We start from the raw sequence: 72,089 nt of genomic DNA on the forward strand, positions 1-72,089 counted from the left end.
GGAGAGAAACAGGTTTGTCTCTTTCACCTATTAACTAGCTCTTCAAAATTAAGGAATGAGTCACCTAGTTTACACCAGTCTGACTGCTGCCTAAACTGTAATATAGGCAAAAAACTGCAGATGCTGGAGATCTGAAACAGGAATGTTGGGGAAATTCAGCAGTTCTGAAGTCATCATATCAGACTCTTTTTCTGATGAAGTCATACCAGGGCCTGAAACATGAACTCTTTCTCTCTCCAGAGATGCTGCCAGATCTTCTGAGTTTATCCAATAGTGTTTTCCTCAATTGCAGATTAGTTGAGTTCACACTAATCTTCAATTAAAGTTCTGGAATAGGAGCAATATTCACCTTTAACAAAACATGCTGGCTTGTATGACACATAGGCCATTTGTCTTCCCCTTCATTTGCTTATTTCAATCAACAAGAGATTTAAAAAAAAAAACACCCCAGCTCTAAGCGCATTGTACCACATTGTGGGCGGCGCGGTGGCACAGTGGTTAGCATTGCTGCCTCTCAACGCCAGAGACCCGGATTCAATTCCCACCTCAGGCAACTGTCTGTGTGGAGTTTGCACGTTCTCCCCGTGTCTGCATGGGTTTCCTCTGGGTGCTCCGGTTTCCTCCCACAGTCCAAAGATGTGCAGGTCAGGTGAATTGGCCATGCTAAATTGCCCGTAGTGTTAGGTAAGGGGTAAATGTAGGGGTATGGGTGGGTTGCACTTCGGCGGGCCGGTGTGGACTTGTTGGGCCGAAGGGCCTGTTTCCACACTAAGTAATCTAATCTAATCCCTAATGCATACCCTTAAATAAACCCTAGTGTAAAATCAGATGAGGAGGGAAAGAAACACTCAACCCACAGTGTTAACCCATTGCATGCTGGATCAGTAAACAGAGGCACTGACCGATTGTGCAGTCAGATGTAGATCTCTAAACAGAGTATTCACTGTTTATTCAAATCACACAGTAAACATATAGAATAATTATGAATGCAAGCAAGCAGTTCCTCTTTCTCCAACATTTTAACACTTGTTCTTTTTCTTTTAAAAAAAGCAGATTCATCTGTTTCTGTTAACAGTCCTTCCCTGTTGGATTTCACTGTTCCCAAATAGATGAGCAACATGCATAGAACATAACCATTAGAAAAATTAAGTAGAAAATACATTGGGATTATGTACATTTTAGATAAGGCGTCTATGGTAGAATTAAACAGAGCACTAGGATAGGTGAGGGGTTAATGGCTCCGTGCAAGACTTGGTCTATTTGGTTTTAAGGCTTCCCAAAATTGAAATTAACCACAGGTGAGAAAGGATTTGTGTGATCTGTAGTCATGCTGATTAAAACATGGAGGGATAAAAAGAGGCAATAAAATTGCTTTTTTACTGACGTTAAGCATTTTCTACATAATCAAGTTTTATAACTAAAGTTAGCAATATCAACCTTATTATGTTCCAGATTATGAAATAACACTTGTTGCATTCAAATCTGAGGCATTAGTACTTCCAATGTGACCATTAAATGACTTAAATTTTGTGACTTAAACAAAAACCTTTCTAGTCACAGTTGCGTATAACCATTTTAGAAACATACAAAATGCATGTTGTCATATGAATCCCATTAAGATATAAATCAGTAATGTTTGTTAGGCCTCAGTTAATGCCTTCAATAAGGCCAGCTCCTCTTTACCCAAAGCTTGTGTATTTACTCTCACCACACCAACATTCAATTCCATCTGTTGTTGCATCCATATTTTAAAAACATGCAACGATTCAGGAAAACCAGCACAAAGGTTCTTCAAAGATAGTGTTCCCCCCCACTCATTTAGTCTATACCAGAGAATACTGAAACTCCCAATTCAATGCCAATTGTTAACCGCAGCGCTCTCAAATGGAAGCACATACTGATTTTACTACCAATTTTCTTAGACTTTTGTTTTTAAGTTTAAATATGTAGCAGCAGACATTAACTCACTGTAATTACCGTTTGCATCAATAAAGCATCTGTGTCATCTTTGAACTAGCAAGGTAATGTGATAAACAGTAATATAATTAATAAACACAGCCAACTAAAGCACTTTTAGCATTTGAACTGTACAAATTCTGTGATATCTTCAGAGATGCGACAATCATATGTCTGTAACCATTCCAATACCACATGTTAAACCCAGCTCACCCCCTGCAGTTTAAACTATTGACAGATTAGTTTTAGCTGCTCTGGGACAGCTAGGAGTAGGTCAGCATTAATTGCTTGGTTAAGAGTTCTGGAAAGGTGTAAACAGTACCAGATAGAAACAGGCAGTTCCTTCTATGCATTTAGTGTTTGTAGTGCAACAGATATCTTTAGTTACATTGGATAATTTGGCAACTTAAATACAATTGAGGAGTGTAAACAGGCAGTAGGCTGGGAATGTAGATAGGGGACAGAAAACCAATAGAACCTATAACTGATACTCTTCTGTTACATTAAATATCTAAAAAATTAAACAGTAGATGCGTTCCAATAGCACTGCACAGAGGGACTCTAAGGAAAGAGGAAAGTAATCACAACAGGGAAAAAATATTGGCATATTTGAATCGATGCTCTGTGGACCTGGTAAACTGGTGGAAACGATTGATTTAAAAAAGGAAACATCTTCTCTTCTTCTTCTTTACAGGGATAGGACAGAGAACCGCTCTGATTGCTTCATCGAACACGGTCTTAAGACCTCGCTGAGTTAGTGCTGAACATTCCAAGTACTTCACTGAGCCTGTGGAGCAAGTGGTGGAACAACTATTAGTGGGACTACAGCATTAAAATGAAAAGCTGGTCTTCAAGTGAGCCAGTGGTGCTTATGTCTGTATAAATCTCATATACCGCCTTTTGAAAAATCAAAACAGACCCCCACACTGAGTGGTGATCGTGAACCATGGCTGAATCTTTCGCCTTCCACAACTAATTAGGAAAGACCCAAAAGATTCAACAGCAGCTTTCAAAACAGAATTAGATAGATTATTTGAAAAGCATAAATTCTTTGGGGATAAAGGAAAAAAAAGTGGAGCGCGCGCTAATTGGACAGCTGACTTGGACACCATGGGCTAAATTACTTCTGCTGTGATTCTACATCTACGTGCAATTGTATTCACTATTCAGTGTGCCGATTTCAGTTAAGACCACCAAAGCCCTTTACAACAGTGCTGTATGTGCAAATGGACTGCAATATCTTTACAATAGACAGTTTGTGTAGGAAACATTGTGGTGCAGTATTAGTCGCCTACATCTGGGCCAGCAGATCTGGATTTAAGTCACAACTCAAGACCTGAAAGCCATAGAAGGCATGGCATAAAGTGGCCAAACAGATTCTCAATTTTTCTGATGTTCCAGTTGCAGGCAGCAAGCGCAGGAGTGTTTCCTGGGCAACCAGAAAGCTGTAGCAGCTAGTGTACCACAGGTTGCCTACAGAGCTTCTTGCCATTAGAACAATCATCCTGTTCCAAGGAGAGAGAGAGAGAGAGAGAGAGAGAGAGACACACACACACTTACTGATTAATCACAGCTGATTAGTATCTAGCGTTTGAGTGATTACAGAAATTCTATGGTAGCGTGGTTGAGCACAGAGGAATTGGATATAAGGTTCTGTCTCTACCGAGTTATGGATTTGATTACCACCACTACCCAAAGTCACAGGAGCTGTACCCCAGGTGGATGTCTCCAAGTTGGGGCAGCTTGAGATTTGCTGTGTTTACTTTGGGCTCTTATGGTGCAGTAATATCCCCACCTTTAAGCCAGGAGGCCCAGGTTCAAGCCTCATCGGTTCCAGAGGTGTGTAATAACACCTCTGAACAGGGTGATTGGAAAATAGGTTTTAAAAAGTACAGACATTGATGCTGGCTTAAAATCAAAAATTAGCAAGATTAAATTTTACTGAAAGTGGTGTGAAGTGAGCTCCAGCCAATGATTTTTTTTTAAAAAGCCAGGGGCAGGCAGACTCAGCATGGAAACAGGCCCTTGGCCCAACTCATCTATGCCAACCAATATTCCTAAAGAAAACTAGCCCCACTGGCCTGCATTTGGCCCATATACCTCTAAACCTTTCCCATAAATCTTTTCCCCTCATCTTAAACCTGTGCTCTCTACTGGGGAAAATACCTTGGCTATTCACCTTATAATGTTTAAAAAACCATAACGGCCTTGGATAAGGTCACCTCTCAGCTCCTATACTCCAAAGAAAAAAGTCCCAGCCATGCTGATTATAAAACCCACATTGGTGATCAGTCACATTTTCATAAGCAGGTAGAACCCAGATTAACACACAGATGCAGTTAATGTTAACAGGGACCAGGAAGGAAATTCATACCAATTTCTTTCGCCATGGCAAGGCCCTGAGGGTACGTGATAGGAGTCAGTTTCTTTTCCCTCAGCTTTTCAATCGTGTCCTTGTCATCCCGCAGATCAAGTTTGGTGCCCACCAGAATGATGGGAGTATTCGGACAATGATGCCTTACTTCCGGATACCACTAGGAAGATAAACAGACTCTTTGTAAGAGAAAGGAGCAGGACTAAACCTCACAGCCCTTGAGACTCCTCTGCCATTTAGTGAGATCATAGCTGACCTTTTACTTCAACTCAGCATTTCCATCCTATTCCTATATCCCTTGAACATGCTCAAGGGCTGAGTACCCAATACCCTGAGGTACAGAAATCTAAATACTCATTGAGTGCTACATCTTTAGAAGCATAGAACATGGGAGGAGTAGGTCATTCAGTCCTTCAAGCCTGCTCAACCATTCAACATGATCATGTGAATCATCCAACTCAGTACTGAAAATAAACGTTGAAACAAAAATGTACACCCAGGTCTTGTCATACTTTCCTCTTTCCTAATCTACTGTCATTCAGATAATAACCTGCTTTCTTGGTTTTGCTACTGAAGTGGATAACGTCACATTTATACTCATTATGCCTAATTTGCCATGCATTTGCCCTTTCACTCAACTTTTCTAAGTCACACTGATGCATCTCAGCAAGCTCCTCAAAGTTTACACTCCCACCTAAATGTGTGACCAGCAAACCTGAAAGATATTACATTTACTTCCTTCATCTAAATCATTTATATTTATTGAGAATTGCTGGGTCCAAGCAAGGATCCCCAAAGTACCCCATTAGTCACTAGCTACAACTGGCAGGATGACACATTTACTCCTTATTTCCTGTCTGCTAACCAGTTTTCTATCCATGTCTACCCCAATCCCAAGTACTTTAATGTTACATCTAATGTTACATCTAATGTTGTGAGACTTAATTGAAAGCATTCCTAAAGTCCAAGTAAGCCTCATCAACTGGCTAATCAACTCTTAGTTACAGCCTTGAAAATCATCAGATTTATCAAGTATGATTTCCCTTTTGTAAATCCATTCTGACACTTGAAGTACAATTTAACATTATCACTGCCCTTTTAAAATTAAGTTTCAACAGTCCTACACCCTCGGGCCCCAACAAGATACAAAGATATTATTAAAGAGTGAAGCACCTGACACGATGTTAACTACTTTGAAGCGGACCAAACCCATTTAGAGTCAAAAGGGGGGGCGCTGGGAAAATGCAGGTCAGGCAGCATCTGAGAAGCAGGAGAGTCAATATTTCAGCATAAGCCCCTCATCAGGAATTTCACTGCAAACTCACTTAAATCTGTCTTGCTTAAAAGAGAAACTTTCACCCAGTCAGGGCCAGAATCTAATTTAGATCTCAAGAATTCAAAGGTCTACTCTAACCAGTGGCAGGATCCAGATCACCAACCCCAAGCATTTCCAATGTGCTGTCATAAGCACTATTTGCACTCTTTCTATGGACAGCTTTCTCAACTATGACCAGTGCAGGACATGAAGTCACATACTGATGGATGGTCATAAAGTCAGAATGGTTCAAAACTTCAAAGCCACCATGGGCAAATCAGAGTAATTATGTTTTAAGTTTGCCCCTTCCTGACTCCAGTACAAGCCCCATGTTAACTGTGGTGGCATCAATTGAACAGCATCATGGAAACTGTGCCAAGATTGCGACAAAGCCAATTTTATTCTACCTTAAGCTGAGCTTACCTTGGCTCGAACATTTTCAAAGGATGCTGGGCTCACCAGTGAGAAGCAGATTAGGAACACATCCTGCAAAGAAACAAGAAACAAATATTAACAGCTGGTACAGAACAATAATACTATTATTTGTTTTTAGAACCTGAAAATTGAGGATACTTAGAATGTTGCAAGGTTAATGTAAACAATCTTACTACAAAATTAAAGATCATGAATATGAATAAATGCAGTCAATTTTATAAAGTCAGTTATATTAGAATCAAGAGGACAATGAACACTTTTCCTTCTAAACCCACTAGATTTGCACCCCCAATAAATTCAAGTCAGATACTTATCAAATAAAATGGAAGATTAACTACTTGGTCCGAGTAGGTTGAAGAATGATTTAGAGGTTGAGACTTCTTGGACCTTCTACCTACTTCTGTCGCCATTCCCACAGAGAGCTATTCCCTCAGTAATCTCTCTCCCCAAGTTTCGTGTCCCCTCAGTACTGCACTTCTGACAATGAGCACCCCCTGCAGTACAGCACCAACCACAGTGTGGCACTACGTCAATACTATGCCCAAGAATGCAATATTCCTTCAGTACTGTCCCTCAATGGTGCTGCATTAGTACTGCATCTGTGACAATGTGATAGTCCTCCAGTACTGTCCTTCCCATAATGCAGCACTTCTGACAATGTAACACTCCCTCAGTACTGCACAATATAAGCCACAAGTCTCTGGAGGATAACATGAACTCATGACTTTTCGATTCAGAGGCAATATTTGTTGCTGAGCACAGAAACATACTCTTCAGTATAAATTGTCAGCACTGACCAGATATTCTAAACTGATCTCGTCCCATTTGGCCAATACCCTTCCACAGGCAACAACCTTTTGGTGCATCTGAGGCAAGCTGCGACATTGATGAAAGAAAGCACAGGAAAAAAGAAGAAAAAAAGAAACGGCATCACAGTGACAAAGACAGCCATTACCAGAAAAAGCATTATCATTCCAGGAAACATCATAGCATGAAATCACCTCATGCCAGTAACAAATGGGAAAGGTTCTGTGAGTCAACTCGAGGTACCTAATCTGAAGATAAGATGATGCATAGAAATAAACAAACAGGTGACGATCAAATGCCACAGAAAGAAAAATTGCCACATTTAGACACTAAGCTAAATGGCTCCCATGTCCACAGCAAAGGTAGGATGCAGTGAAGAGTTATGATCAGTTTTGGTAAAATGTGGCATTGGTCTTAATTCTGAAAAGAATTCATGCTAGTTTGATTTTGTATTATCTCAATATTGGACATTTCATTAACACCAAAGCCCTCTCAATGGATAAAACTTCAGTTAATATATTTAATTTCATTTTAAATATAACTCTATCGTACTTCTAGTCATAATTTAAACGCCTTAATATTGTCGCACAAGGCTAATCTTAATATTTGCAGTTAATCTGCATTTCTTCAGAGTACTTCTACTTAGTTATGCATCTAAAGAACGACTTGTCATCATTGATGTACACCTGTGGCAGAGAAGCCATTTGGCTTCATTCCTGAAAATAATACACTTGATGGATGCATTTGTTTATAAACCTCATGGAGTAATATGAAAATAAGCAGGAAGCACAACTTTGTCTTATGTTTACAAATTGTGCCAAAGCACTTGACACTGTCCAGCATATTGCTCTATGGAAGACACTTGCACACTTTGCATCCAAACTTATGTTACTAATAAGAGAGCTATACAGAAATGGTTGTGATGAGTTAGTGATAGGCATACAAACCAATTCCAGTTTGAGAAGGGATTCATATAGGAGTTTCTGCCATCACCCACGCTGTTTATTATGGGAGAGAAGGTAAAGACAATGGTGCAAGACGACTTACCATAGAGATGCATCAGTCTCATAAGAGGTCTTAGAATGTGAAATCTCAGGTATGTAGTTGACAACACACAACAGAATAAAGAGAGCTCGAAAATATGACAAGCATAGTCAAAAGACACAGTGAGTGTCTTTTGAATGAATGTAAATGAGGTAAACGACCAGCATTATGCTTCTAGATGGCAATGGAAAAGTCAAAATTAGAAGCGTTGAGAGACAGGTAGCAAGTTATTTGTTTGTTTGTTTGTTTGTTTATTTATTTATTTATTAGATGAGGAAGTCACTGGCTAGGTCAACATTTATTGCCCATCCCTAATGTCCAGAGGGCAGTTAAGAGTCCATCACATTGCTGTGAATCTGGAGTCACATGTAAGCCAGACCAAGTAAGGATGACAGTTTCCTTCTCCAAAGGACATTAGTGAATAAGATTGGTGTTTCCAACAATCGACAGTGGGATTCATGGTCACCGTTAGATGCTTCATTCCAGATTTTTGAATTCAAATTCCACCATCTTCCACGGCAGGATTCTAACCCAGGTCCCCAGAATATTACCTCGGTCTCTGGATTAACAGTCCAGTGATACGACCACTAGGCCACCACCTCAAGTGATTGATAATGAACAACAAATTTGGTCAAGAATTAAATTCTGGTTGATTAGTTAGGACAATAAGCATAACCAGTGACTTTAGTAGAGTCTGGAAGTTCATAAGCATGACACTGAAGAAACGTCTAGTCAGCTGACCACTATGGAGTGTTGCATTACATAATTCCAAGAGTTGGGACTCTGAAGAAAGTGGATGAGAGAACATTATTAGCTTTTGAAATGTGTGTGACAAAGGATGCTCAGAATCAACTGGGTGGACAAAGACACAAATAAATGGGTTAGATCAAATGTAGAAGCTCAATAATTAAAAGAGGTGGTAAGTGCAGTTAGAGAAAGGTTGTGAAGTACAGACACTAGAGACAGAGACCCTACAACCTTATACCAGCAAAGATTGAAGAAGAAGCTGAAAAATGTGTTGCTGGAAAAGCGCAGGTCAGGCAGCATCCAAGGAGCAGGAGATTCGACGTTTCGGGCATAAGCCCTTCTTCAGGAATGAGGAGGGTGTGCCAAGCAGGCTAAGATAAAAGGTAGGGAGGAGGGACTTGGAGGGGGGTTGGGAATGCGATAGGTGGAAGGAGGTTAAGGTGAGGGTGATAGGCCGGAGTGGGGGTGGGGACTTCCTGGGGGTCAGGAAGAAGATTGCAGGTTAGGAAGGTGATGCTGAGTTCGAGGGTTGGGACTGAGATAAGGTGCGGGGAGGGGAAATGAGGAAACTGGAGAAATCTGAGTTCATCCCTTGTGGTTGGAGGGTTTCTAGGCGGAAGATGAGGCACTCTTCCTCGAGGCGCCGTGTTACCATGGTCTGGCGATGGAGGCGGCCAAGGACCTGCATGTCCTTGGTGGAGTGGAACGGGGAGTTGAAGTGTTCAGCCACGGGGCAGTTGGGTTGGTTGGTCCGGGTGTCCCAGAGGTGTTCTCTGAAACGTTCCGCAAGTAGGCGGCCTGTCTCCCCAATGTAGAGGTGGTCACATCGGGTGCAGCGGATGCAGTAAATGATGTGTGTGGAGGTGCAGGTGAATTTGTGATGGATATGGAAGGATCCCTTGGGGCCTTGAGGGAAGTGAGGGGAGAGATGTGGGCACAGGTTTTGCATCCGCTGCACCCAATGTGGCCTCCTTGCAGAACGTTTCAGATAACACCTCTGGGACACCTGCACCAACCAACCCAACCGCCCTGTGGCTGAACACTAACTCCCCCTCCCACTCCGCCAAGGATATGCAGGTCCTTGGCTTCCTCCATCGCCAGACCATGGCAACACGACGCCTGGAGAAAGAGCGCCTCATCTTCCGCCTAGGAACCCTCCAACCACAAGGGATGAATGCAGATTTTTCCAGCTTCCTCATTTCCCCTCCCCCCACCTTATCTCAATCCCAACCCTCGGACTCAGCACCGCCTTCTTGACCTGCAATCTTCTTCCCAACCTCTCCGCCCCCACCCCCTCTCTGGCCTATCACCCTCACCTTAACCTCCTTCCACCTATCGCATTCCCAACGCCCCTCCCCCAAGTCCCTCCTCCCTACCTTTTATCTTAGCCTGCTTGGCACATCCTCCTCATTCCTAAAGAAGGGCTTATGCCTGAAACGTCAATTCTGCTGCTCCTTGGATGCTGCCTGACCTGCTGCGCTTTTCCAGCAACACATTTTTCAGCTCCGATCTCCAGCATCTGCAGTCCTCACTTTCTCCAAGATTGAAGAAGAAGCCAAGTGTAGAAACAGAAGACAGGAGAAAAATCAGGTGGATGGAGAACACTGAGGGAGGCCTGAAGGAAACCAGAGAAATGAGAGAATGCCAATCGCCTCACTAAGCCTATGGTTCAACCAAACAAAATTACTCTTCGGAGTCCTTATTTCTGGCATTAGAGATACAAAAACAATATAGCAAACAGATTAACCAATTTTTTTAGTGATCCTTGATTAGTGCTCCATCTGGTGTTGCAAGAACTTGAACTGTTTGAAATTTGCACTAAATTCTGTTTGCTTAATGCAAATTCCAAAACCACTGTTGGAAACAGTGGGATACCAGTAACAGACCAGTACTTGCTATTCTCTCCCTTATCATAGAGCAGGATACAGAAGTAATACATGTTGTGGAGTCTTCCAGGCAGGCTCACAAAGTTTTTCAGAGGAGCTAGGGTAAGAGAGGACAGAATATCAAATATAAAAAGCAGGGCGGCACGGTGGCTAGCACTGCTGCCTCTCAGCGCCGGGGACCCGGGTTCAATTCCAGCCTCAGGCGACTGTCTGTGTGGAGCTTGCACATTCTCCCCATATCTGCGTGGGTTTCCTCCCACAGTCCAAAGATGTACAGGTTAGGTGAATTGGCCATTCTAAATTGCCCGTAGTGTTAGGTGCAAGGGTAAATAGGTCTGGGTGGTTGTTCTTCGGAGGGTCAGTGTGGACTTGTTGGGCCGAAAGGCCTGTTTCCACACTGTAGGGAATCTAATCTAATCTAATCTAATCATAAGCAAGTGTTTCCTATTCATCCAGATGCCTTTTAAATAGCTGTTGTTTCTGAATGCCCAGTCTTGCCTGAGGATACTCTGCTCATTTGGAGAGCTGAAAATGTGTTGCGGGAAAAGCGCAGTAGGTCAGGCAGCATCCAAGGAACAGGAGAATCGACGTTTCGGGCATAAGCCCTTCTTCAGGAATGAGGAAAATGTGTCCAGCAGGCTAAGATAAAAGGTAGGGAGGAGGGACTTGGGGGAGGGGCGTTGGAATTGCGATAGGTGGAGGGAGGTCAAGGTGAGGGTGATAGGCTGGAGTGGGGTGGGGGCGTAGAGGTCAAGAAGATGATTGCAGGTTAGGAAGGCGGTGCTGAGTTCATTTGGAGAGCTGCCACCACAATGACCAAGATCAACTCACTTACCAAAGACCAGGGAAAAATTTCTGGCAAGTTGCTCACTAAGTCATTTTATACTTCAGAAAGTGTGAAGGAATTGATGTTGTTCTTCAAAATGCTGCCAGATCTAATGAAAAGTACAAGTACTGAGCAAGACTGTACCTGCCTTAAAAACAAACAAAGCAGCCATTCACTCCAATTAGGCCTCCTCACAAAGGGCTGATGCAGGAAGTACAAGTTACAACAGAACTCCATCTTTTGACCTGCCCAACAAAAGAAAAACCCCTAAGGCAGTGTGCCAACCACAGTTCTGAAGGAAAACCTAACCCATATTCATAGTAAACCAGTCCTCAACCTATGCTGTAAGTATTCACCTCTCGCCTTCAACATAAGGGCATACCATAGCAACATTACTAAACAACACCAAGTACTAAGATATATAGGGGGATATTAGGACAGATGATGAAACACTTGGTCAAAGTGGTAGGCCTTAAAGAAAATGTTAAGGCAATAGAGAAGCACAATCATGGGATGGGTGAATTCCAAACAGACCAGGCAGATAAAGGCACAACTGCAAATGGTGCAATTAAAATTGAGATATGCAGAGATCAGAACCGAAGTTATCATTAAGGGTTCAGGGCTAAAGGAGGCTAGACTTGTGGAAAAATACAAGATCATATAGGGAACCAAAAACGAATGAGAATTTTAAAACAGACTGCTGTTGGACTGGAATTCAGTGCAGGTCAGCGAGCCCAGATGGGTAAATGGGACATGGTGAGAGTTTAGAGGCAGACAGCAGAGTTTCAGGGCCACAATAGTCAGTGCAAAAATAAACAGTGCTCACAGATTTAGATCACTACACCACAACAAGGAGGAAACAAAGTTCATAGGGGAAATTCCACATTATTGAGCATGTTTATTGCCAGTCTTCAAGGATCAGGTTTACACTTCCTTGTAGCTACATTGTTCATCATTAACGACTGCAGAACATAAATTATAACAGATAATAAAACATTGTTCTCTGATCCACCTCACTATTACCCTGCCACCTATTCTGTTGCGCCACAGCACACTTCAAATTTTGACACACACGGCCACACATCACCACCTCTCATTGCTCTAACTTTACCCCTGCCATCCCCAATAATTTCCTTAACTCTTAAGGCAATGTTCAGTTATGGTTACATAGTACTCACTGTCTGAGGATAAGAAAGTGGACGCAGACGATCATAATCTTCTTGACCAGCTGTGTCCCAAAGCCCCAGATTCACAGGTTTCCCATCAACCATCACGTTGGCAGAATAGTTGTCAAAACTGCAGAACAAAGATTTTAAACTGAAACAAAAACACCTAAAGGAGTATCTTTATCAAGTGACCACGTTCATAAATCCATTATCGCTTAGGACCCCACCCTCCTGCACAACACCCTTTTCCCTGACTCCCTTCTCTGCAGTTTTACCACAATACCCAAACACACCACCTCCACTTTCCCCATTACATCTTCCCCTCAAAGCGAGTGCTCTACATTGCTACACGTATACTTCTCACATCAAATGTCCTCTTCCCTCCAACTGGAATGAAGGAATATTCAGCTGTAATGGGAAGGATTCATGTTGCTACACAAAACCCCCTGCTGTGCCTAGACCCTGGTGAATAAAATGTCCAATGACTCACACAGTGGGGATGTATTCGCCTGGGAAGGCATTGGTCGTGTAACTGATGAGCAAGCAGGTCTTACCCACTGCGCTGTAAGGGAAGAGAAAACTTGCATTAGATAACACTGGTCCACATTCTCAATATCCAGAGAGTGGAATTCTCTACACAGATAGTATTTGTTTAAATAGAGACATCTGCTCAAGACTTTAACTGCAAACCATACATTACTCAATTTAACAGTGGAGATTGTACATTTTCAAGAACATTAGTCTATGTGACTTTAAAATAGACATTAAAAAAGGTGGTTGATGTTGCAACGTGACAAACCTAAGGACAGTCAATTTCACTCCACGCAAACCACAAGTACCAGAGCCCTAGCAGAATCATTTAAAAAAACATTTTAAGAACTGAAATGATCCAGTAACAGCAGTTGATAAGACACGGGAGTTGGGAGCAAGTGATAAGTCTTTTATCTTATAAAGCTCAGATATTAAAGGGTTTTAGTGGGGGAGCTCCAGAGCTTAGACCAAAGCAGCAGAAGGCACAGTTGCCTGTGGTGAAGTAAAGCACATGGGAATTCTTATCACCCTTTCAGGCTGTAAGAAGCTGGCTATACTTAGTGGTAATATAGTAACAGCAGCAAAACCTGGAGCAGCCACGCAATGCTTGATCTTTTATCTCTTTTTGGATAGTAATGGTTTGCCAAGATGAAGTCATCATAGCCCTACCACACATAGGGCTACACACTCACTACAGAGATATGAGTGGTAGTGCTTTACCTGAGGGCTACCACACCTCAGGTGGAGGGAAAGGTTGAGAACGAGGGTCCTTCATGGTACCCTCAGCCAGTTTTGAGATACAGTCATAGAGATGTACAGCATGGAAACAGACTCTTTGGTCCAACCCGTCCATGCTGACCAAATATCCCAAACCAGTCTAGGCCCACCTGCCAGCATCCGGCCCATATCCCTCCAAACCCTTCCTATTCATATACCCATCCAAATGCCTTTTAATTCTACTTGTCTCCACCACTTCCTCTGGCAGCCCACTCCACACACGCAACAACCTCTGCATGAAAAAGTTGCTCCTAGGTCTCTTTTATATTTTTCCCCTCTCACCCTAAACCGATGCCCTCTAGTTCTGGACTCACCCACCCCCGGGAAAAGACTTTGTCTTTTTATGGCTATCCATGTCCCCCCATGATTTTGTAAACCTCTAAGGTCCCCCTCAGCCTCCGATGCTCCAGGGAAAACACCCCCAGCCTATTCAAACTCTCCCTATAGCTCAAATCCTCCAGCCCTGGCAACATCTTTGTAAATCTTTTCTGAATCCTTTCAAGTTTCACAACATCCTTCAGATAGGAAGGAGACCAGAACTGCATGCAATATTCCAACAGTGGCCTAACCAATGTCCTGTACAGTCACAACATGACCTCTCAACTCTTGTACTCAATACTCTGACCAATAAAGGAAAGCATACCAAATGCCTTCTTCACTACCCTATCTACCTGCAACTCTACTTTCAAGGAGCTATGAACTTGCACTCCGAGGTCCCTTTGTTCAGCAATACTCCCTAGGACCTCACCATTAAGTGTATATGCCCTGCTAAGATTTGCTTTCCCAAAATGCAGCACTTTGCATTTATCTAAAATTAAACTCCATCTGCCACTTCTCAGCCCATTGCCCCATCTGATCAAGATCCCGTTATAATCTGAGGTAACTTTCTTCACTGTCCACTACACCTCCAATTATAGTGTCATCAGCAAACTTACTAACTACAACTCTTATGCTCACATCTAAACCATTCATATAAATGATTAAAAGTCATGGACCCAGCACTGATCCTTGTGGTACTTCACTGGTCACAGGCCTCCAGTATGAAAAACAACCCTCCACCACTACCTTTGAGCCAGTTCTGTATTCAAATGGCTAGTTCTCCCTGTATTCCATGAGATCTAACCTTGTGAACCAGTCTCCCATAACATAATTCTCACTTAATGTATTGTAAGTACATAAAAATCGTGATTTAATGGATTTTTCTCAACTAAATACCAGACACACAATTATCTACCAGGAAGAGCAGTTAAAACAAATGGCAATTAAGTTATTTACATAATCTGACCAAACCCTAAAGGCACTTAGTTCAAAAAGTTTAATCAAATAACAATTGTGATCACTGCACCAGAAAAAGAACGCACAGAATCAGTCAGAAAAAGATCCTGTAGATTTATTTTGGGAAATTATTGAACCAGTTGAATTCTCAGAAGCCAACAGCAAGATTAGTGCTCAGCAAACATCGATGGTGTTTGTTTTCAAATCAAAGAGAAACCAAGTAATTTGAAGCAATTAATCATGGTCTGTCTGCATTAGTTTTGATTTGATCCCAGCACCAAATTACAAAAACAAAATTCAAGAGGGGCAGTGGCAGTGCAGGACAGAAGGAATGTAGTTACTGAAAACTGAATTTCCCAGAGAAAGCAGTGAACACAAAATAACAAAAAACCATGGGGAGACAAGAACAAAATTAACACAAATTCACACACCATTAAGGAGTGAACTGATCAGGTAATGCAGGAGGGAAGCAGCAGTGAGGAATGCAATAAAGATTAAGTCGCAAGACACTTCGAGACAGTTTCAACAATCAACAAGATTCTCAAATTTTACTTATTCCTATATCCCTTGATTCACTTACACCCAAGTACCTTCAATGTACTCAGCATCGAGACCTCACTGGGTTAGACAATTCCAAAAGATTCACACCCTCCAAGTGAAAAAAAATAAATTGAAAATTCCCCAATTTCTCTGGATCCTGAGACGGTGATCCCAGCCATGAAACATCCTCTTTATTTAAAAGGTATTAAATTCTGAATGAGTGGCTGCATCCCCAACCCCGCCAGGCTCGGGGCTCCCGGGAGGGAGGGATATTCCCCACAGGTCGAACCCCCCCTCACCCCGGGACCGCTTTCCGGGCTGAACTGAAGAACTGGACATTAAACCCAGCTGCCGCTTTCTCCCCAGATTTATCAGCGCCAGCCAGGGCGGTTCCTGTCTCTGTCCCGGGGCGGAGGAACAGGACAGCAGCCGGAGAGGGGCCGCGGCCCGGGGCGGGGCGGAGGAGGGTGTCAGGGGGAGGGGACCCAGGCCCCGGGGAAGCACTCACCCATCGCCGACCACCACACACTTTATCGCCTGCATCGGGCTCGGGCTCGCGCTCCGTCTCCAGCAGCTTCGGCCTCGCGAAGCAGACTGACCGGAAACCGCCCAGACCTAACCCACTTCCGGTTCCGGCCGCGGCCACCGCCGGAAGTGAGATCCCGGGATTCCACTGCCCCACCCCCACCGCAACACCTCCCCCCCCATACCCCGCACACCACTGCCCCGCCCATTAACCCCCTCACACCCCACTGCCCCGCCCATTAACCCCCTCAACCCCCCCACTGCCCCGCCCATTAACCCCCTCACACCCCACTGCCCCGCCCATTAACCCCCTCACCCCCCACTGCCCCGCCATTAACCTCCTCACACTCCACTGCCCCGCCCATTAACCCCCTCACCCCACTGCCCCGCCCATTAACCCCCTCACCCCACTGCCCCGCCCATTAACCCCCTCACACCCCACTGCCCCGCCATTAACCTCCTCACACTCCACTGCCCCGCCCATTAACCCCCTCACCCCACTGCCCCGCCCATTAACCCCCTCACTCCCCAGCCCATTAACCCCCTCACCCCACTGCCCCGCCCATTAACCCCCTCACTCCCCACTGCCCCGCCCATTAACCCCCTCACCCCACTGCCCCGCCCATTAACCCCCTCACTCCCCACTGCCCCGCCCATTAACCCCCTCACTCCCCACTGCCCCACCCATTAACCCCCTCACACCCCACTGCCCCGCCCATAACCCCCTCACCCCCCCACTGCCCCTGTCCCACACCCCCTCACCCCCCACTGCCCCTGTCCCACACCCCCTCACCCCCCACTGCCCCTGTTGCATACACCCTCACCCCCCACTACCCCGTCCCATACACCCTCATCCCCCCCCACACTGCCCCTGTCCCATACACACTCACCCCCCCCCACTGCCCTTGTCCCACACCCCCTCACCCCCCACTACCCCTGTCCCACACCCCCTCACTGCCCCTGTCCCATACACCCTCACCCCCTCCACTGCCCCAGTCCCATACCTCCTCACCCCCCACTGCCCCTGTCCCATACACCCTCACCCCCCACTACCCCAGTCCCATACACCCTCACCCCCCACTACCCTGATCCCTCATTGCCCCTGTCCCACACCCCCTCACCCCCCACTGCCCCTGTCCCACACCCCCTCAACCCCCCCACTGCCCCTGTCCCACACCCCCTCACCCCCCCACTGCCCCTGTCCCACACCCCCTCACCCCCCACTGCCCCTGTCGCATACACCCTCACCCCCCACTACCCCGTCCCATACATCCTCATCCCCCCCACACTGCCCCTGTCCCATACACACTCACCCCCCCCACTGCCCTTGTCCCACACCCCCTCACCCCCCACTACCCATGTCCCACACCCCTTCACTGCCCCTGTCCCATACACCCTCACCCCCCCCCACTGCCCCAGTCCCATACCTCCTCACCCCCCACTGCCCCTGTCCCATACACCCTCACCCCCCACTACCCCAGTCCCATACACCCTCACCCCCCACTACCCTGACCCCTCATTGCCCCTGTCCCACACCCCCTCACCCCCAACTGCCCCTGTCCCAAACCCCCTCACCCCCCACTGTCCCAGTCCCATACCTCCTCACCCCCCATTGTCCCTGTCCCATATCCCCTCACCCCCCACTGTCCCTGTCCCATACCCCCTCACCCCCCACTGTCCCTGTCCCATACCCCCTCACCTCCCACTAACACTGTCCCATAACCCCTCACCCCCCCACTGCCCCTGTCCCATACACCCTCACCCCCCACTACCCCAGTCCCATACACCCTCACCCCCCACTACCCCAGTCCCATACACCCTCACCCCCCACTACCCCTGTCCATACCCCCTCACTGCCCCTGTCCCACACCCCCTCACCCCCAACTACCCCTGTCCCAAACCCCCTCACCCCCACTGTCCCAGTCCCATACCTCCTCACCCCCCATTGTCCCATATCCCCTCACCCCCCCACTGTCCCTGTCCCATACCCCCTCACCTCCCACTAACACTGTCCCATACCCCCTCACCCCCCCCACTGCCCTGTCACATACCCCCTCCCCCCCACTGCCCCTGTCCCATACCCCCTCCCCCCCACTGCCCCTGTCCCATACCCCCTCACCCCCCCACTGCCCATGACCCATACCCGCTCACACCCGCTCACACCCCCCACTGCTCCTGTCCCATATCCCCTCACCCCCAATGCCCCTGTCCCATACCTGCTCACACCCCCCACTGCCCCTGTTCCATACCCCCTCACCCCCTCCCACTGCCCCTGTCCCGTAGCCCCTCACCCCCCCCCCCGCTACCACTGTCCCATACCCCCTCACCCCCCACTGCCCCTGTCCCATTCCTGCTCACAACCCCCACTGCCCCTGTCCCATACCCCCTCACCCCCCACTGCCCGTCCCATACCCCCTCACCCCCCACTGCCCCTGTCCCATACCCGCTCATACCCCCCACTGCCCCTATCCCATACCCCCTCACCTCCCACTGCCCCTGTCCCATATCAGCTCACACCCCCCACTGCCCCTGCCCCATACCCCCTCACACCCACCACTGCCCCTGTCCCATATCCCCTCACCCCCCCCACTGCCCCCCCATTAACCCCCTCACCTCCCCACCGCCCCTGTCCCATGCCCCTTCACCCTCACTGCCCCTGTCCCATACCCGCTCACCCCTCCCACTGCCTCTGTCCCATATCCCTCACCCCCCACTGCCCCTGTCCCATACCCCCTCACACCCTCCCCACTGCCCCTGTCCCATACCTCCTCAACCCCCACTGCCCCTGTCCCATACCCCCTCACCCCCCCCACTGCCCCTGTCCCATACCGCCTCACCCCCCGTCCCATATCCTCTCAACCCCTGCCCCTGTCCCATACCCCCTCACACCCCACTGCCCCATCCCACACCACCGACACCCCACTGCCCCTGTCCCACACCCCCTCACCCCCGTCTGCCCTGTCCCATACCCCCTCATCCCCCTCTACCCCATCCCATACCCCCTCACTCCCCCCACAGCCCCGTCCCATACCTCCTCACCCCCTGTCCCTGTCCCATACTCCCCACTGCCCCTGTCCCATACCCTCTTATCCCCCACTGCCCCGTCCCATAACCCCTCACCCCCCCCTGTTCCATAGCCCCCACTGCCGGGTCCATACCCCTCACACCCCACTGCCCCTGTCCCATACCCCCTCACCCCTCCACTGCCCCTGTCCCATACCCCCACTGCCCCTGTCCCATACCCCCTCACCCCCCACTGCCCATCCCATACCGCCTCACCCCCCACTGCCCCTGTCCCATACCCGCTCACACCCCCACTGCCCCTGTCCCATACCCTCTCACCGCTCCTGTCCCATACCTGCTCACACCCCCCACTGCCCCTGTCCCATACCCTCTCACTGCCCCTGTCCCATACCCCCCCACTGCCCCTGCCCCATTCCCCCTCACACCCGCCACTTCCCTTGTCCCATATCCCCTCACCCCCCCTCTGCCCCACCCATTAACCCCCTCACCTCCCCACTGCCCCTGTCCCATACCCCTTCACCCCCACTGCCCCTGTCCCATAACCCCCACCCCCACACTGCCCCCATCCCATACCCCTCACCCCCCCCACTGCCCCTGTCCCATACCTCCTCAACCCCCCCTGCCCCTGTCCCATACCCCCTCACACCCCCACTGCCCCTGTCCCATACCCCCTCACACCCCCACTGCCCCTGTCCCATACCCCCACCACCCCACTGCCCCTGTCCCATACCCCCTCACCCCCGCCTGCCTCGTCCCTCACCCCCTCTGCCCCATCCCATACCCCCTCACCCCCCCCCCCACTGCTCCGTCCCATACCTCCTCACCCCCTGACCCTGTCCCATACCCTCTCATCCCCCACTGCCCCGCCCCCAACCCCTCACCCCCCCCGGCCCATAACCCCCACTGCCCGGTCCATACCCCCTCACCCCCCACTGCCCCTGTCCCATACCCACTCACCCCACCACTGCCCCAGTCCCATACCCCCACTGCCCCTATCCCATACACTCTCACCCCCCACTACCCCGTCCCATACCCCTCACCCCCCACTGCCCCGTCCCATACTCCTCAATCCTCCACTGCCCCTGTCCCATACCCCCCACACCCCTACTGCCCCTGTCCCATACCCCTCACCCCCCCACACGGCCCTGTCCCATACCCCCTCACCTCTCCACTGCCCCGTCCCATACCCCTCACACGCCCACTGCCCCGTCCCATACCCCCACTGCCCCTGTCCCATACCCCCCAACCCCCACTGCCCCTGTCCCATACCCCCCAACCCCCACTGCCCCTGTCCCCTAACCCCCACTGCCCCTGTCCCCTAACCCCCACCCCCCACTGCCCTGTCCCATACCCCCACCCCCCAACTGCCCCCATCCCATACCCCCACTGCCCCTGTCCCATACCCCCCAACCCCCACTGCCCCCGTCCCATACCCCCAACCCCCACTGCCCCCATCCCATACCCCTCACCCCCCCCCACTGCCCCTGTCCCATACCTCCTCAACCCCCCCTGCCCCTGTCCCATACCCCCTCACACCCCCACTGCCCCTGTCCCATACCCCCTCACACCCCCACTGCCCCTGTCCCATACCCCCACCACCCCACTGCCCCTGTCCCATACCTCCTCAACCCCCCCTGCCCCTGTCCCATACCCCCTCACACCCCCACTGCCCCTGTCCCATACCCCCTCACACCCCCACTGCCCCTGTCCCATACCCCCACCACCCCACTGCCCGGTCCATACCCCCTCACCCCCCACTGCCCCTGTCCCATACCCACTCACCCCACCACTGCCCCAGTCCCATAACCCCACTGCCCCTATCCCATACACTCTCACCCCCCACTACCCCGTCCCATAACCCCTCACCCCCCTGTCCTATACCCCTCACTGTTCCTGTCCCATACCCCCCCACTGCCCCTGTCCCATACCCCCTCACCCCCACTGCCCCTGTCCCATAACCCCTCACGCTCCTGTCGTATACCCCTCACTGTCCCTGTCCCATACCCCCTCACCCCCCACTGCCCCTCTCCCATAACCCCCACCCCCACACTGCCCCCGTCCAATGCCCCCTCACTGCCCCGTCCCATACTCCCTGCCCCTGTCCGATACCCCCCACCCCTCCCCTGCCCCATACCCCTCACTCCCCACTGCCCCGTCCCATACCTCCCACCCCCCACTGCCCCCGTCCCATACCCCCAACCCCCCCCACTGCCCCTGTCCCATACCCCCTCACCTCCCAACTGCCCCCGTCCCATACCCCTCACCCCCCACTGCCCCGTCCCATACTCCTCAATCCTCCACTGCCCCTGTCCCATACCCCCCACACCCCTACTGCCCCTGTCCCATACCCCTCACCCCCCCACACGGCCCTGTCCCATACCCCCTCACCTCTCCACTGCCCCGTCCCATACCCCTCACACCCCCACTGCCCCGTCCCATACCCCCACTGCCCCTGTCCCATACCCCCCAACCCCCACTGCCCCTGTCCCCTAACCCCCACTGCCCCTGTCCCCTAACCCCCACCCCCCACTGCCCTGTCCCATACCCCCACCCCCCAACTGCCCCCATCCCATACCCCCACTGCCCCTGTCCCATACCCCCCAACCCCCACTGCCCCCGTCCCATACCCCCAACCCCCACTGCCCCCATCCCATACCCCTCACCCCCCCCACTGCCCCTGTCCCATACCTCCTCAACCCCCCCTGCCCCTGTCCCATACCCCCTCACACCCCCACTGCCCCTGTCCCATACCCCCTCACACCCCCACTGCCCCTGTCCCATACCCCCACCACCCCACTGCCCCTGTCCCATACCCCCCACCACCGCATTGCCTCTGTCCCATTCCCCTTTACCCCCCCACTGCCCTCATCCCATACCCCCCCACTGCCCCAGTCCCATACCCTCTTATCCCCCACTGCCCCCGTCCCATACCCTCTTACCCTCCCCAACTATCCCTGTCCCATAACCCTTCACCCCCCCCACTGTCCCTGTCCCATACCCCCTCACTCCCCCAATGACTCTGCCTGTACCCTCACTGGCCCCTTCTCTCCACTACCCCACCCCCTCCCCACATCCTCTTTCCTCAATGCCCCCATTTCCCCTTTCCCCACTGCCCCAAAACCCCCCACCACTGAATCTCCCCACTCCCCCTCCATCATTCCCCTCCCCACTGCTCCTCCCCCTACTTCATCAACCAATCCCTGCCCCTTCCCCCATTCACTGATCCTCTCTCCCAGTCACTGTATACCCCATTGCCCTCTCTCCAGTCACTGCCCCCCCCACTCCATCCACACTCAGTCACCCCGACCCCCACTCCATCCACACTCAGTCACCCCGACCCCCACTCCATCCACACTCAGTCACCGCGACCCCCACTCCATCCACACTCAGTCACCGCGACCCCCACTCCATCCACACTCAGTCACCCCCCCCACTCCATCCACACTCAGTCACCGCCCCCCCCCACTCCATCCACACTCAGTCACCCCCCCCACTCCATCCACACTCAGTCACCCCCCCCCACTCCATCCACACTCAGTCACCGCCCCCCCACCATCCACACCCATTCACCGCCCCCCCACTCCATCCACACCCAGTCACCGCGACCCCCACTCCATCCACACTCAGTCACCGCGACCCCCACTCCATCCACACTCAGTCACCCCCCCCCACTCCATCCACACTCAGTCACCGCCCCCCCCCACTCCATCCACACTCAGTCACCCCCCCCACTCCATCCACACTCAGTCACCCCCCCCCACTCCATCCACACTCAGTCACCGCCCTCCCCTCTCCATCCACACCCAGTCACCGCCCCCCCCACTCCATCCACACTCAGTCACCGCCCCCCCACCATCCACACCCATTCACCGCCCCCCCCACTCCATCCACACCCAGTCACCGCCCCCCTCCCACTCCATCCACACCCAGTCACCGCCCCCCCCACTCCATCCACACCCAGTCACCGCCCCCCCACTCCATCCACACCCAGTCACCGCCCCCGACATTCCATCCACACCCAGTCACCGCCCCCCCTCCCACTCCATCCACACCCAGTCACCGCCCCCCCCACTCTATCCACACCCAGTCACCGCCCCCCCCACTCCATCCACACCCAGTCACCGCCCCCCCCACTCCATCCACACTCAGTCACTGCCACCCCCCACTCCATCCACACTCAGTCACCCCCCCCACTCCATCCACACTCAGTCACCCCCCCCACTCCATCCACACCCAGTCACCGCCCCCCCCACTCCATCCACACTCAGTCACCGCCCCCCCACTCCATCCACACTCAGTCACCGCCCCCCTACTCCATCCACACTCAGTCACCGCCCTCCCCTCTCCATCCACACCCAGTCACCGCCCCCCCCACTCCATCCACACCCAGTCACCGCCCCCCCTCCCACTCCATCCACACCCAGTCACCGCCCCCCCCACTCCATCCACACCCAGTCACCGCCCTCCCCTCTCCATCCACACCCAGTCACCGCCCCCCCACTCCATCCACACTCAGTCACCGCCCCCCCCACTCCATCCACACTCAGTCACCGCCCTCCCCTCTCCATCCACACCCAGTCACCGCCCCCCCCACTCCATCCACACCCAGTCACCGCCCCCCCTCCCACTCCATCCACACCCAGTCACCGCCCCCCCCACTCCATCCACACCCAGTCACCGCCCCCCCCACTCCATCCACACCCAGTCACCGCCCCTCCCACTCCATCCACACCCAGTCACCGCCCCCCCACTCCATCCACACCCAGTCACCGCCCCCGACACTCCATCCACACTCAGTCACCGCCCCCCCACTCCATCCACACCCAGTCACCGCCCCCGACACTCCATCCACACCCAGTCACCGCCCCCCCCACTCCATCCACACCCAGTCACCGCCCCCGACACTCCATCCACACTCAGTCACCGCCCCCCCACTCCATCCACACTCAGTCACTGCCACCCCCCACTCCATCCACACCCAGTCACCGCCCCCCCACTCCATCCACACTCAGTCACCCCCCTCCACTCCATCCACACTCAGTCACCCCCCCCCACTCCATCCACACCCAGTCACCGCCCCCCCACTCCATCCACACTCAGTCACCGCCCCCCACTCCATCCACACTCAGTCACCGCCCCCCACTCCATCCACACTCAGTCACCCCCCTCCACTCCATCCACACCCAGTCACCGCCCCCCCACTCCATCCACACTCAGTCACCGCCCCCCACTCCATCCACACTCAGTCACCGCCCCCCACTCCATCCACACTCAGTCACCCCCCTCCACTCCATCCACACCCAGTCACCGCCCCCCCACTCCATCCACACTCAGTCACCGCCCCCCACTCCATCCACACTCAGTCACCCCCCCCCACTCCATCCACACTCAGTCACCGCCCCCCCCACTCCATCCACACTCAGTCACCGCCCTCCCCTCTCCATCCACACCCAGTCACCGCCCCCCCCACTCCATCCACACCCAGTCACCGCCCCCGACACTCCATCCACACTCAGTCACTGCCACCCCCCACTCCATCCACACCCAGTCACCGCCCCCGACACTCCATCCACACTCAGTCACTGCCACCCCCCACTCCATCCACACCCAGTCACCGCCCCCCCACTCCATCCACACTCAGTCACCCCCCCCCACTCCATCCACACCCTGTCACCGCCCCCCCCACTCCATCCACACCCCCCCCACTCCATCCACACCCCCCCCACTCCATCCACACCCCCCCCACTCCATCCACACCCAGTCACCGTCCCCCCCTCCCACTCCATCCATCCACCCTCCCCTCCCCTCCCCTCCCCTCCCCTCCCCTCCCCTCCCCTCCACACCCAGTCACTGCCCTCCCGGTGCCTACTCCCCAAGACTCTTTCCCCCCCCCGTGACCCCCAAAGCTCCCTTCCCTTCTCTGACTCAATCGCAGCGCCATCCTGTGGATTTCAAGCTCGACACACAAAACATTCGCTCAGAATCAAAACAGCACCACCCGATGGCGTCATGAAGTACTGCAACAGACAATTTGCTGACCCTCAATGATATCTGCCTGAACTGCTGTGCTCTTCCAGCACCACTAATCCAGAATCTGGTTTCCAGCATCTGCAGTCATTGTTTTTACCTCAATGACATCCATAACGGCAGGAACATTACTACGATATACATCAGTACACAATCCCTTTAGTAGCAGCAAAAGTCACAGAGTGGGACAGCTGGACTGTTCTCCTTAGATGAGAGAAGATAGACAAGATTTGACTGACATTTTCAAAATCGTGAGAGGTCTGGACAATAGATCGGGAGAAAGAAATCGACTGAGAATCTAAGAAACAATTTAATGTGATTGGCAAATCAATCTGAGACAACATGAGGAATAAAATATGTTTATGCAGTGAGTGTAAAGATCAGGATTGTATTACTTGATGGAGTTTAACCATGAGTTTCAACAGGGTTTGTAAAAAACCTGAAGAGAACACAAAGATTAGCAACAGGAGGCTTTGTGGCCTGACTGTCCTGCTCTGCAAATCAATACTATCATGGCGGGAATTGGTTTAGTTAAGTTGTCTGGATTGTTGATTTGTAGAACAGTGTGATACCGACAGTGTGGGTTCAATTCCCATCACCGATTTGAGGTTACCATGAAGGACTTTCCTTCTCAACCTCTTCCCTCACCTGATGTCTGGTGGCCCTTGGGTTAAATCACCACCGGTTGCTTCTCTCTAATAAGAGGGCAGCCCTGATGGTCTGCTAAGACTATGTCAGCACAACGAAAACCAACCATCATGGCTGATCCTAGGCCTCAAATTCATTTTCCCACCCACTTCCCATTTTCTTTATTAATTCAAGAGGTGGACATTGCTGGCTTGGCCAACATTTATCATCCTTGAGAAGATGGTGATGAGCAGCCTTCTTGAAATGGCTACAGCCCATAAGAAGTGGCAACAGAAGGCAGTCATTCAGCCCATTTTAAAAATTCACTCTCAGGATTTGGTATCACTGGTTAAGTCAGCATTTTTTGCCCATCCCTAGTTGCTGCTCAGAAAATGGTGAGTCTGTCTGCTTCGCTGGTCAATGAAATCATGACCAATAATCCAATCATCTAACCCTCAATTCTACTGAACTGCCTTTTCCCCATAATCCTTGAATTTCTTATTGATTAAAAAAATCTGTCTATCTCAACCTTGTACATTCTTAATGAGGTAGCCTTAACAGTCCTCTGCTGTAAAGAATTCCACAGGCTCACTATCGCCTGAGAGAAGAAATTTCTCCTCATCTTTATCCAAATGAGGTGCCCATTACTCTGAGATTATGCCCTCTGGTCCTAGACTCTACCACAAGAGGAATTCACCAAGGCTCCTTAGACAGCATCTTTTAAACCACTGAAATCTACCATATAAAAAGGACAAAGACAACAGATGTATGGAAATACCACCATCTGCAAGTTCACCTCCAAGCCACCTATCATCCTGGTTTGAAAATATATTGTTGTTCCTTCACTGTCATTGGATCAACTAAATAGTGATATCTTAAAAAGTCTACATATTGCAGAGGAGGAGGTGCTAGACATCATAAAATGCATAAAGGTGGATATATCCCCAGGACCTGATCAGGTGTATCCCAAAGATTTGTGGGAAGCTCGGAAAATGATTGCTGGACCCCTTGTTGAGACATTTGTGTCATTGATAGCTGCAAGTGAGGTACTGGAAGTAGTGGCTAATGTGGTGCCATTATTTAATAAGGGTAGTAAGGAAAAGCCAGGGAAGTAAAGAACTGTGAGTCTGATATCAGTGGATACGTTGTTGAAGGAGATTCTGAGGGACAGGGATTAGGAAAAGCAAGGACTGATTAGAGATAATCAACATGGCTTTTTGTGTGGAAAATCATGTCTCACTAACTTGATTGAGTTTTTTTGAAGAAGTGACAAGATTGATGAAGGCAAAGTGATGGATGTTATCGATATGTACTTCAGTAAGATGTTTGACAAGGTTTCGCATGGTAGATTGGTTAGCAAGGTTAGATCATGTGGAATCTAGGGAGGGCTAGCCATATGGATACAAAATTGGCTTGAAGCTAGGAGACATAGGGAGATGGTGGAGATTTGCTTTTTGGACTAGAGGCCTGTGACCAGCAGTGTGCTTCAAGGATCAGTGCTGGGTCCACTGTTTTTTGACACTTAAATAAATGATTTGGATGTTAATATAGGAGATATGGTTACTGAGTTTGCAGGTGACACCAAAATTGGTGTTGTGTGCACAGTGAAGAAGGTTATCTCAGAGTACAATGGGACCTTGATCAGATGGACTGATGGGGTGAGGAGTGGCAGATGGAGTTTAATTTAAGAAAGTGTGAAGTGCTGAATTTGGTAGGGTAAATCAGGGCAGACCTTATACACTTAACAGTAGGATCCTGAGGAGTGTTGTTGAACAAAGAGACTTTGGGGTGCAAGTTCATTGTTCCTTGAAAGTAAAGTTGCACGTAAACAAGGGTAGTGAAAAGGGTGTTTGGTATGCTTGCCTTTATTGGTCAGTACATTGTACAGGAGTTGTGATGTTATGTTGTGGCTGGACAGGACATTGATTATGCTACTTTTGGAATACTGTGTTCAATTCTGGTCTCCCTGCAAAAGGAATAATATTATGAAATTTGAAAGAGTTCAGAAAAGACTTACAAGAATGTTGCCAGGATTGGAGGGTTTGAACTATAGGAGAGGCTGAATAGGCTGGGATTATTTTCCCTGAAGCATCAGAGGCTGTGGGGTGACCTTATAGAAGTTTATAAAATCATGAGAGGCATGGATATGGTAAATAGACAAGGTGTTTTTCCCAGAGTTGGGGAGTCCAGAACTAGAAGGCATAAGTTTGAGGTGAGAGGGGCAACCTTTTCACACAGAGGGTGGTACATGCATGGAATGAGCTGCTAGGGGAAATGATGGAGGCTGGTACAATTGCAATATTTAAAAGGCATCTGAATGGGCACATGAATAGGAAGGGTTTCAAGTAGGACTAGATCAGTTTAAGGTATCTGGTTGGAGAATCACATTCTCCACCACGCAGAAAGCCAACATCAAAGCCCCCGAATCCTGGACCAGACCAGCATGCCACTGAAGACAGCGCAGAAGCTGCTTCAACGACCCACCTCGTGGCCGAAGCGCTGCTGAAGTAGACCCCATACCAGGCCATTGGAATCCTGAGCTGGACCCACCATGCCACCAAAGGTGCTGAAGCCACTGGAACAGACTATCACACCATAGGGCCACCAGGATGTGGCTTAAATGGCCACGAGGAACAGACCACACTGCCTTAGCTGCTGCAGCTGGAACTGAGCAGCTTAACATGGTGCATCAAAAAGCATCCAAAGGATTCAGGGTCCAGATGTGAGTGTAGTGGCCTGCATAAAGGAGAAGGTGCTGAGGAACCTGAAAGGTTTGAAAGTGGTTAAGTCACTCGGACCAGATGGACTACACCCCAGAGTTCTGAAAGGGTTAGCTGAGCGATTGAGATGGCATTGATGGTGATCACTAGAATAAGGGATGAATCCAAAGGACTGGAAAATGGCTAATATGCCCCTGTTTAAGAAGGGAGAGCGGCAGAAGACAGGAAGTTATGGGCATAACCTCGGGCACTGATAAGATTTTAGAGTCCATTAATAAGGATAAGATCTCAGGAGGTGCATTGTAACATAGGGCAGAGTCAGTTAAGGTTTCTCAAGAAGAGGTCATGTCTGAGAAATCTATTAGAATTCTTTGAGGAAGTAATGATCAAATTAGACAAAAGAAAGCCAGTGGATATGATCTATTTGGATTTCCAGAAGGCCTTTGACAACGTATGCAGTGTTAGGGGCAAGGTACTGGCCTGGATAGAGGATTGGTTGACTGACAGAAGGCAAAGAGTGGGAATAAAGAAGTTTTTTTTAAGATGCCAGTCTGTGACTAGTGAGTTTCTACAGGGATCAGTGCAGCATAGTTGGCACCACAACTATTTATGATATATATTAAAGAAATAGATGATTGAATTGAGGGTATTTTGGCTAAGTTTGCAGATGACACAAAAATAGGAGGGGGGACAGATAGTGTTGAGGAAGCAGAAAGGCTGCTGAAGTACTTGAACAGGCCAGGAGAGTGGACAAAGCAGCAGGTGGAATACAATGTGGGAAAGTGCGCAGTTATGCACTTTGGTAGGAAGAATAGAGGCATAGAATATTTTCTAAAAGGGGAAAGGCTCAGAGATCCGAAGCATAAATGAACTTGGAAGACCTAGTTCACGATTCTGTTAAGGTTAATGCGTAGGTTCAGTTGGCAGTTAAGAAGGCAAAACCTCTGCCTGGCTTGCTTTGTTCTTCCATCCTTCTGCTTGTCTACCTTGGACTCCAATATATTGTTTGAGCAAACTGTTGCAAATACGCTATGTTTTTCTTGTGGCGACCTCTGCCAATTTGATTTTCCCAATCTATATTAAATTAAAGTCACCCATGGTTAATGTACATCTGCAAAACTGAGAAAGCATAGGAAACAAGTTGGGTGAGGTGAATGATTATGGAAGAACGAAAGGTTGATATTTTAGTTTTTAAAGAAATGGGAAAGAGTTTATCTGCAAGAAAGTTTGTCTATATCAGCTAAATGGCAAAAGTGAGGACTGCAGATGCTGGAAGTCAGAATCTAGATTAGAGTGGTGCTGGAAAAGCACACAGGCAGCATCCGAGGAGCAGGAAAATCAACGTTTCTGGCAAGAGCCCTTCATCAGGAATGAAGGCAGGGAGCCTCCAGGTAGGGAGATAAATGGGAGGGGTGTGGGGCTGGGGGGAGAAGGTAGCAAAGAGTACAATAGGTGGGTGGGGATGGTGATAGGTCAGAGAGGAGGATGAAGTGGATAGGTGGGAAGGAAGATTGGCAGGTAGGACAGGTCATGAGGATGGTGCTGAGCTGGAAGTTTGGAACTGGGGTAAGTTGAGGTGGGAGGGGAAATTAGGAAACTGGTGAAGTCCACATTGATGCCCCTGGGGTTGAAGTGTTCCAAAACAGAAAATAAGGCGTTCTTCCTCCAGGTGTCAGGTGGTGAGGGAGTGGCAGTGGCAGTGGAGGAGGTCGAGGACCTACATGTCCTTGGCAGAGTGGGAGGGGGAGTTGAAATGTTGGGCCACGGGGCGGTGGGGTTGATTGGTGCGGGTGTCCCGGAGCAAAATGCTGACTCAGTCAAATCTTTCAGGAAATTGGTGACCCCAACTAATTTGTTGAAGTAACGAACAACTATAGAATAGAGAAATAAATCACATCAGGGGTTGACCTTTTTTAAGGGAAGCGTTTGCTCTGGGACTATTGAGATAGCAAAAAAATGTTATTTCAGTTGAAATTTTATTTCTTTATGGGATTATGACGATGTCAGACGCACGGGGCTTTGATTTGCCTCTGATTTATATCTTGGCAGGTGCTGAGGCTCAAGCACAGGCCTGACACGTTGTCATGGGAAAGTTTGATTGAAACTGACCAACTTTGAGTGGGACTTTGGGCCGGAAGGGGTGTGGCCGGAAAGGAAGGCGGGGTGAATGACGCGGTTCCGGTTTCCGGCCATTGATGCCAACCGCCCCGGGGGTATATGGCGGGATTGCTGCAGCTGCCGCCGCTCACTGTAATCGGGCCGGTCGTCCGCTCCTACGCCGTCTTCTCGAAAGGACTGAGCCGGACTCTCCTCACCTTCTTCGACCTGGCCTGGAGGCTCCGCCTCAGGTTCCCATACCTCTACCTGATCGCCTCCCTGATGCTGAACGTCCGCCTACAGGTGGGTAACCGGACAGGAGGCGTGGGGCGGAGGGGAGACTGAGCTGGAATATGGGGGGGGGTGGGGAAGAGGGGGGAGACTGAGCTGGAATGGGGGGGGGGAGACTGAGCTGGAATGGGGGGGGGGAGACTGAGCTGGAATATGGGAGGGGGTGGGGAAGAGGGGGGAGACTGAGCTGGAATATGGGGGGGGAAGAGAGGGGAGACTGAGCTGGAATATGGGGGGGGAAGAGAGGGGAGACTGAGCTGGAATATGGGGGGGGGGTAGAGAGGGGAGACTGAGCTGGAATATGGGGGGGGTGGGGAAGAGAGGGGAGACTGAGCTGGGATATGGGGGGGGGGTGGGGAAGAGAGGGGAGACTGAGCTGGGATATGGGGGGGGGTGGGGAAGAGAGGGGAGACTGAGCTGGGATATGGGGGGGGGTGGGGAAGAGAGGGGAGACTGAGCTGGGATATGGGGGGGGGGTGGGGAAGAGAGGGGAGACTGAGCTGGGATATGGGGGGGGGTGGGGAAGAGGGGGGAGACTGAGCTGGGATATGGGGGGGGGTGGGGAAGAGAGGGGAGACTGAGCTGGGATATGGGGGGGGGTGGGGAAGAGAGGGGAGACTGAGCTGGAATGGGGGGGGGGAGACTGAGCTGGAATGGGGGGGGGAGACTGAGCTGGAATATGGGGGGGGGTGGGGAAGAGGGGGGAGACTGAGCTGGAATGGGGGGGGGGAGACTGAGCTGGAATGGGGGGGGGGAGACTGAGCTGGAATATGGGAGGGGGTGGGGAAGAGGGGGGAGACTGAGCTGGAATATGGGGGGGGAAGAGAGGGGAGACTGAGCTGGAATATGGGGGGGGAAGAGAGGGGAGACTGAGCTGGAATATGGGGGGGGGGTAGAGAGGGGAGACTGAGCTGGAATATGGGGGGGGTGGGGAAGAGAGGGGAGACTGAGCTGGAATATGGGGGGGGTGGGGAAGAGAGGGGAGACTGAGCTGGAATATGGGGGGGGTGGGGAAGAGAGGGGAGACTGAGCTGGAATATGGGGGGGGTGGGGAAGAGAGGGGAGACTGAGCTGGAATATGGGGGGGGTGGGGAAGAGAGGGGAGACTGAGCTGGAATATGGGGGGGGGTGGGGAAGAGAGGGGAGACTGAGCTGGAATGGGGGGGGGAGACTGAGCTGGAATGGGGGGGGGAGACTGAGCTGGAATATGGGAGGGGGTGGGGAAGAGGTGGGAGACTGAGCTGGAATATGGGAGGGGGTGGGGAAGAGAGGGGAGACTGAGCTGGAATATGGGGGGGGAAGAGGGGAGACTGAGCTGGAATATGGGGGGGGGGGTAGAGAGGGGAGACTGAGCAGGAATATGGGGGGGGGGGAAGAGAGGGGAGACTGAGCTGGAATATGGGGGGGGGGAAGAGAGGGGAGACTGAGCTGGAATATGGGGGGGGTGGGGAAGAGAGGGGAGACTGAGCTGGAATATGGGGGGGGTGGGGAAGAGAGGGGAGACTGAGCTGGAATATGGGGGGGGGTGGGGAAGAGAGGGGAGACTGAGCTGGAATGGGGGGGGGAGACTGAGCTGGAATATGGGACGGGGTGGGGAAGAGGGGGGAGACTGAGCTGGAATATGGGGGGGGGGGGGGAGAGAGGGGAGACTGAGCTGGAATATGGGGGGGGGGGGGAAGAGAGGGGAGACTGAGCTGGAATATGGGGGGGGGGGGGAAGAGAGGGGAGACTGAGCTGGAATATGGGGGGGGGGGGGGGGAAGAGAGGGGAGACTGAGCTGGAATATGGGGGGGGGGGAAGAGAGGGGAGACTGAGCTGGAATATGGGGGGGGGGGGAAGAGAGGGGAGACTGAGCTGGAATATGGGGGGGGGGGGAAGAGAGGGGAGACTGAGCTGGAATATGGGGGGGGGGGGAAAGAGAGGGGAGACTGAGCGAATATGGGGGGGGGGGGAAGAGAGGGGAGACTGAGCGAATATGGGGGGGGGGGGAAGAGAGGGGAGACTGAGCGAATATGGGGGGGGGGGGGAAGAGAGGGGAGACTGAGCTGGAATATGGGGGGGGGGGGAAGAGAGGGGAGACTGAGCTGGAATATGGGGGGGGTGGGGAAGAGAGGGGAGACTGAGCTGGAATATGGGGGGGGTGGGGAAGAGAGGGGAGACTGAGCTGGAATATGGGGGGGGGTGGGGAAGAGAGGGGAGACTGAGCTGGAATGGGGGGGGGAGACTGAGCTGGAATGGGGGGGGGAGACTGAGCTGGAATATGGGAGGGGGTGGGGAAGAGGGGGGAGACTGAGCTGGAATATGGGAGGGGGTGGGGAAGAGAGGGGAGACTGAGCTGGAATATGGGGGGGGAAGAGGGGAGACTGAGCTGGAATATGGGGGGGGGGGGTAGAGAGGGGAGACTGAGCAGGAATATGGGGGGGGGGGAAGAGAGGGGAGACTGAGCTGGAATATGGGGGGGGGGAAGAGAGGGGAGACTGAGCTGGAATATGGGGGGGGTGGGGAAGAGAGGGGAGACTGAGCTGGAATATGGGGGGGGTGGGGAAGAGAGGGGAGACTGAGCTGGAATATGGGGGGGGGTGGGGAAGAGAGGGGAGACTGAGCTGGAATGGGGGGGGGAGACTGAGCTGGAATATGGGGGGGGGTGGGGAAGAGAGGGGAGACTGAGCTGGAATGGGGGGGGGAGACTGAGCTGGAATATGGGACGGGGTGGGGAAGAGGGGGGAGACTGAGCTGGAATATGGGGGGGGGGGGGGGAGAGAGGGGAGACTGAGCTGGAATATGGGGGGGGGGGGAAGAGAGGGGAGACTGAGCTGGAATATGGGGGGGGGGGGGGAAGAGAGGGGAGACTGAGCTGGAATATGGGGGGGGGGGGGGGAAGAGAGGGGAGACTGAGCTGGAATATGGGGGGGGGGGGGGGGAAGAGAGGGGAGACTGAGCTGGAATATGGGGGGGGGGGGAAGAGAGGGGAGACTGAGCTGGAATATGGGGGGGGGGGGGGGGAAGAGAGGGGAGACTGAGCTGGAATATGGGGGGGGGGGGGGGGGAAGAGAGGGGAGACTGAGCTGGAATATGGGGGGGGGGGGGAAAGAGAGGGGAGACTGAGCGAATATGGGGGGGGGGAAGAGAGGGGAGACTGAGCGAATATGGGGGGGGGGGGGAAGAGAGGGGAGACTGAGCGAATATGGGGGGGGGGGGGAAGAGAGGGGAGACTGAGCTGGAATATGGGGGGGGGGGGGGGGAAGAGAGGGGTGACTGAGCTGGAATATGGGGGGGGGGGGGGGGGGGGGAGAGAGGGGAGACTGAGCTGGAATATTGGGTGGGGCTAAACGGGCAGAGAGAGGGGAGACTGAGCTGGAATATTGGGTGGGGAAACAGAGACTGAGCTAGAATATTGGGGGGGGGGGTGGCGGAGGGAACACCAGGGTGTGGTAAGAACTGGAGATGTGATTACTGGAAGGCCAGGGTAATAATGGCGATGGTTATTCTGATGAGAAACTAGGTTGGCTATTGGGAGGGCCTAGTGGCTGCGATGGTTGGGTAGGGGAGGGATGTTGAGAGGTTGAGGTGGTTGGATTGTCTGGGTGAGGAGAGGTCCGGATCGGGTGTTTGGATTGGCTGGGTGTGGGGTTGCTCATGGTTGGATTTGAGACTGGGGGGATACTGAGAGTCCAGGATAGTTGCATTGGGCAGGACCTATAATTGGTGCAATTGTGTGCCTGCTGGTGTGAGAGCGATTGATAGCTGAAATAATTTCAACATATGACTTTCTTTTGCAGGTCCATATTGAGATTCACTAGTTCTGAGGTGTTTTGTTAGAGATGATCTAATACTGGAACTACAAATTTAATGCTTAATCAGCACACACTACCAGCTAATGCCAGTACTTCAGGATATGTGGAGTGTGGAAGAACTGAAGAATATTGGCTGTGCTTCCCATCTTGGAATTAAAGATGGTGGTGAAGGCTCTTCCAATGAAAGCAGATATGGGAATGATGCTTACGATCATGATACAACTAATGATGGTCACATATTTCGCACACAGCCACAGGATTTTAACTCTCTCTTTGGGGCAACCTTGCTGAAAAGAGCCTGGCCTGATGTTATGCTGAAGCATGTTCTGTTACTCCAAGTTGTCAGGAATGAGCCTACTCTTTTCAGAAGGTGGCACATTTTCCATCATTGTTTTGAATCAGTTTTTCAGACAGTCCATTACTCTCTAGATTTGGAGAGGGGAAAGAGAAATCCAGATGCAATGTTTACTCAAAATGCCCTGATAATTGACTGTCTACTGAGAGCCATTCGGTCTTTAAAGATGTTTGGAATGTGGGTTTACGTAGGGGAAGTGTTTGTGCACTTTACACATTTCTGGTTGTTTGAGAGGCCATCTGACTGCAAAGCAAATTGGCTACAATTCAAGAATCTGAAAGACAAATTAAGTTTTTCACTTGTATGTGGATTCGATGTGAGGAAGAAGTGTCCTTGGGATCTGACTGGCATCTTTTCTATGTTTTGCAAATATCCGATGCATCTTGTGCAAACTAGCTGACCCTTTTATGTTTCTCGAGCTGCTGACTTTGGAGTGCATTCTTGAATAAGAAAAACTGTCGCCTGATTTGAAATGTTCACCTTGCAATGCAGTGGACATTCGTAATAAGGGCTCTTGGTCTTGCTGTTGTGTGGCATGCTGTGCTTAAAGGTAAATTAAAGTTATCCAGTAAAAATACTGCAATTATAAGAGCTTTCCAAGTACACTTCAGTTTGTGTGTGCAGTCTTTATCTAATAACTTTGGTGTAAAAATGATTTAAGTGGCCATTTTTCTTTCAAGTTTGGCATCAGAAATGTGGCGTTGTGATGGGTTTTTTTTTTAGATTTTTATATTTATCCCTGCAAAAAGAAAGAAAAGTGAAGAATATTCTGGCAGGACTATCTGACAGGCAGTCCTTCCATGACTGTATTGTCCATTGCTGAAGAGTAATCTCTGGCCTATTCTCCACATCTTGGAGTCAGAAAGTATCAAATCTGTACCTTGGTGTCAGGTTCTTGAGCAATGGAAATTCCAAGGTAGTAGAGAACTTATGAACTCAGTGGATTTGGGGCCTCTACCTCATAATTTTTGGCAAAACACATTTCAAATGTGTCAAACGAGACCGCCCATAAACCTTCCTTACTACTGTTGAAGACTGACAGTACTCTCGCCTGTTACAGTCATGGAAGGAGCAATCCCATTATGCTGATGATCACCCTACCAGTTTTTCTTGCTACTTCACCAAGGTGAGAACATGAAGATATGAAAACCAATTCCTTTTGCTGCTCTGAGCAAATGACAATTCATTGATTACGTTTTGCTTCAGTTCTACCATTGCAGTATAGCAGTCCACAAATAATTTTCTGGAATTCGTTGCAGGTTTGATGATTTTTGTTATGGGTGTCAAGCTTGCACAGGGATAACCGCAGCACCAGGGTGAAGGATCTGAGGTTGGTACTGTTCAAGTGTTGAACACTGGGCAACATTTTAATTATCCTTCTCACTGACCTGAATGCTCCTATTTTTATTGTTTCTGTACGCTGAGGAACAAACTGGGCCAAGTGTTGAATTAAAATATAATCACTTTGGTACAGTTGAGAACAAAGGCGAGTCAAACAGTCAGGGCAGGCAGGGACAAGGTAGGACTGATAAATTAAACTGCATTTATTTCAATGCAAGAGGCCTAACAGGGAAGGCAGATGAACTCGGGGCATTGTTAGGAACTTGGGACTAGGATATAGCAATTATAGAATCTTGGCTCAGGGTTGGACAGGACTGGCAGCTTAATGTTCCAGGATACAAATGCTACAGGAAGGACAGAAAGGGAGGCAAGAGGAGGGAGAGTGGTGTTTTTGATAAGGGATAGCATTATAGCTGTACTCAGGAAGGATATTCCCAGAAATACATCCAGGGAAGTTGTTTGGGTAGAACTGAGAAATAAGAAAGGGATAATCACCTTATTGGGATTGTATTATAGAACCCCTAATAGTCAGAGGAAAATTGAGAAACAAACTTGTAAGGAGGTCTCAGTTATCAGTAAGAATATTAGGGTGGTTATGGTAGGGGATTTTAATTTTCCAAACATAGAATGGGATTACCATAGGGTTAAGGGTTTGGATGGAGATGAATTTAAGTGTGTACAAGGTAATTTTCTGATTCAGTATGTGGATGTACCTACTAGAAAAGGTGCAAAACCTGACCTACTGTTGGGAAATAAGGCTGGGCAGGTAAATAAGGTGTCAGTGGGGAAGCACTTTGGGGCCAGCGATCATAATTCTTTTAGTTTTAAAATGGTGATGGAAAAGGATGGACCAGATTAAAAGTTGAAGTTCTAAATTGGAGGAAGGTCAATTTTGATGGTATTAGGCAAGAACTTTCAAAAGCTGATTGTGGGCAGATGTTCGCAGGTAAAGGGATGGCTTGAAAATAGGAATCCTTCAGAAATTAGATAACGAGAATCCAGAGAAAGTATATTCCTGTCAGGGTGAAAGGAAAGGCTGGTAGGTATAGGGAATACTAGATGACTAAAGAAATTGAGGGTTTGTTTAAGAAAAAGGAAGGAAGGATGTGTCAGGTATAGACAGGATAGATCAAGTGAATCCTTAGAGTATAAAGAAAGTAGGGGTATACTTAAGAGGGAAATCAGGAGGGCAAAAAGGGGATGTGAGCTAGCTTTGGCAAATAGGGTTAAGGAGAATCCAAAGGGCTTTTACAAATATAATAAAGACACAAGGGTAACTAGGGAGAGAATAGGGCCCCTCAAAGATCAGCAAGGCAGCCTTTGTGTGGAGCAGCAGGAGATGGGGCAGATACTAAATGAGTATTTTGCATCAGTGCTTACTGTGGAAAAGGACATTGAAGGTATAGAATGTAGGGAAATAGATGGTGACATCTTGAAAAATATCCATTTTACAGAGGAGGAAATGCTGGATGTCTTGAAACATATAAAAGTGGATAAATCCCCAGGATCTGATCAGGTTACCCTAGAACTCTGTGGGAAGCAAGGGACGTGATTGCTGGGCCTCTTACTAAGATATTTGTATCATTGATAGTCACAGGTGAGGTGCCGGAAGACTAGAGGTTAGCTAATGTGATGCCATTGTTTAAGAAAGATGGTAAGGTCAAGCCAGGGAATTATAGACCGGTGAGCCTGACGTCCATGTTGGGCAAGTTGTTGGAGGGAATCCTGAGGGACAGGATGTACATGTATTTGGAAAGGGAAGGACTGATAGGGATAGTCACCATGACTTTATGCGTGGGAAATCTTGTCTCACAAACTTGATTGAGTTTTTTTGAAGAAGTAACAAAGAGGATTGATGAGGACTGAGCGGTAGATGTGATCTATATGGATTTCAGTAAGGCTTTCGATAGGGTTCCCAAGGGAGACTGGTGAGCAAAGTTAGATCTGACGGAATATAGGGAGAACTAGCCATTTGGATACAGAACTGACTCAAAGGTAGAAGACAGAGGATGGTGGGGCAAAGCTGTTTTTCAGAATGGAGGCCTGTGACCAGTGGAGTGCCATAAGGATCGGTGCTGGGTCCACTACTTTTCTTCATTTACATAAATGATTTGGATGTGAGCGTAAGAGGTATAGTTAGTAAGTTTGCAGATGACACTAAAATTGGAGGTGTAGTGAACAGTAAAGAAGGTTGCCTCAGATTACATCGGTATCTTGATCAATGGGCTGAGAAGTGGCAGATGAAGTTAACTTTAAATAAATGCGAGGTGCTGCATTTTGGGAAAGCAAATCTTAGCAGGACTTATATGCTTAATGGTAAGTTCCAAGGGAATGTTGCTAAACAAAGAGACCTTGGAGTGCAGGTTCATAGCTCCTTGAAAGTGAAGAAGGCATTTGGTATGCTTTCCTTTATTGGTCAGAGTATTGAGTACAGGAATTGGGAGATCGTGTTGCGGCTGTACAGGACATTGGTTAGGCCACTGTTGGAATATTGCGTGCAATTCTGGTCTCCTTCCTATTGGAAAGATGTTGTGAAACTTGAAAGGGTTCAGAAAAGATTTATAAGGATGTTGCCAGGGTTGGAGGATTTGAGCTATAGGGAGAGGTTGAATCGGCTAGGGCTTGGAATGTCAGACGCTGAGGGGTGACCTTAGAGGTTTATAAAATCATGAGGGGCATGGATAGGATAAATAGACAAAGTCTTTTCCCTGGGGTAGGGGAGACCAGAACTAGAGGGTGGTCTATGTATGGAATGAGCTGCCAGAGGAAGTGGTGGAAGTTAGTACAATTGCAACATTTAAAAGGCATCTGGATGGATATATAAATTGGAAGGGTTTGGAGGGATATGGGCTGGGTGCTGGCAGGTGGGATTAGATTGGGTTGGGATATTTGGTCGGCATGGGCGAGTTGGACAGAAGAGTCTGTTTCCATGCTGTACATCTCCATGGCACTATGAATTTGATTAACTTGCAACTGTGCAAGATACTGTAGCTGCTGGAAATCTGAAATAAAACCACAAAAGTCTGGGAGAAATTGGCACTTGTCAAGACGCATCACGTTAAGGTTTCACTTTGGTTTTCATCAGAGTACTTCTGATAGTAGGTCATTGACCTGCAACATTAACCTTGGCCTGGATTTTACAGTGATAATAGCAATGACACTGTCAGACTACTTCCTCTAAAACTGACAGTAATTTTTGGAGTGTGAAGATGCAAGGTTCGTTGTGGAAAGGTTGCCGTCAATGATTCTAGCCTTCCTATTCTTTCCACTGTTGTAACTTCCATGAGTGATCATTAGAAATCACTGAACTGATGAAACTTCCCCTCAAAGTCAGTAATCTTGCATTAAAGAAAAGCTCCATTGTGTTGAGTGTTTAATGTTCTCTGTTCATAATGCCAAACAGCCACTTTGGCCCTGAAAAACTAATGATTTATTGTGAAATGTCCAATATCCCTATACTGAATTTTAAAAAAGAAACTTTCCAAGTTTTTTGCATTTTTATTTTTGAAGCACTTTCAGCTTCTATCTTCTCATTCTGTGTTGATCCCAGTCTTTATTCTACTCTTTTTTTTTTGTTTTTAAGAATTATATGCAAGTGTAAAGTATAATCAATGCTTTTAACTTGTGGTTTACTGAATGGCTTTTTTTCCAATATGGCTGCCTACCCAGCTTAATAAATCATTTGTTCCCTAGAGCTCCCCTTTGACTTAGTGCCAGATTCAAATTCAGTTTGGGGGAAAGGAAATCCCTGAAATGCAGCTTGCTAGATAGTGCAGCTTCCTTCAAGGTCAGCAACAAATGCTATCAGTTTCCCACTCATTGTAAAATTCCAGGCCCCTTTGGGTTTTGTGTTCTCTTTGTGGGAACTGCATGGGCAGTTTACAACCATGATTGCTTACAACAGTTTTACAAAATCATGTCAATGGAAGCAGCTGTGCACATGCTTCATTGCCTCAGCCCTGATGACAGCACTGAAATAAAGAATCATTTCCTGTTCCCTAATACTGCAGTAGTACCTTATTCACATAAGTATTGGCTAAATTAACACATTTCTGCATTCTATTATTGCATTTGCATACAAATTTACAATTTAAGTTATTTATCAATTTTCGTTCCTTTGCAGGCAATTAAGTTTTATTTACTGAAGACATTATGAAACCACATTAACAGCGTGTATTTGACTTGTTGCACAAATACATTGTGCGGTTAACACAACACATAACACTAATGGTATTTTAAGGGCTCAGTATGAAGCTGCTTGTGCCTTTTGTTTTAAACCTGATACATAGAGGGTAAAAATAAAAATGCCAAATACAAGAAGTGTGAAATAGAAACAAACTTGTAAAAATGATAACAAAGAAAGCAGATTAAACACTCTCTAGGGTTGAAATTTGTTGAAATAGTAGTGAATGTTTCTCTTTGCAGCTTCTCTGTTTACCTGCCCCTGCCTAACACAGCATCTCGCACTCTCTCTCACTCTCACACTTGCTTGTTCAAAGGCTGCTGTTATAGTTCTATCTACTTACTCCAATTCTGATTTGAGTTGCTGGCTACAAAGGATTGGGGCAGGAAATGTGTGCAGAATCAGAGGGTACTTTTTGTCTCTGCAGTCTTCCCTTCTGTCTGCCTGCTGCTTGTCGTAAGAGACTTCAGGTTCAGGGGTCTGAGCAGCTTGAGAGGTTCAAGATTTCTACTTCCATTGGGCCTCTTATACAGGCAATTTTAATTTTAATAAATTGTCCTGGTAGACAAAATCTTGTCCTCCTGGCAGGCTAATGCTTTCACTTGGTATTTCACCATCTTCAAAATACACTTCTTCCCACTTTACGGTAATTCATTTAGAGAACTAGCTAACAACATCTTTTGTTTTCAGTAAAGTATTTGTTAGTGTTTATTTTTATGTATGAACAAGCATTAGTTTTTGTTTGTAATTACTTCATTTACATCACTTCCTCTATAAGGGTAGACAGTTCCACAGCTGCAGGAAATCCTGACCAGGGTGCTATTTTCATTGGAGATTGTATAGCCCATTAGACCATGAAATCTGATTATATGAACATAGGAAATATGAACAGGACAATACCATGTCCCTTGAACCCATGCCGACAGGCTTTTGCCTTGGCTACATTTCCCCTTCATAACCCTAACTCCTTTTCCTTATTTATTGGCCAAATAATGTCTCATTGTAAAGTATACTCAATGACGGAATATCCATGACACTTTTGGATGAAAATTTACAAAAGCAATCATACCCTTCGAGTGAAGAAATTCCACCTCTTCCTGCTGTAAATTGCTAATTTTCCTCATCCTGAGATGATACTCCAGTTCTAGACTTTTACAGCCATGAAAAACAGCTTTTGCTTTATCAAACCCTCAAAGAATTTTAACTTCATTTAGATCATCTCATATCCTCCTCAATCCCTGAGTGTATATGCTGCTTCTATCCTAACTCTCTTTGGGACAGCTTACTCGTTCCAAGAATCAGTCTGATGACTCATCACTACACTACTTGTGAGGCAAGTATCTTTTTGTAAGGAAACAAATTGTGCACTTGAAGTATAGTCCTAGTATAGCGAATTGGATCAGTGGATAGCGAATTGACATGCAGAGGGAATGCTTTTCTGCGTCTTGACTTGATTTGTTCCTGGGATGAACGGTTTAAGGCTGAATAGATTAGATCGTTGGACTTTAGACGAATGAGCGGTGCTCTTACAGATATGCATAAGGTCTTGAGGGTACTGGATAGGGTGGATACACATTGGGTCTTTCTTCTTGTGGGGGAGAGTAAGGCGAAAGGGTTTGGTTAAGAACAAGCTAGAGATGAGAACCTTTTTCTCTGAGGGTTTTGTGTGGATTTTTTTTTAGTGTTTATAAGGGTAGACAGTTCCACAGCTGCAGGAAATCCTGACCAGGGTGCAGACGCTGGGCCTTTAAACTTATTCAAGGTTGTTAGACTTTGGATGGATAAAGAACCTGAGGGCAACGGAGGACAAAGTGAAACTGAGACCACAACCAAATCAGCCAAGATTTTATTGAATTGTGGAATAGACTAAACAGGCTGAATGGCCTGCTCTGACTCCTATGTTCCTTTTTTAACATACTGAATCAGTGCAGGTATTCTAGTCAATATTGATTGACATTGATGCCAATTTTACAACTGACTCTCCTTTAATCCTTGTTCTGCGGTACATGCCTATGATGCAAATTGACATGTAAGTTTCAAAAAGTATTGGTGTTTCTATGGAAACTAATTATGAAATAAAAGCTTTTTAAAATCTTTTCTCCTTGGAAATTAAACCTTTAATTATAGAGGAAGAATGACATTCAGTCCAACTGCTTCATCTCTTTTCAATGCTATTAATTTATTCTTAACATCTTTTCAGCTTTCTTTGAGTAAACCAAGCACGCGTTTTGTTGACAAATATTTACAAACATTGAAAAGTTAGGCAAAACAGTGAAATAATTTCCAAACAGAAAAAAATTAAGGTTCAAGTGAATTGGCAGAAGACAGGAGATAATCAGAGGAGGATGTGCCATTGTAATTCTGTGAATTGTGAAGCCATCAATTTGTTTGTATTTATGATGAAACTGTGGATATAAATGTGTCACACAGATATAAACCCTTCTTCCAGTGATGCTCATGGGCCGGAACTGATGGGAAGGCATAGTTGGAATGACACAGTTCACATTAATTGTGGCCATAGGAATTTAAATCAAAAAGTTAATGAGAAATAGATGCAATTGTAAAATTTAACATAATAATATAGATAATTCAACAAGATTTTATTTTGATTATTTATTCTCTCATTTTCATTGTTGGGGGTATGTACCTAGGATACTAGAAGTGCTGAAGACCCAAGCTTTAATGTGTGAGAGCTCGACGTGAGGCGCAGTAACTAAAATGAACATCAATTTTAAATCCCAATCCTGTCATGTGTTCACAAACATACTATGCTGCAAAGCTCAATAGGGCAGGAATTGGAATGAATAGCAGGTGCCCCTCCCCATCCTGTCCACTTTCAGCTGAAGTCCAGAATGCTGAAGATAATCCCCACTTTAGTTGAGATCCACTAACACCATGGATTGAATGAACGCTGATCCTCAGTCAGGCTTTGAATTGCTCTGGGTGCAGTATAGTTCTTTGTCAAACATTTTGTTCATATGTTTTAGATTTGCCAAATATTGTATACTTTATTATCATCCATTATGTGATTTAAGTGACAAATTTAAGGATTTGTTTGGAAATCTGATTTATGTATAATTTGATTCATAATATGTACATAATTAATTTTAGAATAACTGACTGTTAGGATGAATTTTCCCTCTATTTAAAAATGTGTGTAATAAAATGTACCTGTCGTCCTAAATCAAGGCTGTTGTGAGGCATCTGTGAGTTGTCATCTTCAAAAGGGGAGGGGGGTGGAGGGTCTTGGGAGGAAAGGACAAGGAGGGCTGGAAAGGGGGAAATGATGTGGTGGGAAGTGAAATATGTGGAAAATGGAAGTGAAATGACAAGGTGGGTTCTGCGTGGTGACAACAAATTGAAAAGCTATAAATTCATGTTGCTACAGTGCTGGCAGCTGTCTTGTCTCTAGGATGGGTCGGTATGTGGAATGCTCAGAGTGAAAGGACGTAATAGGAAAGAACACCCACTTAATTTTATAATGTTACTCTGCAAGCATAGTTTTTCCAAGATAAATGTCAGTGAAGGTACTGTGCAATGCATGCTTTACAGTACAGGTTTCATAGGTCAAAGCCACATAGAAGTGGGTAAGCTCCAGTCTGCAAGATCAAATGCGTCTCAATAGTAAACCTACAACCTAGAGTAACCAGAAGGCTACATGTGATTATCAGATGTTCGGCAGTTGCATGCTTTAGTATATTCACCTCCATTTGGAGTCAGCCTAAATGTTCAATTATCTTCACCGTCAGTGCCAGCTTTTGCAGCAGTAACAACTCAAGTTTGGGTAAGAAATTTGTAATAAATATTAGTACTTCTTCTGAACTGTTACACAGGTAGCCTTTGTACAAAGTCATATGATTTTCCAAGCCTATGATCTCTACCATCTGGAACAACCTAGAAGATACACCAGAATAGCACCATCTCCAAATGCACACTATCCTGACTTGGATGTATGTCATTATTTCTTCATAGAATAAAAGCCTGGAAGTGTGTGAGTATTTTTGCCACACAAAATGCAGTGGCCAAAAAGAAGACACTCACCACGACCTTCTCAGAAGCCATTTTAAATGAGTAATACATGCTATAGATTACCTTCACTTCCTTTAGTGAAGTGAACAGATGCTGTCATTGAACAATAACGTCCATGATTGCATTTCACAAGTTTGCGAGTTGGCATTTTGCTGTGATTCACTTTCTGGAATTTAAAGCATGCAATCACAATTGAGTAGGTATGCCTGTTCTCCAATTCATTTTTGTTTCTCTGTGAAGCCTATAATTGTTTATTATTTCATCCAATTTGGGAAGGTGTTTTTCAGGAAAAACACGCCAAGCTGCTTTTGACTATAATTTCAAAACTACTGATTGGTTGCCAATCTTGTGCGGGTTCTTCCAACCAACTAAACTATTTCTCTGAAAAATAAATCGCTCGAGTTTTAAAGCAGAGAAAAAGCTCATTTGGCTTATATCATCCATATTGTTTGTGCTGCGCGTGAGCTTCCTTCTGATCCTAATTCACTTCACGCAATCCAAATAACATTTTGTTCCTTTCTCCCTTATATACTTATCTGACAATCCCACTATGTCGCTGGAAACATTTGGTTACTGAAGCAAGATATTAAACCGCTCCTGATATTCTTGGATGTGCATTTGAACTGCTACTTTTATCATGAGCAAAAGCTTTAAGTTTTAATAAAAAAAACTTTTAACCTTATTCTCACTGAATAACATTGTTTCTGTACTTTCTCCAAATGTAACTGATTTTGTTTGAGAGGCCTGTAAGGGGAACTTAATCAGACCTCCAGTTATCTCTGTAATTTTAACTTCAATTTGCTGTCTCAATAAACTATGTGTGTGTATACATATTTTCAGCCACAGATTATATGATAACTTCCTGCTGTGAATTCCCTGTAGGTTTGACTTTATTTTCTTTTGATAAGTTCTGTGTTATTTTCTTCTGGTCCAAAGCAAGTTTGTTTACAGTCAATTTACTGTCTTCTCAAAAGGTCAGAAACTAGTTACTTTTTGTTGATTCAATTTCTTAACATATTTCACATCTGCACAATCTGGTTAATCGTCCAAAAAAGAAAATGCAAGTTTTGCTCAATTGTCACCACTTCTTCTCCAGTAAAATTAGAATATCTCAAGAAATGGTGGTCTATTTTTAAAAAATATTACGAAACAGACTGGTTGTTCTATTTCTTATACATTGCGATCCCTTCATCCAAGATCATTTGCTGGCGTTGCTTTTTTGGACTGTTCTCTTATGATAAATATACTGTCTGTAATCACACGGCTCTTGACGTTTCCTTACAAATCTCACACATAGTGTGATAATCCAGTTTTTAAAAAGATTTTTTTTTTGTTCCCTTCACCCTAACTCTGGCCAATTTTTCTTTTGTGAACAGAAGTTCTCTCGGTGCAGTGTTGTTAATCCAATGCATACTTTCTTTCAAAGGTTTCCAATTTCAACTCTTTCTTGCATTAAATTCAAACTTGCTTGAAAGGGTTTGCTTCAAACCTGTAGCCTGCTTAACTCTCCTCATGATTAACACAGTTAATTATACTACACTTAAGTAGTCAACATTGTTGTGAGTAAACTCTTTCACAATGCAGTCTGATTATCATTGTGGTATGTTGTGATTAAAGGTGTCGTTTACTTGACAGATGATCTTGCCAGTGAGGATTGATTCATGAATGGACCTTTAGAACTAATTTAGAGTCATTTAGCCAACTGTAAAATGTTATTTTAAATTCTTTATTTATGATTTTGTGACTCCAGCAGTACATCCTGACTTAAGTTCTCACCCTGATTATTGAATCTTTACCGGGTCTCACGCACATTATTTTTGCAACACCCTTAAATGTATTTAAAGGAAGGGAAAAAATGAGTTGGAACTTTGTAGCAGGCTTCTGTCCTGGGCACGAAGCATAGTTTTCAGTATAACATCTTTTAAAAGACAGCACTTGCAACAGTGCTGTCTTAATATGATACTGGAAATGTTAGACTTTGAATTTATGCTGAAACCTCTGGATAGCACTACCAATTGAGGCATGACTGATATCCTCTGCTCTTCCTGTGCTAGCCTGTTGCCTATCTTCCATCAGCAGAATTTGTGAGACTCTTCAGCCCTAGATTTCAGCAAGATGCATCAACTCTTCCAATTTTATGCATTGTCTTTCATCATCTTCTGAATTCTAGTTGAAACCTTCAAGAGTACCAGGCATATTTCTTTTGTCAGTGCACTGTGATCATGCAAAAAGAGTTCCAGCACCTCGATCTTACTAACTAACAGGGTTGACCAATCAGTCCCTTTAATACAATCACAGCTGATCGAACAATTCAATGATTTTACTCATACCATCCTCATAACTCTCCTGACAGTGTGGAAGCAGGCCATTCAGCCCAATGAGTTCACACTGACCCCCACCTATTCCTGTAACCCTGCATATCCTATGCCTAATCCACCTAGCCTGCACATACCTGGATTTAGCATAGCCAATCCACCTAATCAACATGTCTTTAGACCATGAAAGGAAACTGGACCACTTGGAAGAAACCCACACAGAGACTGGGACAATGAGCAAACTCTACACAGACAGCCACCTAGGTTCCCCTGTGCTGTGAGGCAGCAGTACTAACCACTGAGGCACCATGCCACCCTACACTAATGATAATCAAACATTTATCAATTTCTACTTTAAATATATGCGAAATCTGATGTTCCATAAAACACTGGCATGCAGAATTCCAAATATTCATCACCCCTGAGTAAAAAACATTTCTTTCCATCTCAATCAATATAGTATCCCCCTTATTTTTGAATTACAGCCCCTGCTTTTAGAGTTCCCAACCAGGAGAAACATCTTAGCTGCATGTATTCTGTCCATTCCTTAAGTATTTTGTAAGTTTCAATGAGATCATGTGTTATTCTTTGAAATTCTAACCTGAAAGCTTGTGGATTTGGTGCCAGTCATAGAGATGTACAGCATGGAAACAGACCCTTCGGTCCAACCCGTCCATGCTGACCAGATATCCCAACCCAATGTAGTCTCACCTGCCAGCACCCGGCTCATATCCATCCAAACCCTTTCTATTCATATACCCATCCAGATGACTTTTAAATGTTGCAATTGTACCAGCCTCCACCACATCCTCTGGCAGCTCATTCCATACACGTACCACCTTCTCCGTGAAAAAGTTGCCCCTTAGGTCTCTTTTATATCTTTCCCCTCTCACCCTAAACCTATGCCCTCTAGTTCTGGACTCCCCAACCCCAGGGAAAAGACTTTGCCTATTTATCCTATCCATGCCCCTCATAATTTTGTAAACCTCTATAAGGTCACCCCTCAGCCTCCGACACTTCAGGGAAAACAGCCCCAGGCTGTGGGCTGGATGCTATTAGCCACCAGGCAGGTGAGAACTACTCCTTGTGCCTTGTGTTTGGTTAGGGAATCAGGAGGTGAGTTACTTGCTGCAGTATTCCTAGATGCTGACCTGCTGTTATAGCCATTGTTTTTATGCAGCAAGTCCAGTTGAGTTTCTGGTCAATGGTAACCATGACTGTATGACTTTATGTTGATAGTAGGGCATTCAGTAATGTTAACACCATTGAATGTCAAGGGATGAGGGTTAGATTGTTTCTTTTTAGAGCTGGTGATTGTCTGGCATTAGTGTGATGTAAATGTTACTTGCCACTTGTCAGCCTGATCCTGGATATTATCCAGAGCTGAAAAATGTGTTGCTGAAAAAGCACAGCAGGTCAGGCTGATCCAAGGAGCAGGAGAATCGATGTTTCGGGCATAAGCCCTTCTTCAGGAATGAGGAAGGTGTGCCAAGCAGGCTAAGATAAAAGTTAGGGAGGACGAACTTGGGGGAGGGGCATTGGGAAGTGCGATAGGTGGAAGGAGGTTAAGGTGAGGGTAACAGGCCGGAGAGGGGCTGGGGGGGGGAGAGGTCGGGAAGAAGATTGCAGGTCAAGAAGGTGGTGCTGTCCGAGGGTTGGGACTGAGATAAGGTGGGGGGAGGGGAAATGAGGAAGCTGAAGAAATCTGCATTCATCCTTTGTGGTTGGAGGGTTCCTAGGCAGAGAGGAAGAGCGTCTCATCTTCCGCCTAGGAACCCTCCAACCACAAGGGATGAATGCAGATTTCTCCAGCTTCCTCATTTACCCTCCCCCCACCTTATCTCAGTCCCAACCCTCGGACTCAGCACCGCCTTCTTGACCTGCAATCTTCTTCCCGACCTCTCCGCCCCCACCCCTCTCTGGCCTATCATCCTCACCTTAACCTCCTTCCACCTATCACATTCCCAACGCCCCTCCCCCAAGTCCCTCCTCCCTAACTTTTATCTTAGCCTGCTTGGCACACCTTCCTCATTCCTGAAGAAGGCCTTATGCCCGAAACGTCGATTCTCCTGCTCCTTGGATGCTGCCTGACCTGCTGCGCTTTTCCAGCAACACATTTTTCAGCTCTGATCTCCAGCATCTGCAGTCCTCACTTTCTCCTGGATATTGTCCAGATCTTGTATTTAAACATTAAATGCTTTCAGCCTCTGAGGAGTCATGGATGGTGCTTGACATTGTGCTCATTGAGAGAAGGTCATTAATAAAACAGTTGAAGGACACTATGCTGAGGAACTCATGCAGTGATGTACTAGAGCTGAAATGACTATCTCCAACAGTCACAACCATATTCAAAGGTGCTAGACATGACTCCAATCAATGGACAGTTTGGCCCGATTCCTTTTGATTCCAGTTTTGCTTGGGCTCCAAGATGCCCTACTCTGTTGAATGCAGCCTAGATGTCATGTCACTCTTGCCTCAATTCTGTAATTCAGCTCTTGTCTAGGTTTGAATCCAGGCTATAATGAGGTCAGGAGCTGAGTGGCCCTAGCAGAACCTAAACTTGCTGTCACTGATCGTTATTGATGAACAGTTGCTGCTTGATGTTGATGACACCTTTCATTACATTACTGATGATCAAGAGTAGAATGGGACAATAATGATTGGCAGGGTTGGATTTGTTCTGCTTTTTGTGTCCAGGGCATAGCTGGGCAATTTTCCACATTGTTGGGTAGATACCAATGTTGTGGCTGTACTGGAACAGCTTGGCTAGGGAAACAGCAAATTCTGGAGCACAAGTCTTTCCTTTTATTGTTGGAATGTTGCCAGGGTCCATAGCCTTTGAAATCAAACTGGCTGAAGCTGGCTATCTGTGATGCTGGGCACCAATGGAGGAGGCTACAATGGATCATCTGCTTGGTACTTCCAGCTGAGGATTGCTTCGAATACTTTAGCCTTATCTTTTGCACTGATGTGTTGGACTTTTCCATTATTGAGGATACAGATATTTATGGAACCACCTTCCCATTATAAATTCTCCTAACTTTGTTTTTACAGGATAAAAAACCAAAAGAACTGCGAATGCTGGAAATCTGAGACGAACAGAAATTGCTGGAAAAACTAAATACATCTGGCAGCATTTGGGCAGAGTAAATGTTTCAAGTCCAGTTCCACAGATGTTGCCAGACCTGAGAATTTTCAGCAATTTCTGTTTTTGATTCTACTTTTAATGGACCAACATTCGTCTTAGTTAAACTTTTCCTTTTTCACATAGCTGCAGAAGCTTATACAATACACTTTTATATTGTTTACTAGATTGTATTTGTATTCAATTCTTGTGTTCCTTATTAGTTTCTTGGTTGTCCATTGCAGTATTCCAAAAACATCCCAATCCTCAGATTTATTACTATTTTTGCCCACTTTATAAACCTTTATTAATCTTATATCGTTCTTAATTTCCTTTGTCAGCCACAGTTTGGATTAGATTAGATTAGATTCCCTACAGTGTGGAAACAGGCCCTTCAGCCCAACAAGTCCACACCGACCCTCCGAAGAGTAACCCACCCAGACCCATCTCCCTCTGACTAATGAACCTAACATACGGGCAATTTAGCGTAGCCAATTCACCTAACCTGCACATCTTTGGACTATGGGAGGAAACCGGAGCACCCAGAGGAAACCCACGCAGACACAGGAAGTGACTGGCCTTTTTGAGCTTTTGCACCTTGAAAGAATGCATAGTTATTGTAATCCTCGCAAAAGTTTATTAAAGGCTTTACATTGCCATGCTTTCATAATATCCCTAATTAAAATTTAACACTCTTGTTTCAGATTGAACTTCCCCATTTTCAAATGTAACGTAACATTTTACCATATTATGGTCACTCATCTCTAAAAGTTCTTTTATTAAATGTCCCTTTTTCATTCCACCATGCTAGATCTAAAAAAGCTTATCCTCAAATGGCTCTTCAATATGCTGGTCTCGAAAACAGCCCTAATACACTCCAGAAACTCACCTTCCACAGCTCACTTGGTTTATCCAGACTGTATGCAGATTGAAATTAGCCATGATTATTGTGTTGCCATGCTACAAGCTTCTCTCATCTTCTGATTTATACCATGCTCCACACTATTTGGTGACCTATAAATAATTCCAACTAACATCTTCTACCACTCACTGTCTCTTAAATAGAATCTATGTATTGTTCTTCTAATCTGAGCTCCTCACTTATTAATATGCAATTGCATATTAATATCAGTGTAACTCTGCCTTTTCCTTCTAATCTGTCTTTCCCAAATGATGAATATGTTTGAATATTTAGTTCCTAGTCCTGGTCACTTTCCAGCCAGGTTTAATGTAATAGCCATTACAGATAAACATTTATGTCTCATGGTGATTTTTAGGTAATCTATCTTGTTGCAAATGCTGCCGGCATTTAGGTAGAGTGCCTTCAACATTGCCTTTTTGACATCATTCCACATTGGAGGTATACTTGATGCTTGGCTTTGTTTCTCCTGTCTTCTAGTCTCCCTCACAAGCTTTTCTACTTCCTATTACCAACTTAACTCCCAATTTGGATTAACCCTCTGTCTCCCCACCCCCCCCCACCCCCTGCAATCTGAATTGCCCCCCCCCATTTCTGAAGAAGTCATACTGGACTCAAAACATTAACTTGTTTTTCTCTCGACAGAAATTGCCAGATCTGCTGCATTGCTCCAGCATTTTCTGTTTTTGGTCCAGATTTTCATCATCCATCATCCCCAATATTTTGCTTTTATTTGTTCGACGATGATACAAGAAGCACCTCTCACGCAACAGGTAGTGGAATTCTGGAATTTGTCCATCCAAAAATGCAGATTGTGCTGGGGAATCAACAAAAAATTTCAAACTGGTGGTCAATCAATTTATATTAGAAGGGTTGTGAAATGAAAGTGGGTAGGTAAAATTAAGATTCAGATCAGCAATGGTCAAATTGAATAGTAGAACAAACCTATGAGGCTCACAGCCCTCGTAGCCAAACATCTTCACGTGAACTGATGTCAAATGCTGATCTTGTAGATCTACCAGTAGTTTGTAAGTATCACACCATATTGGGCTTACAGGACAGACTTAAGAGGAGGGGAAAAAGACTTGCATTTCTATAGTGCTGTTGACAACTGCAGGTTGTCCCAAATTGATTTACAGCCAATACGATCCTTTTTGAAGTGTAGCCACTATTGCAATATAGATAAATACAGCAGCCAATTTGATCACAGCAAAGTCTCACAAATAACAATGAGATATATGATCAGATATTCTGTTTTAATGATGTTGATTAAGGGATAATCACTCTCCATTGAAAAGCACCATATAAATGCAAGCTCTTCCCCTGTTTACATTGAGATGCCTTCTCTTATCCCTACTGAACATAAATATAACTTGAGAACAAACACAACCTTGAACCTTTCCCATCTACGTGGATCAGTACCATTGCTCAGGCTGAATAGTCCAAGGAATCCAATGTCCTTTAAAACAGAAATAAGGAATTCAGTCTCTTGAACAATGTTACTTTCAAATGATCATTTCTCTGAAATAATACTGGAAGGGCAGCCCCTTGTGCTTCACTTGCAGCTTTCTTTTTAGATGTTTCCTACTCAAAGCAAGGCTTTGAAGTGTCTCTAGTGTGTACCTGTGAACTGCCAATTGTGATGTAATTATATGTCTGTTCAAGATATTCTATATAAATTTAAGTAGCTGTTGTTGCATTTAAATAACTACTTTCTTGTGTTTGTTGGAAGTGTACTGGAAAAATCCATGCAGTTAAAAATGACTGTTGAAACACAGTTGATTGTTTGTTAGTGTGAGATGAAGAGGAGTGGGAGGAACTTGTGTGGAGCATAAACACCAGCATACAGGCCAGTTGGGGTCAATGGCCTGTTTCTGTGCATAAATTCTTTGTAACTGCATAAATAAAGTCAACCCTGCCACTCCCTGCCTGTGTCTTTCTCTCGAAAGGGATACATATTGGACTGATGAATAATGTGTCTCCAATACCTCAAATATTAATTACTCTTCACCAACTGCCACTAGTTTTATTCAGCTATGTTCAATTGCCAGTCAAATACCAAGCTACATGATCATACCTGCTGATATCTTGTTTTCCTTTGTGCTCTCCATATGTGACCTGCTGTGTCTTGAAATCCCTTCTGCTTTCTCATTGCTGTTCTAGCAGGGAAAATAACATTCCCTATAAATAGAATACTTTGAAATGTAGGAGGAAAGAAATGGATATCAGAAAACAAAATGCAGCAAAACTGACCCAAAAAAAGTAAACTGAAACCATATGCACTGGCAATATTGCACAGCAAGCAGCAGGTTCATTGCTGTAATCTGACTTAGGCTGAAATGATGGTTAGAACTAGTTAAGCATTATTGTTTTAGTTGTGATCTTTGCACTTCCCTAATTCCGGCCAATTTCAAATTCTTGATTTCTGTCACTACACTTTGCATGGCTATGCTTTCAGCTTTCATGACCATTAAGCTCTGGAATTCCCTCATAAAACTTGGGTTGCTTTACCTCTGTCTTCTGTTTTGAAATGTTCTTTAAACCCATGCTCTTTGATCAAGCTCTTGGTTACTATCCTAAGATTTCCTTTACTGGCTCAGTGTCAAATTTTGGTTTGATTATGTTCCTGTGCAGTGACTAGTGATTAGAGGTGCTATTTAAATCCATGTTGTTAGAATGTGTTTCCCAGGTATCCAACTACTACAATATTTAAAGCATTTAGGTGATTGATAGTTTATATTACATCTTGTGTCTTGCTGTCTTTCATTGTATTTTCAACTATAAGATTCTCACTATGATGATTACATTTTCTTAAGTGTTTTTCTCCAATTCATCAATTATTTTCTTCCCTCTTCCAACTCTTCAGAGCTCACAGCAGTGTTACTATTTAATCGTAAATGGCTAACAGCCGTTCAATGATTAGAACATAGAACAGTACAGCATAGTACAGGCCCTTCGGCTGTCAATGTTGTGCTGGCCTTTTATTCTACTCTAAGGTAAGACTAAACTACGTACCCTTTATTGTGCTATCTTCCATGTGCCTATCCAAGAGTTGCTTAAATGTCCCTAATGTAACTGACTGTACCACCACTGCTGGCAGTGCATTCCACACACCCACCACTCTCTATGTAAAGAACCTGCCTCTGACATCTCCCTTCCTCCAATTACCTTAAAATTTTACCCCCTTGTGGTAGACATTTCCACCATGGGAAAATGTCTCTGGCTTTCCATACTATAGAACATAGAATGTTACAACGCAGTACAGGCCCTTCAGCCCTAGATATTGTGCCGACCTGTGAAATTAATCTGATGCCCATCTAATCTACACCATTCCATTATTATCCACATGTATGTCCAATGCCCATTTCAATGCCCTTAACGTCGGTGAGTCTACCAGTGCTGTAGGCAGGCTGTTCCACGCCTCTACTACTCTCTGGTAGAAAGAAACTACCCCTGATATCTGTCCTAAATCTATCACCCCTCAATTTAAAGCTATGTCCCCTTGTGTTAGCCTTCACCATCCGAGGAAAAAGGCTCTCACTGTCCACCCTAACTAGCCCTCTGATTATCTTATACGTCTTGATTAAGTCACCTCTCAACCTTCTCTCCAATGAAAACAGCCTCAGTTCCCTCAGCCTTTCCTAGTTAGACCTTCCTTCCATACCAGGTAATATCCTAGTAAATTTCCTCTGAACTCTTTCCAAAGCTTCCACATCCTTCCTATAATGCGGTGACCAGAACTGCACGCAATACTCCAGGTGCGGCCTTACCAGTGTCTTGTAGAGCTGAAGCATGACCTCGTTGCTCTGAAACTCACCATATGCCTTCTTAACAACCCTATCAACTTGGGTGGCAACTTTCAGGGATTTATGCACCTGGACATCAAAATCTCTGTTCATCTACACTGCCAAGAATTTTACCATTAGCCCACTACTTTGCATTCCTGTTACTTCTTCCGAAGTGAACTACTTTACACTTTTCTGCATTAAACTCCATTTACCACTTCTCAGCCCTGCTCTGCATCTTATGTAGTCCCTCTGTAACCCACAACATCTTTCAGCTCTATCCACAACTGTGCCAACCTTAGTGTCATCTGCAAATTTACTAACCCATCCTTCTATGCACACCTCTAGGTCATTTATAAAAATGACAAACAGCAGTGGCCCCAAAATGCATCCTTGCAGAACACCACTGGTCCAGGATGAACATTTCCCATCAACCACTACCCTCTGTCTTCTTTCAGCTAGCCAATTTCTGAATCAAACTGCTAAATCACCTTCAATCCCGAAACTCCTTATTTTGTACAATAGCCTACCGTGTGGAACCTTATGAAACGTCTTACTGAAGTCCACATACACCACATCAACCATTTTACCTTCATTCACCTGTTTTGTCACCTTCTCGAAGAACTCAATAAGTTCTGTGAGGCATTGCCTACCCTTCACAAAACCGTGTTGACTATCCCTAATCAAATTATTCCTTTCTAGATGATTATAAATCCTATCTCTTATACCTTTTCCAACATCTTACCCACAACCGAAGTAAGGCTTACTGGCCTATAATTACCATAGTTGTCCCAACTTCCCTATTTAAACAAGGGAACAACATTTGCTTTATGCCTCTATTTCTCTATCTATGCCTCCCAACATCTTGTACATGTCTATCAAGTCACCTCTGATCCTTCTTCACTCCAATGAAAAAAGCCCTAGCTCCTGCAATCTTTCTTCATAAGACATGCCCTCCAGTCAAGGCAGCATCCTGGTAAATCTCCTCTGCACCCTTTCTAAAACTTCTACATCTTTCCTATAATGAGGCAATCAGAACTGAACATAATATTTCAAGTGTGGTCTAACCAGGACTCTATAGAGCTGCAGCATAATCTTGCAGCTCTTAAACTCAATCCCCTGCCAACACCATATACATCTTCTTAGGCTCTAAAGGCATCATATCTGAGGCTGATCATGGACTGATCTCATAATAGACACCAGTTATGGCAACATAGATCACAATCAGGATTGTGAATCTGCTTTATAAAGAACTGAATACTGTGATGCTGAAGCATACAATATTATGATTTCGGCTAAAAAAAGTTACTCAGTTGAGTAGTTGAACTTTTGGATAGAACTTAGGGCATTCATGTTTTGTACACTTAGCAATTCCCTAGAAAAACTGTTAAGTGATCAGTTAAATCTTCAATTGAGAAAAAATATTGTTTGCCTAATTGATAAAGTGTCATACATTTCTTGCCTTAAACGATTAAAACAACTTAAATAAATTGTAAAATATTGTCCAGGCATTCTGATCCTCTCTGTGACAATAATGCTGATTTTAATTTCTTGTTTCATCACAATAGTTCATTTGTGAAATTAATTCTTAAACAGATCTGATTTATTTGAAATGCTCCTAAGTTTCTTATTTTAGAATCGCACATCTAAAGAATTAAACTAATCCAACTTTGCGTTGAATTCAATTGTGCATAGCTGGCAGTACGAATAACAAGGAAAACTTTGTTAAATTGCTAGAGAAAAAAGAACGAAAGATAAGCAGGGCACTAAAACTTTTACTTTAGAAAGCTAAGCACATAATCTAAGCTGACACTCCCAGTGCAGTACTGAGGAGTGCTTTGGTCTTTTTGATAAAACCCAGCCCAGGACCTGCTTACCCTTTCAGCTGGATGCAGGAAAAGGAACAGTCACTGTTCCTAGAAAAGCAAGGGTATTCTTCCTGATGTCCTGGCCAATACTCATCAATCAATCAAACAGACGATCTGGCCATTCCCTTTTAGATTGAAGGTACTTGGACATAGTCTATAATATTGGCTCATCCACTACCATGCTTTGCATCATATCCAAGATTGAATTGCTCCAAGTCCAGATGTTTTACATTTGATTGCTTTCAAAGATCTATTATAGTAAATGTACATAGGGATATGTAGAAATGACCAATTTAAGCTTAGCAGCTATAGAACCACACTGGAGGTTTGTTCAAATTCTGAAGACCATCCTAATTGGAATAGTGTGATAGTTTTCTCACTTTCACATCCTCCATCCATTTGTCATTAATTGCCAGCTAATGCTCAACTAGGATCAGTTTTATGAGAGGTTAAAGGACTGTCATCAAATAGACTCAGAAAAAGATGTTTAGCTTATGCTTACCAGTAGAGTGCCTTTTATTACAGAAATAACAAATCTTAGATTGAGGATCCGAGATGTACTATGGTTTCAAATAGGCTCTGTGTTGACACTTACTTTAGATAAGTCTACTGGAAGAAATTAAGTCCATTGTCAAAGGAATCACATTCCATGTTTGAGCGAGATATAGAGGCAGCTATACAACCAATTAAGGAGAAAGGGACTAAAGATTCTGATAATAAAGTTAGACAAAGAGGATTGCAGGATACGCCTGGCGCATATACAGTGGCTTTGGTCCATTGGGCCGAATGGTCTTTTTTTTGTGCTGTCTGTTCTGTGTGATTCTATGTAGCTTAGTCTGTGTAAGTTTAAGTTTTAAGTCTTGTTTATTATGGGACCAGCCTAAGTTGGTGCCTCATTGCAGTATTCATTGCGGGCTATCCTTATCCTTCATCTGCCTTGTCTGAGGTCCCAGCTTTTGTGATTTTATTTACTTTTATTGTATAATATGCTATAGAATCCCTACAGTGTGGAAACAGGCCCTTCAGCCCAATAAGTCCACACTGACCCTCCGAAGAGTAATCCACCCAGACCAATTCCTCTGCCCTATTATCTGATATTTACCCCTGACTAATAACCTAACCTACAAGCCCCTGAACACTATGGGCAATTTAGCATGGCCAATTCACCTAATCTGCACATCTTTTGGACTGTGGGAGTAAACCGGAGCACCCGGAGTAAACCCACACAGCCACGAGGAGAATATGCAAACTCCACACAGTTGTTCGAGGTTGGAATCGAACCAGGTGGTTCCTGGTGCTCTGAGGCAGCAGTGCTAACCACTGAGCCACCAAGAGATATGGCCAATGCCATCCATAGTTGCCCTGATCACATTAAAAAAATCAACCATTTATAGAGTTGTATTAAAAAATGATTCAGTCCCGAAGGAGAGCATTATTTCTATCAAATAAGTGCCAGCTTTTTTGAAGAGAAATCCAGCTCGTTCTTAATTCTACCACTCCCACTCTTTTCCCATTTTCCAGCATTTTTTTCACCTTCAAGTATTTCTCCAAATCCCTTCAGAAATGTTTATAGTTTTTTTGATGCTATAATGTGGGATTGGCATCATGTGTAAGCCAAAATGAGTAGGAGTGACAGATTCCTTTCCCAGAAGGCTATTGCTTGAGTTCTTCTTACATATTTTTCCTGGACCACATCCATGAATTGTCAGATTTATTGGATTCATTTTCACAACTTGCTGTGGTGAGTCTTGAACACTTAACCTCTGGATTCTTAGTCCATTTTATTAAACTTCAGATGGTAGTATCCACAAATAATTCCATGAATGATTTCTCTGATTCCGAGAAGTCACCAAACATCATTTGCCAATTCTTTAAACTGCAGTGCCTTGCTCCTTATTTGGTTGACCTAGGAAAGGATAAGGTGTTTTTGTTTTTACTGGCAATCAGGAAAGCGTGAGGAGAAGAGCACATAGAACTGGAATTATAGTAATGTGGTAGTACATGTCGGTTGTATTACTGGACTAATACACCGAAAATGCGGGCTAATGGTATAAGACCATAGACCATAAGACCATAAGACATAGGAGTGGAAGTAAGGCCATTCGGCCCATCGAGTCCACTCCGCCATTCAATCATGGCTGATGCGCATTTCAGCTCCACTTACCAGCGTTCTCCCCGTAGCCCTTAATTCCTCGAGACAACAAGAATCTATCAATCTCGGCCTTGAAGACATTTAGCGTCCCGGCTTCCACTGCACTCCGTGGCAATGAATTCCACAGGCCCACCACTCTCTGGCTGAAGAAATGTCTCCGCATTTCTGTTCTGAAATGACCCCCTCTAATTCTAAGGCTGTGTCCACGGGTCCTAGTCTCCTCGTTTAACTGAAACAATTTCCTAGCATCCACCTTTTCCAAGCCATGTATTATTTTGTACGTCTCTATCAAGTCTCCCCTTAATCTTCTAAACTCCAACGAATACAATCCCAGTATCCTCAGCCGTTCCTCATATGTTAGACCTGTCATTCCAGGGATCATCCGTGTGAATCTCCGCTGGACACGTTCCAGTGCCAGTATGTCCTTCCTGAGGTGTGGGGACCAAAACTGGACACAGTACTCCAAATGGGGCCTAACCAGAGCTTTATAAAGTCTTAGTAGTACATCTCTGCTTTTATATTCCAACCCTCTTGAGATAAGAGACAACATTGCATTCGCTTTCTTAATCACGGACTCAACCTGCATGTTTACCTTTAGAGAATCCTCGACTAGCACTCCCAGATCCCTTTGTGCTTTGGCTTTATTAATTTTCTCACCATTTAGAAAGTAGTCTATGCTTTTATTCTTTTTGCCAAAGTGCAAGGCCTCGCACTTGCTCACGTTAAATTCCATCAGCCATTTCCTGGACCACTCTCCCAACCTGTCGAGATCCTTCTGTAGCCTCCCCACTTCCTCAGTACTACCTGCCTCTCCACCTAACTTCGTATCATCGGCAAACTTCGCTAGAATGCCCCCGGTTCCCTCATCCAAATCATTAATATATAATGCGAACAGCTGTGGCCCCAGCACCGAACCCTGCGGGACACCGCTCGTCACCGGCTGCCATTCTGAAAAAGAACCTTTTATCCCAACTCTCTGCCTTCTGTTAGACAGCCAATCCTCAATCCATCCCAGCAGCTCACCTCGAACACCATGGGCCCTCACCTTGCTCAGCAGCCTCCCGTGTGGCACCTTATCAAAGGCCTTTTGAAAGTCTAGATAGACCACATCCACTGGGTTTCCCTGGTCTAACCTACTTGTTACCTCTTCAAAAAATTCCAACAGGTTTGTCAGGCATGACCTCCCCTTACTAAATCCATGTTGACTTGTTCTAATCAGACTCTGCTCTTCCAAGAATTTAGAAACCTCATCCTTAATGATGGATTCTAGAATTTTACCAACAACCGAGGTTAAGCTGATTGGCCTATAATTTTCCATCTTTTGCCTTGATCCTTTCTTGAACAAGGGGGTTACAACAGCCATCTTCCAATCATCCGGGACCTTTCCTGACTCCAGTGACTCTTGAAAGATCTCAACCAATGCCTCTGCTATTTCCTCAGCCACCTCTCTCAGAACTCTAGGGTGTATCCCATCGGGGCCAGGAGATTCATCAATTTTAAGACTTTTTAACTTTTCTAGCACTATCTCTTTCGTAATGGCAACCATACTCAACTCAGCCCCGTGACACCCTTTAATTTTTGGGATATTACTCATGTCTTCCACTGTGAAGACTGACGCAAAGTACTTGTTAAGTTCTCCTGCTATTTCCTTATCTCCCATCACTAGGCTTCCTGCATCAGTTTGAAGTGGCCCAATGTCTACTTTTGCCTGTCGTTTGTTTCTTATGTACTGAAAGAAACCTTTACTATTATTTCTAATATTACTGGCTAGCCTACCTTCATATTTGATCCTCTCCTTTCTTATTACACTCTTTGTTATCCTGTTTGCTTTTGTATCCTTCCCAATCTTCTGATTTCCCACTGTTCTTAGCCACTTTATAGGATCTCTCTTTTTCTTTAATACATTTCCTGACTTCCTTTGTCAGCCAAGGTTGTCTAATCCCTCCCCGGTTAATCTTTCTTTTCTTGGGAATGAACCTCTGTACAGTGTCCTCAATTATACCTACAAACTCCTGCCATTTTTGCTCTGCTGTCTTCCCGGTTAGCCTCTGCTTCCAGTCTATTTTAGTCAGTTCCTCTCTCATGCCCTCATAATTACCTTTATTCAACTGTAACACCATTACATCCGATTTTGCCTTCTCCCTTTCAAACTCCAGACTGAACTCTATCATATTATGGTCGCTACTTCCTAAGGGTTCCCTTACTTTAAGATCTTTTATAGAGTCTGGTTCATTGCAAAGCACTAGGTCCAGAATAGCCTGCTCTCTTGTGGGGTCCATGACAAGCTGTTCCAAGAAGCCATCCTGTAAGCATTCCATGAATTCCCTTTCTTTAGATCCACTAACAACATTATTTACCCAGTCCACCTGCATATTGAAGTCTCCCATGATCAATGTAACCTTGCCTTTCTGACATGCCTTCTCTATTTCCCGGTACATGTTGCGTCCCTGGTCCTGACCACTGTTAGGAGGTCTATACACAACTCCAATTATGTTTTTTTTGCCTTTGTGGTTCCTCAATTCCACCCACACAGACTCCACATCATCCGACGCTATGTCATTCAATACCATAGATTTAATTTTGTTCTTAACTAACAAGGCAACCCCACCCCCTCTGCCCACCTCTCTGTCTTTTCGTTAAGTTGAAAAACCATGGAGGTTTAACTGCCAGTCCTGACCACCCTGTAACCAAGTCTCTGTGATGCCTACTACATCATAATCATTCACTATTATCTGTGCCATTAGTTCATCGGCTTTGTTATGTATGCTACGAGCATTCAGGTAAAGTGCCTTAATGCTAACTTCCTTATCATTAGAGATGTTGGAAGTCATATGTCCTAAGTTATCCTTGCTTTTTACTGCATTCTCAGTCTGCCTCAATTTTAAATCTGCCTGGAAACATGCTATCCTGCTGCTTATCTTGCCATTTACCTCCATACTCCCTGTCGCTTTCACTTTCCCTTCCCCCCAACTCAGAAGTTTAAAGTCCTACTGACCACCCTATTTATCCTCTTCACTAGAACATTGGTACCTGATCGGTTCAGGTGGACACCGTCCCAACGGTACAGATCCCCCCTGTTCCAAAACTGATGCCAATGCCCCATGAAGTGGAATCCCTCTTTCCCACACCAATCCCTTAGCCACGTGTTTACTTGCCTAATTTTCTTGTCCCTATGCCAATTGGCACGCGGCTCGGGCAGTAATCCGGAGATTATGACCCTTGAGGACCTGTGCTTCAATTTCCTGCCTAGTGCTTCATAATGCCCAAACAGGTCCTCCACCCTAGTCTTGCCTATGTTGTTGGTACCAACGTGGACCACAACAACTGGATCCTCCCCCTCCCGCTCCAATATCCTTTCAAGACGGTCGGAGATGTCTCGCACCCTGGCACCGGGCAGGCAACACACCATGCGAGACTCCCGATCCGGCTTGCAAAGGATACTATCTTTCCCCCTAATTATAGAATCCCCTATAACCACTACTTGTCTATTAGCTCCCCCCTCTTGAATGGCCTTCTGGACCATGGTGCCTTGATCAGTTGGCTCATCCTGTCCAGAGCCCTTTTCCTCATCCGAACAGGGAGCAAGAATCTCGTACCTGTTGGACAAGGTCAAGGGCTGAGGCTCCTCCACTCCTGAACTCCGGTTCCCCCTACCTGCCTCACTTACAGTCACACTCTTTTGTGCCTGATCACTAGCTGAATGTGAATTACTTAACCTCCCAGGTGTGACTGCCTCCTGAAACAAAGCATCCAGGTAACTCTCCCCCTCCCGGATGTGCCGCAGTGTTTGAAGCTCAGATTCCAGATCATCAACTCTGATCCGGAGTTCTTCCAGCAACCAACACTTGCTGCAGATGTGGTCACTGCCGTTCACAATGGGATCAGCCAGCTCCCACATCATACAGCAACAACACATCAAGGTATAGAGACCTAACTTCAAGTCCCAACACAGCAGTTGGGGGTTTTTAAATTCAGCTCGTTTAATAAAGCAAAATCTAGCAACAGAAATGGTAACACTACCAGACTGTAAATAAAAACCCATTTGTTGATTAATGATCTTGAAGGAAGGAAATTTGACATCCGTACCTGATCTGGTCGGCATGTGTCAGCAGACCCATAGCTCCTGGTTAGCTTTTAATTGCCCTCTAAAATGATTCACAGATCAGTCAGTTGTAGTATTTGAAAAGGCAGCTTGCCACTTTCTCAAGGGCAATTAGGGATGAACAATCGATCTTGGTCAATAAATAGATTTACCTCTTGTGGATTAATCAAACAACAGCTCGTCTAACCTGTTTCACAATTCAGTGAAATCATGATTGATTAGTGTCCAAACTACATTTACGTGCCATTGCCTCATAACTTTTAACATCAGTGGTTAACAAAAGTCTAGTAACCTCACTTCAAAATGTACCATGGGTTACAATTTATAATTTCAGAATTAGTTTCTGTTTTCAGAAGAGAGTTTTCTTCTTCACCTATCTTTTTTTTCATGTAAAAGTATGTTCTAACTTCATTCCTGAAGGATCTCTCTCTTATTTATATTATATCACCTAATCCTATACTGCCCAACTATAAGTAGTTAATGTCTATCTTCCCCTTTAAATTGAATTAGCTTCTTTCCGTCCACCCTATCTGTTTTCCATCATATCTTGAAAACCTCTCTTCCTATCCTTCTTAAGGTGTAATGTCTAGAACTGAAGGTTCTCCAGGAGTGATCTAAGTCAGGTTTTTGTATTGAGCACTCATTGGTTATATGGTCTGGGTTATGGGCCTCCCTTAGCATTCATTAAGGGAAGTGTGGAAAGGGAAGTGGGTTTTAGTTCAACAGGATAACAAATCACCAAGGAATTGTTGCAAACAAACACCAAGCCAAGGATGATTTTTTTCCATCACACTAGCATGGAAAATTATTAAAATGAAGCCATTCGGAAATGTTGCTTTAACAGAGTAAAATGAAGGCTTTTGTCCTTCAACATTCCTTGAGAATGTTGGGCTGGTGCCAGTGACAATACTGCTGAGTTCTTTTGACATCTGTTGCTGCTCAATGCTAGTGGGATGCTGCTGGACTCTGCGTTGGTGGTTCTCGAAAATCTTGTCCCACTGTTAATGAATGGTTTAAGATGTGATGCTTCAACACTCATTAATGCAGTAGTACAAAGGTTATATACTCTGCCGTTTCTTTCCTCTTCTGTGATCTATGTACTTGTCCCCATTGTTAAAAATAAAGCAACCATTCGGTAGCCATCTGGGAGAATTTATATACTGATGCAGTCTGGGTGAGTCTTGCAGACAGACAGTGGCAGGTTAAAAATATCTCCGGAGGAAAACAGCAGGAAGGCAGGGTCAGACTATGAATTGAATTGTTAAGATGAGGGGAAGAAACAACAGAAATGGGATCATTAAAAACAAAGACACAAGTCCAGAACAAGAAGTGTAGTAAAAATGATCTGAAGAGGAATGGATTCAAGAGGAATCTCAACGTCATTCAGAGGGAACAGGGATAGTTTTCAGGAGCTTATGGTCTCTTTGATGGTGTGATTTACCACCACCTTCTCAAAGGTAACTAAGGATGGGCAATAAATGTTGGCCTAGATAGCAGCATTCTCATTCCTTGAAGGAGTTAAAAGAATAATTGGACAGGCAAAAGTAGAGACTAGAACAGAGTATGTAAAGATACCAGTGAGAGAAGGAAAACCAAGCTCAGAATATGGGTGTCAAGAGCCTTTGTTAAATTACTTCAACTTCAAGTAATGATCCATTATCAAATCTATCTAGGTGGGACAATTTATGTACACATCCTGGCTAAAATGTTATGAATTTTAAATAATAGAGGTATTTTAGCACAGAAATTTCCCACAGTGGTATTTTGAAGAGTACAGGAGTTGTCCTTGTGTCTTGGCCAATATATACCCTATACAACCAATGTGACAGAAAACTGGGATTAACGCGTCATGGTTGCTTTGCTATCCATGGGCTCTTCTGTGCACAAGTTGACTACAGGGTTAGATACAGTTACTTCACTTCATTAAATGTAAGGGGGCTTTTACAATAGTTGTGAAAGGTACGGTAAACTCCCTAGTATCCGGCTCATACAGGGAATAGGGTTGCCAGTTTCATGAATCTGGCGATTGCTTGAGAAATACCAGTGGCAGCTGGGAGAACTCATCTGATTGCTGCCACAAGATGCATGCACATTTTAAAATGAGCACCAAGGACCGCTCATAAATACCGTCAGTGAGATTTTGACCAAAAGGAGGGAGGGAGAGGTGACCAATCAGTTCCCAGAGCAGAGAAACCTACTCCACTCTTGATAAATCAGTCATTCTGCCCTGGTAAGGTGTTCAGGTAGTTACAATTCTGATTTTCCCTTTTGATTCTCAGATTATTGTATTTTGGGAGAACCACAGCATGCAGTAGAGAGGCACCATTCTGATTGCCAGTTGCATGCGAATTCCAGATTCTTGAGTACTGGACAATGAAGACTTTACTACGTAAATGCACGTTCCATTCTTTCTTTCTAACTGTTGTGCTGAAGATCAATATGAAAATGAGTTTTGTGATAAACTACTTGTTTGCTTCACCCCCATTTTGTTTCCTTTTTGTACAAATATTAGTTTGTACTGCAAGCGCTCGGCAAATTCAACAGTGAATATCTGCACGTTCAGAATAATAAGTGCCATCTGAGATCTCCAACCACTGAGTTTTTATCGCCTTTCACATCCGTGGATTATCAGTTGGTATGTTTGGACTGCAATCACTTCTGTAATGCAAACCCAAGATTTGTGCACAGTAAGGTCCCACAAACAATTTCCTGAAACATTGGAGGCTGAGGGTGACCGTATAGAGATTTATAAAATCATGAGGGGCACAAATAGGCAAACAGACAAGGTCTTTTCCCTGGGGTGAGGGAATCCAGAATGAGAGGGCATAGGTTTAGGGTGAGAGGGGAAAGATTTAAAAGGGACCTAAGGAGCAACCTTTTCATGCAGTGGGTGATGCATGAATGGAATGAGCTGCCAGAGGAAGTGGTGGAGGATGGTACCATTACAACATTTAAAAGGCACCTGAATGGGTATATGAATAGGAAGAGTTTAGAGGGATATGGGCCGAGTGCAGGGAAAAGGGTACTTGATTAATTTAGGATATCTGGTCGGCATGGACGAGTTGGACTGAAAGGTCTGTTTCTGTGCTGTACACCTCTATGACTCTAAGTAGATCTGATTGATGGGGTTTGAAAGATAAAAATCTTCCCCTCCCCCCCAATCTTTGAAAGGAGCTATGGGAGGGGGTATATGTTTACTTTTTCATTTGATGATGCATCTCTGACAATGAGCACTCCCACTCCACTGGACTGAATTGTCAGCCTGGATTCATGTATGGGGGCTTGAACCTACAACCATCTGACTCAGAGATAAGAAAGTGCTACCCCATGAAAGCGAGGCTGGAGAATGGCCATTTGGAAAAGTTAAAAACCACTAGCGATAATTGAACTGGATCCTGTCAAAGAGTCCAAAGAAACACAATTATACAGTACCCTTAGTGTTGAGAAATGTCCCAGAGATGATCCACAGAGGAGGGCAAAAGAAAGTCACTCAGACATGGAGGAAAATGTGGTTCCTGAAACCTTGTCAACGAAAGATAATTTCTGAGATTGTTTCTGTTAGTGGGAAGGATGACAGGAGGGGAGAGAGGTGGGGAATTTGGTGAGGGAGAGTTTTATGAAGAATTTGTAGCTGCGAGTGTCGTAAGGATGTAATGAAGGGGATGCCGGACTGGAGACTTGCTGTGACAGGACATCATGCCAGAGCACTCTGGGTCTACAGGAGCTGAAATCTTTCCCAGTGTTTCATATTGTCTGACCCTGGCATTCAAGCAACTTTATAAAGAGAAACTGGTGCCAGCAAGTGAGAGGAGGAAAGAGACGTGAGTTGTATTTTTTTTAAAATGAAGAATATGTATTTTTTTGTAAATATACTTATTAGCAAAAAAAGGTTTTTTAACTTTACAAAACTATGACATTAATGAAAATGGCCCTGCCACCCAGCAGGCAATAGAGGGCACTAACCGAAAGGGTGCTTGTGGAACCTAGCAACAACCTGTCTGTATTGGGCTTATAGGGCTTAGTGAGAAGCGTAGTCTTCTTCTGGATGAAATTCCCAACCTGAAAAAACAGAAAAGATCTCTGCTGGGCAGTCTGTATTTCAGATCAGTTGCTCGAAAGAAATCATAACCTCCTCCTCAAACAAGTTTCGCAGACTGGAAACCCCTCTTGCTGCTCAAAGTTTGAACTCTGTGTCCATCATCCCTAGTCAAAACCCTAGCATACCAACTATAGGCGCAAGTGACGAAGTCTTGGATAAGCAACCCTCACTCTGATGCATTGCCCTCCATGCCTGGACCATACTAATAACAATGGGTTCTGGCAGTGGTCCATAACTGTCCTAATCTTATCAATGAACAACAGGTTAATAAGAGGGCATTTTGCCTGGGAGGCCTCAATATCCAGCCACATTGAGCCCGGATCATTACCTGCCCAATCGCACACAAAGGACAGCAGGGAACGCAATTGTTATCTTCTGATGTATAGGAAATCAACACCTCCCCCTCCTTGAGGCAACTGCAATTTAGTAAGTTTGATGAGGGGCCGCCCACAATGCCAGACAAAGGAAATAAACCAATCCATAAGTTTCTGCAGTGTGGACCTGGGAAACATTATAGGGAGCATGCACATGGGATAAAGCAAACGAGGGAGAACATTCATCTTAAAAAGGGCTATTCGGCCCAACCATGAAATTGGAACAGCCTCTCAAATCTGAAGATCCCACCTAATATTGTTGAGCAGGTGAGCAAAATTAGTCCGAAATAACTGATCAAACATGGAGGTAATAAAGATACCTAGGTATTGGAAACTGCCCGTGACCACTTAAAGGGGAATCTACGGCCACCTTCAACCTCTGGCACTTCCTTGAGGTTCCCCAAAAGCGTAACCTCCAACTTTGCAAAGTTGATCTTAGATCCTGCAATAACCCCAAATGAATTAATATATTGAATCAGATGTGGTACGGAGGTCATCAGGTCTAATAAAAACAGAAGGACATCATCCGCATACAGTGTAATCTTGTGTAACCTCGATCCCATTTCCAAAGCGGTTATGTGAACTTTTGGTAAACAACAACAGTGAAAGTGGGGCAGCCTTGACGACTACCCATACCAATCTGAAAGTTCCCAGACTTCATCCCATTGGTGATGACCGCGGCCAGAGGGTGGCAATATAAAACCTCCATCCACCTAGCAAAGACCCCACCCAAACCAAACTGCTGTAAGACATAAAAGAGATACAGCCATTCCACTTGGTCAAATGCTTTCTCTGCATCCAAGGAAATCACCAACCCCTGGAGCAATCATTGCTGACAAACTTGGATCATATTCAGCAACCTCCTAATATTATTAGAAGACCTACGGCCTCTTATAAAACCTGTCTGGTCCTCTTTGACAATATGGGACAACACCTTTCCAATCTCAGTGCCAAGATCTTAGACAGAATCTTAAAATCTGAATTTAATAGAGAGATGGGCCCGTATGAGGCACAATCCTCAGGAAACTTGCCCTTCTTAAGAATGAGGGAAATATTAGCCTCTCTCAAGGATGGTGGTAAGCATTCATGCATATAGGAAGGATTGTACATTCACAGCATCGGCCCTGACAGAATCCCTATAAACTCCTTGTAAAACTCACCTGGGAGACCATCAGGGCCAGTCGCTTTCCCATTCTGAAGTTGCCTAGCTGCCTCCTGTACTTCCTGAGCCAAAAAAGAGGCATGAAGGAGACAGGCCTGTTCCAGGGTTACCCTGGGAGGTCCAGGCTCTTAAAAAAGGCCTCCATCTTGGCCCTCCTATCCTCACAACCTTCAGACTGATACAATTCAGAGTAAAAACTCCGAAAAGCTTCATTAATCCTTTTGGCATCGTATGTAAGGATGCCGGTGCTGACTCTAACTGCAGTAATGGGTTCGGGAGCATGCTTTTTCCTAGTCAAATACACTAAATACTTCCCTGGCCTATTCCCATACTCAAACAGCCTTTGTCTAGTAATAGCAAGTTCTTTCATTGCAGTTTGTGTAAGTATTGAATTTAAGGCAGCCCGAAGGGCCGTGATCCACTGTAGCTTAGTCACTGAAGGCCTCGCAAAATGTGCTGCCTCATCAGCTTTCAACCACGTTTCAAGTGGACGCTGCTGTTCCCCCTTCCGTCGTTTCCAACTAGCCGCATAGGAAATAGCTAATCCCCTAGCAAAGGCCTTGGCAGTCTCCCAAAGCATAGACGGGCTATTAGCCGTGCCTGAGTTGATAGTCAAGAACTCCTGAAACTCCCTCAAAAAATATTCCACAAATTTGGAATCCTTAAGGAGAAAAGGATCCAGAAGCCACAAATCTAGCCCCTTACTCTTGGCCTTAACCTCTAAATATACCACTGCATGATCAGAGATAGCTATGTTCCCAATTTTACAACCATTATCGAATCCAGAAGAGTTGAGGGAGCCAGAAAAAGATCAGTCCTCATGTGACATTTATGTGGGTTTGAAAAAAAGGTGAAGTCCTTGCTGGTAGGGTGAAAACATCTCCAAATATCCACCAACCCCAACCCCTCACATAAATCAGCCACCTACTTGGCCTGCAAAGAAATAGTTGGGAGGCCACTGGGCATTCTGTCCACTGTCAGATCCAAAAAGGCAATTACAATCCTCCCCATAATAATGCGCCATGTTCCAAAGGCACTCAACTTAGAAAAGGCACTAGCCAAAAATTTGAGGGGATGTGCCGGAGGATAGTAGACATTTAAAATACCATATTCCTCCCATGTATCAGGGCTTTAAGTATCACAAACTGCCCTTGCTCATCTTTCACCTCCTCTAATAATGTGAACAGAAGATTTTTCTGGATAAATACAGCCACTCCCTTATTTTTAGTAGTAATGGATGAAAAGAATACCCGATCATAACTCCCCTGTTGTAACTTCAGGTGTCCCCATCATCAAGATGGGTTTCCTGCAACAGGGCGATATCAACCCTTTCCCTCTTAAGGCTAGAAAGCACTTTTTTCCTTTAAACAGCAGAATGACTTCCCTTGATGTACCAGGTACACCATTTAACAAGACACTTAGCGATTTCCCTATTCAGAGACCATTGAACTCCTGGGAGGGAGAACCCTGCTTGCAGTGCGCCAAGCATAAGGAAATGGAGACTCATGGTGTTGCAGAATTGTGTATGCACAAACTACTCTATTGTAATTACAAACAACCATTGCTACCAAACTACTACGAAGAAAACTAACTATAAAACCTTGAATGGGAGACTTTCCCCCCTGCCCATAGAGGGTACTCACCCTACCCACCTTGTCCTGCACAGCTCCTTCAGGCCCAGACTGTGCCCTCGCCTTAGGCAAAAAAAGTAAATAAACAAGGAGATGATCCTTAAGATGAACACAAAGTCAGGATAAGCACTCTGCCAATTCCCAGCTCCATATCACCCATACTTATGACTAAAAGAGTAAAAGAACAGGAAAAAGGAAAAAACAACAAAGGGCACCCACAAAATTTCCTATAATAAAAACCAGTTATAAAAATATAATAGGAACAACATATTCCAAGACTTTTGTTCTTTTTTAAAAATTATTAGAGAAAGAGGAAATAAAGGAAAAAGGAAAACACAGGGAAAGAAGGAAAAGAGGACGAACATTAACCATATTCTTCAGACCAATCGGTCTATTTTAAAGTGTCTACAAAGTTCTCGGTTTTATTTGCCAAGTCAAACGCATAAGCTAGTCCTCATGGCTGAAACGGAGCACTGCGGGGTACCCCATGGAGTGCTGGATGCCCAGGTTCCTCAGCCTCTTTTTAACTTCATCAAAGGACTTCTTCTTTTGAATTACAGCTGCCGAGAAATCCTGGAAAAACATGATTTTTGACCCCTTGTGCAGCACTGCCTGTGGATCTTGCTGCAGTGATCTGGAGACTTCTGTCACGTTTTGCTTCTTCCTGTATGTGAGGGAGTGCACTAGGACTGGGTAGAGGCGCTGTACCGGCCCAGACCTGCGCACCGCCATCTGATAGGCCCTTTCAATATGCAGCCATCCAGATTCAAATTGAAGGCCTAGCAACTGCAGCAGCCAGTTTTCAAAGAAGCTGACTGGCTGTGCACTTCTTCACCTTCCAAGAGACCGACAATCCGAAGATTCGTCCTCCAACCTTGATTTTTGAGGTTGTCCACTTGGTCTCATCAGGCCCACGCTTACTGCTCCTGTATCTGGATCTGTCCGGATGAGGACTTGATCGCCAATTCCGAGGCAGTGGTTCAATCCTCCACCTGCTCCCCGAGGCCCTGGAGCTCCCAATCATGCTTCTGCAGTATGGACGCGTTGGGTTGGACCTGGGCACAGATCTCCTCGATTACAGCCTCAATCTTTGCGGTAAGTCTCGCCATTGCTACTGCTAATTCCTGTGAGTCCATCAGACCCCCCGGGGGTTCGGGCGAGGCCGTTGCTGCGGCCTCTGGCATACCCAGTGCTGCAGGGGAGTGTCCTCCTTGCTGCTGTTTGTTTGCTCCTTTTTCCTATGGCATCCTTCCCTCTCCAAGTCGTCAACGAATATGTGTTCTTCAAGTTTTTAAATTAACAATTCCTCCTTATACGTTGGCCAGGGATGGTAAAAAAACCACCAATACGCCATGGCTGTTAGGCAGAGCGGTCCATGGCAGTTCTACTGAATCACTGCCATCTTGCTGAGTCTCCGAAGAATATATATTTTAACGGAAACCTTTAAAAAGAGATAAAGAATGAAAACAAACATTATTTTTGAAAACAGATTACATCTTTGAGGCAAAGGGATAAGGTGGTTAGGTTCATTTAACTAATCTACATGTTGTTATTACTGGAGAGTTAGCTCGGTATAAAAATGTATATCGTTTCACCTTTTATTTCCTTCCCACTATTGCTTTGAACATAACTGTACCCTCCTCTTCAGGGGTATTCCTAACTTGTGTTTGGTAATCAATTGCCAGATTCCCTTTGATACACATTCCTTTAAAACCATCATCATTATTCCATTCCTCAAAAAAGCCACCTTTCAATCTTGAACATTCCAAAGTGCCATTTATTCTTGATTTGGAGACGTCGGTGTTGGACTGGGGTGTACAAAGTTAAAAAAAAAATCACACAATACCAGATTATAGACCAAGAGGT

The 72,089-nt window shown here is 46.1% G+C and overlaps 2 protein-coding genes across 2 annotated transcripts; one reads left to right on the forward strand and one right to left on the reverse strand.

Moving 5' to 3' along the window:
* Positions 1-932: 932 nt before the first annotated feature.
* Positions 933-16,319, reverse strand: LOC122560598 (ras-related C3 botulinum toxin substrate 1). Its single transcript, XM_043711392.2, has 6 exons — positions 16,188-16,319; positions 13,047-13,118; positions 12,569-12,686; positions 6,069-6,131; positions 4,331-4,490; positions 933-2,743 (listed from the first exon to the last, which is right to left on the reverse strand). Exons 1-6 carry the CDS (start codon positions 16,220-16,222, stop codon positions 2,613-2,615), a joined length of 579 nt encoding a protein of 192 aa, XP_043567327.1. The 5' UTR covers positions 16,223-16,319; the 3' UTR covers positions 933-2,612.
* Positions 16,320-30,783: 14,464 nt separating this feature from the next.
* Positions 30,784-40,482, forward strand: smim10l3 (small integral membrane protein 10 like 3). The gene is made up of 2 exons (XM_087997899.1): positions 30,784-31,002; positions 34,770-40,482. Exons 1-2 carry the CDS (start codon positions 30,820-30,822, stop codon positions 34,788-34,790), a joined length of 204 nt encoding a protein of 67 aa, XP_087854025.1. The 5' UTR covers positions 30,784-30,819; the 3' UTR covers positions 34,791-40,482.
* Positions 40,483-72,089: the final 31,607 nt, after the last annotated feature.

The sequence above is a fragment of the Chiloscyllium plagiosum genome, unplaced genomic scaffold (assembly GCF_037043375.1).
Source record: "Chiloscyllium plagiosum isolate Xiang-an unplaced genomic scaffold, Cpla_swu_hap1 HiC_scaffold_20, whole genome shotgun sequence".
Lineage (NCBI taxonomy): Eukaryota > Metazoa > Chordata > Chondrichthyes > Orectolobiformes > Hemiscylliidae > Chiloscyllium > Chiloscyllium plagiosum.

What these genes read in the sequence shown, in the direction of transcription:
- LOC122560598 (XM_043711392.2), bottom strand. Translation starts at nt 16,222, where the DNA reads ATGCAGGCGATAAAGTGTGTGGTGGTCGGCGATGG. An exon ending in TGTGTGGTGGTCGGCGATGG is followed by an intron (nt 13,119 to 16,187) that starts GTGAGTGCTTCC and finishes CTTCCCTTACAG; the next exon opens with CGCAGTGGGTAAGACCTGCT. An exon ending in TGCCATGGCGAAAGAAATTG is followed by an intron (nt 2,744 to 4,330) that starts GTATGAATTTCC and finishes CTTGCTCCACAG; the next exon opens with GCTCAGTGAAGTACTTGGAA.
- smim10l3 (XM_087997899.1), top strand. Translation starts at nt 30,820, where the DNA reads ATGGCGGGATTGCTGCAGCTGCCGCCGCTCACTGTAATCGGGCCGGTC. An exon ending in TGCTGAACGTCCGCCTACAG is followed by an intron (nt 31,003 to 34,769) that starts GTGGGTAACCGG and finishes TTTCTTTTGCAG; the next exon opens with GTCCATATTGAGATTCACTA.